Source organism: Lycium barbarum, chromosome 11, assembly GCF_019175385.1.
Source record: "Lycium barbarum isolate Lr01 chromosome 11, ASM1917538v2, whole genome shotgun sequence".
NCBI lineage: Eukaryota > Viridiplantae > Streptophyta > Magnoliopsida > Solanales > Solanaceae > Lycium > Lycium barbarum.
Window position 1 is genome coordinate 9805328 of NC_083347.1, and position 72089 is coordinate 9877416.

The 72089-nt window shown below is 34.0% G+C and overlaps 2 protein-coding genes, 2 long non-coding RNA genes and 1 pseudogene across 5 annotated transcripts in view; all 5 read right to left on the minus strand.

Annotated features, from left to right (window-relative positions):
* Positions 1 to 619, minus strand: part of LOC132617839 (uncharacterized) — a 2173-nt gene extending 1554 nt beyond the window's left edge. Inside the window, exon 1 of the long non-coding RNA XR_009573853.1 lies at positions 325 to 619. This is a non-coding gene — a long non-coding RNA (uncharacterized LOC132617839). The remainder of the gene's footprint in view (positions 1 to 324) is intronic.
* A 20322-nt stretch (positions 620 to 20941) lies between these two features.
* On the minus strand, positions 20942 to 25667 carry LOC132619329 (uncharacterized). 2 transcript variants are annotated; one of them, XR_009574688.1, is made up of 4 exons: positions 25300 to 25667; positions 24695 to 24784; positions 24301 to 24436; positions 20942 to 24199 (listed from the first exon to the last, which is right to left on the minus strand). It is a non-coding gene; the product is annotated as an uncharacterized LOC132619329 (long non-coding RNA). The 2 variants fall into 2 exon arrangements; XR_009574687.1 differs by having other exon boundaries at positions 24301 to 24453.
* Positions 25668 to 26661: 994 nt separating this feature from the next.
* On the minus strand, positions 26662 to 27695 carry LOC132619232 (uncharacterized). Its single transcript, XM_060334175.1, has 3 exons — positions 27548 to 27695; positions 27175 to 27259; positions 26662 to 27069 (listed from the first exon to the last, which is right to left on the minus strand). The coding sequence occupies exons 1-3, from the start codon at positions 27551 to 27553 to the stop codon at positions 26765 to 26767; spliced, it is 396 nt and encodes a 131-aa protein (XP_060190158.1). The 5' UTR covers positions 27554 to 27695; the 3' UTR covers positions 26662 to 26764.
* Positions 27696 to 48019: 20324 nt separating this feature from the next.
* LOC132618531 (uncharacterized) lies at positions 48020 to 49367 on the minus strand. Its single transcript, XM_060333569.1, has 3 exons — positions 49150 to 49367; positions 48830 to 48914; positions 48020 to 48424 (listed from the first exon to the last, which is right to left on the minus strand). Exons 1-3 carry the CDS (start codon positions 49153 to 49155, stop codon positions 48117 to 48119), a joined length of 399 nt encoding a protein of 132 aa, XP_060189552.1. The 5' UTR covers positions 49156 to 49367; the 3' UTR covers positions 48020 to 48116.
* Positions 49368 to 66279: 16912 nt separating this feature from the next.
* Positions 66280 to 67278, minus strand: LOC132619228 (uncharacterized; annotated as a pseudogene).
* Between the last annotated feature and the right edge of the window lie 4811 nt (positions 67279 to 72089).

Sequence of the window (72089 nt, forward strand, 5' to 3'; positions counted from 1 at the left end):
AGTTTATATCTTCTCGTTTAGGGTTTTCTATCAGTTAGGGACTTAACGAAGATCGGGCAGCATTTCCTCTATATAACTTGCCTAACCCGAACTTCCAATAATCTCCGATTGTTTTGCAACAATACCAACAACAACGATAACAGGGATAATCATATCAAGTCCTTAAAATCCAGCCCATAAAACAATTCATAACAACCACCAAACAACCCACATGATAATAGTAACAACTTATCCAGTTTCCGATATAGTTTTTGTAATTCTCGTCCCGCGATATAATTATGACCTGGATGAATTTAAATATACATACGAGAGGAGAATTATTACCTTATATGCCAAGAAATAATCTTCTTCCTCCTTACTTCACTTCGAAGAAAGCCCGAATTCAACAACACGATAAGACGGAACAACGAGATTGAAGCGATGTGCAAAACCCAAAAAAAAAAACGAATAACGTTGTTGCTTAAACTTCCAAATACTGAATGTGCTAGTACGTTTCTGCCCATATCACCCTTAAATTCACGATGCAGCTATATAAATTAGCTGCTGCCCTTATCTTTCAAAAGTAAACTTTCTAATTTATGTTGACAAGAATGAGCATGCGTTTATATCCCTACACTAGCAAAACAAAAAAAACGTTGCTGAAACCTATATTATTTTTCCAAGTGATAAATATAGGTGTTGCCTACTAAGTGGGCAGTGGGGTCACTCCCTTTTGCCACTACTTCCACAACGTGACATGTAGGCTTTAGATGTCACTATTTGAAGGTTGCTTGGTATCTTGCCACCATGGTGCCATGTGGCCATTAATCTTCATACAACTTTATTCAATAATCCATATTTCTCCAATTTTATTCCATTTTTAACTAATTATACACATAATTATTTTCTTGTCCTCAACTCACTTAAGAAATTATTTTTAATACACTTCATATACTCATTGTCATGACCATGTGACATAGCACTAGTCCATACCCCTTCATTTTCCACACATAAAATATAATTTCCAAATTACCGTCGTCACACTTGTTAAGGCCCAAATTATTTTTGGACTTCATTCCTCACATATACCAAGTTTTTGATTTTCATGCTTGAATATAACCAAATTCTCTGGACTGGATAAATTTCCTCATATTGGACGGTTCACTTTCCTATTCCAAAAATACGGAATATCATAGCTTGGACCGTATTCCACTCAAATAAATTTTAAACCTCAACGACACTTATTTTATCCGATTTGTTTAACTTCTAATCCTTATGATATCTGTACTCACTCTAACCACTTATAAGCTTAGGGAATAATCTCGTTTCCATTACTAGTGTCATTTAACTCGCACACTTTCCAAAGCATAAAAATACGGGATGTAACAATTTCAGTACATTATTTCGCTGTATTTCAATATATTTATCTTTGTTTGGTGTAAATATAGTGAATGTTCCAAATATAGAGCCTATTTTTACTACACTTTGTTTTCACGACTTTTGTATTTCGGTGTATTTCAATGTATTTCTGCATTTTGTATTTCTAATTTATGAAACAGTTTCTGATATATTTCATTGTATTCCATTGTATATACGCATACTACAACTTTATATTTCTTAAACAATAAACAATATTTCATTATATTTCAGTGTATCTTTTTCTGTATTTGGAAGTTTTTAGATCTTTAGTGATTTTTGAATTCAAAAAGTTTTTGATTGTGATAAAAGTTGAGAGAGATTCGTAAGCTTTTATGGAAGAACAACTGTTATGCGTCATTTATGGGAAGTTTTAAATTGAATCCCATAATTTTATTTTTAAAATACTGTTCCATAAATAGGGCCTGATTTTTCTCTTCAATGATTTGTGTGAAATATGGTTGATTTAATTTGACTTACTATTTAAAAAGGAAAATAATATTATGTTCCAAAAATATAGCCTATTTTTTCTCTGAGATTTTTTTTTTTTAAAATAGAGTCTAAATTTACTCTAACGTGTTTAATATTTCTCTATATTTCACTGAATTTCAAAAATGCGACATACAACTAAAATACAGCCAAACGCAACTACGAATTGTAAATCTTCAACTTATAACTATAACTAGTTAGAAGTTATTAAAAGGTAGCTATTTGTGTAAGTTTTTTTTTTTTTTTTTAAATTCTATGGTGTTCCTACAATATGGCTTTGTTTTGTATTTTCCTTGCCTAATCTTATTTTTGGCCTCAGTCTTTATCTTAAGCAAACTTTTTTATGGGTCTATGTAATTAGTGTTTATTGAAGTGCAACAGCTTTTTGTGAATATTTTCTAGCTCTTTGACTTCCTTCGGTTCATATTATATGTTATTTTAGCTTTTACATTTAATTTGAATAAATTTTTTATATAATAGAGAAGGTATTAATAGTTTTTTTAACTAAATTTTTCATTATTTAGATAATTGAAATTTTGCATTACCAAAAAATCATATTAAGTTGGTACTATTTAAGTAAGGTAATTTAGTGAAACACTTCTTACTTTCTAACACAAGCTAAAAACACCATATACACACACACACATATATATATATATATACACTAGTGAAGTAGCCCGCGCTTCGCGCGGTTATAAACAATACTAATAATTTAGATTATAAATGTAAATATTTTAATTAGAAGCAGAGCTTAGATGAATTGGGTGTTTTTTCATTAGCATACCTTGAGAAAAAAAAAATGTAAAAAGATTTTGAGTACATGTATGAGCATAACTTTAATACATGTATCACCTATTGCACTTGTTATCGACTACATATGTATATCTTGAAATATTTATTTTCAAATAATAAAACTTTTTTTCCCTTAAATTTTCTTTTATTCAAATAATACGAAGATGAAATGAGAAGTAAAGAAATTTAAAACTGACAATAAAAAATTACAAATATATCTTAATAGCTTTACCAATTTTACTCTGGCTAACTACAATAAGCTATTTGTTGTTTAGTGTTTCGTAGTTAGCATCACTGTCAATTATTATAGGCTCTAAACGAAGAACATATCTAAGAAATTAGAGCTCAGTTGTAACAGTTAAGAGAAGGGAAAAATGTAATTACAAATGGAAACAGTGATATCCGGCAAGACCGCAAAGCATGAGTCAAGTGAAAACAATTAAACATGTCTTGTATATGGTACAACTACTTCTGTTAGTATGACGCAACAACCCAATGGTTTGAGTCATTTGAAATTGTCTCAAAATTCAGGAACATTTATATTCAATAAATCGAATATTCATGAGTAATACCATATGTTTGGCTGACTTGCATCATTGGAGAGAAGACATTCCATGTTGAAGTCCATTCTTGGGTTCAGATTAGTTAACTTCATTTAGAGGAACAAATGAAAGTTTACATATACAGAATTCACCTATATAGGTAATGTTTAACTCCACATCAATTGGACATTTATTTCAATTGATGACTAAAAAGTAAGTTGAAAATATTTTAAACATTAGCTTTTTTTTTTTTTTTTTTTTGGGCAAAACCAGATCAAACAGCAACTTCTCCAATGAAGCATCACAACTGTTCCAGTCACCTATTAAGAAAAAGATATACTTAGATCAGAATTCTGTATATTTTTCCTCAAATTCTCGGATCTTTGCAACCAAAGTCCACTGTCTGCTTCTCAGTTCCCCCTCAAAGGGCTTAGGCACATGGTTTTGCCAGGTCTCTTTTCTTCGTTGTAGGTACGGTGTGAGCATAAAGTGAAAGTAGGAAAATCATAAAGATATCAACAGAAAGCCCACAAATGGGATAAACCTAGTCAGAAACTTCAAGGAGCCAAAGCTTTTTCATTACACAGAGCACATTTATATACACAGCAAAAAAGGAATCTACTTTAACAAACTTGTACAGCCTAACCTATCAAACTTTGCCACTTGTACAATATTATTCCCTATACAATGTGACTAAAATAAAATGCAAAACTGAAAATAATTTATGTCTAATTTTTAATCCCTATTTCTTTATATGTTGACAGTGGTCCCTTTTTGCTCATTTCATCTTATCTTTTGTCCATTTCATCTTGTCCCCTGTTTTGTGTATTCCAACACAAAGTGATTATAGAAGACCAATATTTGAAAAAAAAAAAACCTGTAAGGAAACCAAACCAGAAATAGATGGATGAATTACATTGTACCAAAGAGTTGAGATGAAGTAACCAAGACATCAAAAACATTTTTTATTCACCGTCACTCTCAATAGCATGCACATCTCTTTTCTTTCCTCTCATATCAATTTAATTATAATTTCATAAGATGTTGGAAATGGAAAGAGCGGCTAAGTGCCTGATGATTAATACTGTAGCTCTTTGACGACAGATGTTGAAGCCTTTGAAATCGTAAGCATTTATTTCCCCAGTAAATTATTGGGAAACTTTGAACTATTACTACACACAATAGTATCAATCAAAGTATGCTTATTAGATCAGCATAGGTATATTTCCCATAAGGCATGTAATCATTGAGCTACTGCTTCTCACTAAACGTGTTAACCAGTTTGAACCGGACCGGACGGATAACTGGTTAACAAACCGGCCAGTTTCCGGTTAAAAAAATCGGAACCGGCCACCGGTTTCGGTTTACCGGTTAAAAACCCGAAACCGGAACCGGTCCGGTTCAAACACGTCCAAACTCTCTTTTTTTTTTTTTTTTTTTTTTTTGTATAGTATATATATATATATATATATTATAGTATTTATTAGTATATTGTAGGTATATTTACATATGTTATATAAGTTTATAAGTAAAGTTTATATATTTACTGACTAACAGGCTAACAGCAAGTCAGCAATACAACATATACGTGTGTATATATATATTAAGTTATATGCTTAAGTTATACTACATATACCTAAAATATAATAAGAATATACTTATATATATATATATATATATATATATATATATCAATATACTTAGGTTATATAACTTATATATATATTCCTAATTTAATATAAGTAAAAATATGAATACAAGTAAATAGAAGAAAGCTCAATGAGCCATATATTTTATTCATTCTTGGATAACATTTATTTGGAAGTTGTAGTTTTTTTTAACTTGCAAATAATACATGAGTTGCAAAGAAATAGTAGAATAATAAAATCACCAATTCTCAATCATTTGGTTAATTTCCCCCATATCATATTCGGCCATGGAGATATCTTCAAAGTCTTCCATTTGGTCCGGTCCACTTGCTATCAAATCTTCAATCTCTTCCTCTTCGCCTTCCACATTTGAACCCGTTTGCTCTCTCAAACATCCATATGTTTCTTTCTCATATGAGCATTTAGTGTGCCCGTTCCACCATCCTTACTAGTTTCTTGCTTAAAAGTAAATACTTGTCCACATAGGGTACATTAGCTGTTTGGCTTTCCCTATCCTTAGTCATAAATTTTCAAATTTTAGCGGTTGGCTTACGAGTTCTAGGCGGTTTGTCTTGTGTATGTGATTGTGCAGGACATGTATCTCCTATGAGATTTTCGGGGGGCTTGCGTTTCATCATCATCATCAATTTCAGTAAAAGTATCGGTATAATGTTGTTGCATTACCTCATGACCTAAAAGTGAATTATTTCCACCAACATCAATACCTAAATTAGGTGTTTCTTCCACAAATGTTTCCTCATTAAACCCATGCCTAATAATACCACTATTACCGGCACCACGTCTAAATCTCTTCGCCATTATTAAATAGAAATAATTTAAATCGCAAGAAAATAAATTGCAACAAATTTAATTGCTAGAATTAAATTGCGAAAAATAAAGATATAGTTGGAACGAAGGTACCAAATTGCCGGACTAATTTTCAACAAAGTAAAGCGGCTAGAATTGCAAATCCACCAAAGCTACTTCGGATTGTTGCAAAATCACTAACTCCACCAACAATATTATAATTGCAAAATTAATAATTGAAACTGTAATAAGACTTTATAATATTTATTTGAGAAAAATTTAAAGTGGCTAATTATTGCAAAGTAACTATAATTGAGAGATTGAGATTTGAGAGAAAGAGGAGTGAATTAGTGTGGATTAGAACGGAAATGAAAAGAGGTTTATATAGGGGTGGGGGATGGGTTAAAGTGTTTAAAAAAAAAGTTTGGGGGGTTTTGGGGGGGGGGGGGGAATGGGTTTGGGACCGTTGCCCAACGATCCATTGGGCTGCCCGCCTGCCCCAACGACTCTATTTTAAAAAAAAAAAAAAAAAAACCGCCGGTTTTACCGGTCCGGTTCCGTTTTAAAAAAATTGAAACCGGACCAGTATATAATAAACGGTTAACCCGTTAACCGGTTCCGATTCTGATTTTACCGATTCGGTTACCGGTTTGAACCGGTTAACCCGAACCGGTTGACGGGTTTACTTCTCACAAACAAATTGTGCTCATCACATCTCCCAAATACTATATGCAAAATATCGGAACTCCAAAAAGTAATCATCACATTGTTGCAGTTTTTTTCTCGTCATCTGATTTCAATACAACCAAAACTAAGAGGATAAAGAAAATCAAACTCTAATCAAATATAATGAAAATGACTCATAAATAGGAGGCAAATAAGAGAAGATGCATTTAAATGTAACTGAAGGCTGCGATCCCAATAATAATAAAAAAAAAAAAGCAATGGACTTGAGTAAGGAAAATAAATAAAACTGGTGTAAAATAGGGCAAACAAAATAAAAAGTGAAGCTTAAAACAAACAGAAGAAGTGAACTACACAAGGATGGCCAAAGTTAACATGTAAAGCAAAAAAATAAAAATGCGGCATCTTTGGGAAACTTCCATAGCCTTCGGTTTCTTCTCCAAATTTTCTCATCAAAAGATTCTTGAAGCTGAATTCTTGTAGGCAAGCTTTCGCTATGCCTTTGGGGCTTTCAAATTATGTTGGGAAAGATTAAAGAGGAAAAAACCAATTCCAACTGTAAAATGGGAGATCCAACGGCGCAAAACATCTATATATACAAAATGAGTTTTTCACATACAAATATTTTTTTTGTATATCATGTAGGGTCCATTCTCATCATCATATTTGACTCCATCATCACATTTGACCCCTTCATTACACTTGACCACATCATTACCATTGACCAGTCAAACTACATTATTGTCTTTGACTAGTCAGTCCACTTCCAACACGGTAAATAGAGGTGTCAAGCTCAGTTGTAGAGCATCACCAAGAGCAAGAGAGAAAAACAGTAAGGAAAACACTTGAGTGAGATATATGTATTCAGTTTAGGATTGATTTTTTGTAATAGTTGAGTGTGAGAGTTGCTCCTCCTATTGTAATTCTGTTCCGGTTATGAATAGAAGACTTTTCCAATCCTAACAAGGGGTATCAAGAGCTTGGTTAATCTTCCGGGCCAATCTTTTAAAGTTTCGTAAAATTTTCAGTCAAATTTTTTTGTCCCAAAATTGTGTTATGAGTATACCATTAGAAAGATCTCGTTCCGAGGATTCCGAATATATATTTTTCAGAATTTTTCGACCACCGGAAGGCCTCCAAAAGTCCAGTCAAAGTTTTTCTGTCCACCATCGCCGCCGCCGCTCCACCACCTTCCGGCCACCATCTCGCCGGAGAAAACGACCGGACAAACCCTGTTATGTCCCGTATTTTTATACATTGGGACAACCCGGATTAACTATGATAATTTAAGGCCAAGACCATTCCGGGAATTGAAGTCGGGACTTTTGACCTTTGATTATATTTGAGACATAAGTATACATGGAATTGTTGGCATTGAACACTTAGGGAAAAATTGGGACCACAATTCATAAATTTGGTATTAAACAAAAAAAAAAAAAATTTGCCCAAAAAATGGCCTTGTGGCCGTGTAAGTGGGAATTGGTCCCACACATTATGTGGCCAATTTTAATTGGTCCAACACATGTGTGGGCCTAAGTCATGGAGATATTTTTAAGGGGACTTAAAAGATGACCACTTAGTCATCTTTCTTCATTTGAACACTTAGCAAAAAATATACATCAAGAAGGTGAAGACCATTACCATTCTCGGCCAAGACTTGGGAAAACCAAGTCCCATTTCAAGCCACTCTAAAAATATTTCTTGGGTACAAATCAACTAATTAGAGGTCCCTAAGTAACGTGGAAGCATCGTTGGAGCGATCAAGTCATTCATTTAAGAGATTGCAAACCCTAACTCATTGTGGAGTTGAAGAGGAAAGGTGAGAATTTCTCTTGTTTTATGAGTTATAAATGTTGTATGCATATTGTAGTATGCTAAAATGGATAAAAATCATGAAATATGGAATGTTGAAGTTGGGTCGTGTGTTTGGTATGTTGGCCGTGTAAAGTGTGTGTGTGTTGTGTGGTGTTGAGTTGATTAATTAGCTCCTTGTAGCATGTTTGATTGTTGTAGAATGGAGAAGAAGATAAAAATCATCAATATATGTGTATATGTATAGTGTGGCCGAGTATATAGCCCCAATGTATGCCGACGATCGTATTAATATCGCTTAGCGTCTTAATTGTCGTCGTTATGAATTCTAGTTTGGAAATGAGCACTTAATGACTTAAGATTGATGTTGAGATTGTGTGGGCTGATTTAAGGCTTATTGTGCGTTCGACGTAAATTGTATATCTATGAAAATAATATCGTTACATTGTGAATTGTCGATACAAATCATGAATTGAAATTGGGGAGTGTGCACAGTGGACTGCTCACGGTTTGGGGCTGGTTTCGGCCAACTTGGAGAAAATTATTGGATTGTTGAAATATTATGTGAATTGTTTAGAATGCTCTTGAATATTGTTGGTAAGGATTCGGGTTAATAATTGAATGTATGAGCGATATTGTGGCTTGAATGTAAGCCGTTGAATTGAATATTATGAATGTTGTTGAATGTTGTGAAAGAAAGTTATTAATGTAATATTGCCCTTCGGATTGGTTATTGGAGTTGCTAGGTTGGTTGTTGTTGTTGATTTTGAGCGAGTTAAATTCTCGGGTTGGCCTATTTACAGGGGAAATGCTACCGAATTTTCTGTAGAATTTAGTGTTAGTTTGAAATAAATCGCTTAAGTGCCTATGGTTAATATTGGATATTCGTTGGCATATTTGTAGACCTTGGGGAGCCCGAGGCGTAGATTGGGCTTAACTTTAGATTGGCTAGCTTGGAGTGCATACGAGGTATGTAAAGCTCCAACCTTCTTTCTTTTGCCATGCCTTAGTTTTGGATAGGCTAGATTACGAACCTTTAGAAAATTCCAAATTCGAAATCCGAGCATGTTATGATCCTTATATATTCCTTGGCACTCTTATGTACGATTTGATGAAATACGAACCATTATGTCTTTGAAACAATCGCTTTTCGAACTTTGCATAGAAAGGTTTCACTTTAAAGAATTTCGTAATTTTTGAATGTCATATCTTTCGCATAAAGGCTCGGATTGTTCCAATATTTTTATAGAAGTTGGCATGATGTATAATGAATATGTTTTCCATAGGCGGGCCCGACTCGGGTCAATACCCGTCTGTGGGCCCCGCGACTTCCCTTTATGTAATTCGGAAACTTTTGAAAGAATTCGTTATGACTATTATTTCGATTTTCAAGTATGATCATTTTACTTATGTTTGAGTTCATGATAATGATTTTATGCATATGACTACTCACGACTCTACTCGTGCATTCTGTTATCCCTTTCGCCGAGTCCCGGGCCGGTTCTGTTGTCGTGCGCACTTTGATATACTCCGGAGTTATGCTGTGTTTATGGTTCACCGAGCTACTCGCTAAGAGGGTCGGGTTCCACTTATATCTGGTGTTATGCTGTGTATGGTGTTATGCTGCGTATGGCGTTATGCTGTGATGTGATATATGACGGGGATACAGAGATTTGAAACTTTCTGGTGTTATGCTGTGTATTGGCGCCATTGACAGGCGGGCGACCATATTCTTCTGTACCTATGCATGACTTACATATTTTTAAAGTAAACATTTTGATATGTCGGATTTGTACTTACTCTCTGTACTACTATTTCGCTTATGCCTCAGATTTGCTTTTGTATCTTCTGCTTTGCATACTCAGTACATATTTCGTACTGACCCCCTTTCTTCGGGGGCTGCGTTTCATGCCCGCAGGTACAGACGCACAGTTTGGTGATCCACCCGTTTAGGACACCCTCTTCTGCTGTTCGGAGTGCTCTTCTCATTTCAGAGCATATATTTTGGTAAATATTTGTTCACTGTGTATGTATATATTCGATCAGGGGTACGGCGGGGCCCTGTCCCGCCATATGTTTCTGCTGGTCTGTTTAGAGGTCTGTAGACGTATTTGTGGGTGTGTGTGCCTACTTCTGTACAGGTATGTTTGTATGATCCTACTCGTTATGGCAGCCTTGTCGGCGTGCATTTTGTATGTGTTTTGGGGCCGTTGTGCCATTTGATAGCCTTGTCGGCTTTTGATATATGTTTATGCATCTGGTTGTGCTGAAATGTGTCTGAGATAGTTTGATATAATTTGAGGCAGCGTGTGATATTTGTGCCTATATACGCTATATGTATGTGATTCGATTTGGATAAGTATGTCAGAGTGCCCAGCTCGGGCACCAGTCACGGCCTACGGGGTTGGGTCGTGACAAACCCGATCCGACCCAGTAACCCGTCCGACCCGACCCGTTTTGTCCAGACCAACCCGTTTGACCAGAACCAGATCTGGTCAAAGTCCAATTGCCACATCATCCTTTTGTTGACTCTTTCAACCAGCCAGTGGTTAAACCGGCCCGGTTCGGTTTGAATTAGTGCAGCCCGGTTCACTCTATTTTTGTTCGGTTTTCAGATTGGTCAGACCGGTTCCCTAAGTTTTCGACCATTCCGGATTCAACCGTGAGTCTCATTTTACCTGATTCTGCTTCCACAATCCAGTACAAGCAGATTAGGTGCACTTTATCATGGAGAAATCATCATGGGATACCATGATTCCGCTAACATCCTCAAATTATAACATGTGGAAACCTCGTATGGAGGACTTGTTAAATTTGAAGGATTTAGCCGAGTCGCTCGAAAATAAAGATGCCAAACCCGACAAGAAGACAGACAAAGAATGGGCAAGAATGAATAGGAAAACGGTCGCACAAATTCGACAGTGGATTGACCATAGTGTATTCCATCATGTCGCGCAGGAAACGAGTGCTTACAAACTTTGGGAAAAGCTTGGGAGCATGTACCAAGCAAAAACGGCTCGAAATAAAACATTGTTGATAAGGCGATTGGTAAATCACAAGCTACATAGCGGTACCTCTGTCACAGAGCACACAAGTCAGTTCAAGATCTCGTGAACCAGCTAAGTGCAGCCGAATGGGTTCTCGAAGATGAAGAGCAAGCAATCTTGCTCCTAAGTTCTCTACCTGATAGCTGGGAGACTCTTGTCGTCACTCTCAGTAATTCCGCCCCCAATGGTAAGGTGACCATGCAGATGGTCACGGACGCCTTAATAAACGAGGAATCGCGAAGAAAAGAAGCTGGGTAGATCAATCATATGCCCTTGTTTATGAAAATAGTGGACGCAACGGAGGTAGAAGCGGAGGTAGAGGAAGAGGCCGAGGCAAAGGTAGAGGTCGAGGTCAAAGTAGAGGAAGATCTCAAGTTCGAGGGAGATCACGAGAGCGGGGAAAGTCCGTCGATACCAACACTTGGTTCGAGGGCTATTGTAACTATTGTGGCAATTATGGGCACAAGAAGGTGGAGTGTCGAAAGCTTAAACGAGAGCAGCCTCAAACTAACCAGAGTTCGAGCAAGGAAGATGGTGAGACCATGGTCACCGTGTCACCAGACATTGCACTTGTTACATGCGGAGAGGAAGCATGCCTACACGTGGGCACAAATGATATTGAGTGGGTGATTGATACTGCTGCATCATTCCATACCACTCCACACCGGGATTTGTTCAGTACTTATAAATCTGGAGACTACGGCGTTGTGAAGATGGGCAACACCAGTTTCTCGAGCATTGGTGATGTGCACATAAAAACCAGCAATGGAAGCTCACTTGTGTTGAAAGAGGTTCGTCATGTTCCGGATCTGAGATTGAATATTGTTATACCCCTTTTTAACCGGGTTGAAGCGGAGTACAACATATTGGTGATTCCTAAATTGCTTTGTTTTAAGGAGTCGCCACCTAATTAGTTTAATGGTGAATTAGGACACCTAATTTATTAACTAAGGCAAAACTAACTAAACCTCCGTTAATAGTCTGCTTAATCAGTGTGATTCTAGGTAAGGGTTCTATATTATCCTAAAGGGAAGGGGTTAGGCATCCTTTAGAATCCGTTAACTACAGTTATCCGCCCAAACTTAGGTTAATTAATTAATGCTAAATAAGATGCCTGAAATTTTAAAAAGGGGCTAAGAAATGTTGCTAAGGTTTTTCAAGAAAAATATAAGAATGTTGCTTAAGATAGGATTTAGGGAAAATATAATAATTTGCGTAAAAGAAGATTTTAAATGCCATTTAAAATAAAACTTATAAAAGTTGCTAAGACTTTAAAAAATGTTATTTAAAATGAGATTTGTAGAAAATATAATAATTTGCATAAAAGAAAACTTCAAATGCCGTTTAAAATAAACTTATAAATGTTGCAAAGACTTTAGATAATAATGCTATTTAAAATAAAATTTGCATAAAATATATAAGTAGAATAAGACGCGAGTTTGTGCAGTGTTTTAATAAATACTTGAAACAACTCAAATGGTGAGATATTAATTAATTTTGCGATTTAAGAGCAAAAAATATATATAAAAAAAAGCTTATGTGAGCTTTCTTTATCCTTTTATTAACTATGCTTCAAAATATGCGTAATTGACTGAAAACTTAAAAAAAGTTATTTATAAAATATATTCGAGCTTATATTTGCGTATTAGTGAAATTCCTAAGATAGTAAGAATAAAAATGATTCATGTAGCCCAAAATATGTAGGTGTGCTATTTTGCAAATCGATTATTCCAATAAAAATAAATATTATATATGCTATAAATAGTTCAACATAAAAAAGAAACGTATGGGACTAATGGTGAGTTTCTCTCTTAAATTAACTACCCATTACACTAATAACTAAACCTACTAATCTTGCTAAGGTTCATTTTATCTAAGGAAACAAACAAACAAAATAAGTATTAATTGCGCAATACAAAATTAAGGCATAAAAATAAAATAGAGGAGCAAATGATGTTAAATGGGCTCAGCCCATTTTGGGACGGCTGTGATTTTGTTGCTGTTGGGCCTCGGCCCAGTAAAAATTTTGTACACTGCTGCGGATGGGCTGGACACGGAGAAGAGTTTGTTGGGCTTTTAGCCCAACACCGAATGCGGAAGAAGAGTCCCTCGGACTCGTATGCGATGGCCATGCATAAAATGAAAGGAAAATGATTAGTATACGAGCGATGAATAGTGCTAAACCTATGAGATATAAACTCAAAACAAATCAGCAGATTGTGTATATTCAGTGTATATTTTACGTATATGCATATATTCACAATTCAACCACCACACACTTATGACACATAAACAGGGCAACGCTCAAGCCTAGGCAGGATCAAACCATATAATATTTATTGTGCTTAGACGTGCGTAGTTTTGACATTATATTAGAAAGAAGTAAATAGCTTTGATATGAGAATGAAACTAAATCGAAGTCTGCTAAGTTAAACTCGAAAAGAAAAGAGAAAAAAAAAAGTGTTCAGTCCGGATGTATTGTTAGCGGCAGTGAGCAAACAAAATCTTGACCTATTATCATCTTTGGTAAATCATTTTGTCCGACTAAACCAGAAAATATTACTAAGCCTTCACATAAGAAAACTGATATTTTTTATAACATTCCTGGTTTATTTTAGCTACAACAAGAAGTTTTAAACATGAAATAAAGCTCTATGCTTTTATGCCGAATTAGAAATGAATACTCGATCATGCTTTGCAAACAGAAAATAAACATCTCACTTAATTAAACCAAGCAAAGCATGAACCGAGCTAACAAATTAAGATTGGTCCAGGTCCCACACACGAAAAAGAAAAGCTAATACTAAATTTAAACTAAGTAAGCAGCAATGGACAGAACTAAAAAAAACCGGAAAGCACTAGCAATGAAGGAAAATTACCAGGCTAATGATTCATATCTTCTAGGCCTGATCAATGACAATTCATCAAAAATTTAACTAAGTGAAGGCTAACTATATAAAAAAAACCTCCCAATAGATTCAGTTAAATAACAGATTTTGGAGATTTCTTTACAATTTTTAGCTTAAACTAGCGAAAACACTATCCCGGAAGGATTAAATCTTTAAGGGAAAACCAGGAATGAATTACTTTAATTTATCGAACAAAGAAGCAACCTAGTCAAAACATTCCTGGTAAGATAGATCAGTAAAGACGAGATAAAAGCAACCTTGCATTCACCGTACTCTTCATTTGCAATGAAAGAAAGCTAAGAATCTACCCAAACACATTCCAAACCAGATTTAAACTTCTCTTTGAAACTCTTTATTTTATTTACTCTTTTTTAAAGAAAAGTCTCTGGCGGGTAAGTACGCTACTCATCAGTTATCCCCAAATTAATTACTAGCCATTATACACGTCTTGATTTCTAAAGGGGAAAAGAACTTAAAAGTCTCTTATGCTTTCTCTACTTGGACAGAGATCCCCATATTTCAACACATACAATCATTCTCATAATTCTTTAGACAAAATACCAATACTTAACCTTCTAGACAAATTTACCCACCTAAACAAACATTCAGCCAAAGATGACACATTCAAACATATATGAGATTACCAGATGACATGGAGTATTAGCAACTATCAAGTTTAAAACCTATCTTGGCACAGACCACTTCATGAGAACACATACGGGATTCTGGTGAGCTTTTAACACATTCAAGTACTTCATTTGTTTGCAGGTTATTCGTATAGAGGTACACCCACTAAGTCTAGCATGTTTCAGGCTTCGAATCATGATTAAACCCTTTAAAGTAGACTGGACTTTAAGCTTAAACAAGATTCATGGCAAGACTACACTACCACAATGGGATTTGGGCAAAGCATGTAGACTTCTTAATCACATACTTTCCAAAAGAATTTGAACATTTACCATAAACGTAACATACTTGAATGCAATGTGCTTAAGCTATTCATCAAACCATGGACATTAAAGGACAAGGATGATCAGGGACTTCAACAGGTTTCACAGGTTACCCAGTGAGTTCATAGGTGCCATGCTTTGCATTTGGAAGCCCTCTAAAACTCTCTATATACATTCTAAGACCCAGGATTCATATTATATGATACTACTTCACAGCATTATGACAAGTCATCCACAACCATTATATCTCAACTCGCGTATGAAGATAAGATTAACAAATACCTAGGAACACGATCTTTTATCCTGTTAGCAAACAAACATCTGATTCCTAATGAAAATACTAAATACGTGACCATGCCTTATCATTTAAGAAGCACCAAAGATCAAAACATGAATAATATGTTAATGCCTTTTACCGTCAACATACCCCATCATATATAGTAGGAAAAAAAAATTATTCATCATATATAGCTTAACTCATACACTGTCAACAAAAAAATTCTAACAGCATGATTTCTAAGCAAATGGAAATCTAACACATAATTCTATCACTCCAGCTAGTTCATCATGTTTCGACGGTGAAGAAAACGTAAGGAAAGATTTAATTTTTTGATAAACTGACCTTTTGCGGGTGCAGCGAAGTGAGGCGCGCGTCTCCGATTCAAGCTCGAACACTTCAAATCTCCGAGTTTGCGGAGACTCGGATGCGAAACAATAGTAACAGAAGTAATAAAGGCGAAAAAAAACAGACGATTCAATGCTTTGACTACCAAAAATAGTGGGCTAACATTTAGGGAAAACTCCACAGCTACAGATACTCCCGTTCAAGGAATTTTATTTGGCCAAAAAAATGATCTAATTCTTGGGGAATTTCTTTCTTTGCGAGGCAATTTTTTGGGGGGTTCTCCGATTTTGATTTTTTAAGGATTTGGACCACTGGAAATTTGTTCCTTTTTTGAGGGTTTTGGTTCGTTGCTGTGCGTCTCCTTTTTCTTCCTCGTGTTCTCCCTCTCTGTTGTTCCCTTGTCCCTCGATTCAACTCCCCCCCTTTTATTTTGCTTCGTGTTGACTAAATAGAGAGGAGGAGCGGGAGAGAGAGAAGAACGGGGAACAGGGCTAAGTGGGGGAAGCGGAGAATCAGGAGTGAAAGGGGGAAGTGGGAGCGTCGGCGGAGAGGCGGGAAAGGAGAAGAGGCGGCTAGGGTTTTTTGGGGGGTGAAGGGAAAGGGAGAGGAGAGGAAAGGATGAGGCGGAAGAGAATGAAGGGATGAGGGGTTTTCCCCTTATTTATTAAAAAAAAAATGGGCTGAACCCGGTCCATTTGTGGACCGGGTCAATTTTTAGACTGGGTATTTAAAGAATGGGCTAGTGAATTAGAACAATGACTGATCTAAAATTTTGGGACAAAATATGGGCTAGTCCAAAAAAAAATATTAGGAGTTAATTGGACTTTGATTTGGGGTCCGGTAAGTCAAAATAAGGACCGAGTGCAAGAAATAGTTTGGCTCCTAAATCTGTATAAGAGACCTATTTTGATTGACGATGTACCAAGGGTGCCAGAATATCACCTAGTACGGAGATATGTAATTATAAAAGACCTGGATAATAGAATTATATGATGTTGCAATGACCGTGCAATAATATTTTAAACAATAAATAAAGCTATCATTTTAAATGTGCGAAATAAAATGCGATGTGTATGCGGAAGTTGATAAAATGGCGAGAAATGCAAGTTTCAATAATACTAAATAACCGTAACGAATGACTAGCGGTAATAATACCGCTAATAATAATAATACTAATAATTAACAGCAATGATAATGATAAATGATGACGATAATATTGATGCCCATAATAATGATTGTGGTGGTAATAACAACAACAACAACAACAACAATAATAATAATAATAATAATAATAATAATAATAATAATAATAATAATAATAATAATAATAATAACAATAAAAATAATAATGGTAATAATAGATAACAAATATTGATAATTACTAACAGAATAACAGTAATAATAATGATAATAATTAATAATAATAATAATAATAATAATTAATAATAAAAATAATGATAATAACAAATAACAATTATCGATAATAAAAATAACAGTAAATGATGATAAATTAAGGATAATGATAATAACCAAAATGATAATAAATTAATAATAATAGTGATAACAATAATAATGACAAAATAATAATGATAATAATAATAAGGATAATAATAAAATAATGATAATAACAATAATAAATAACGATTGTTGATAAAAATAATGACAATAATAAAACAACGATGATAATGATGATTAATAATTAATAACAAAATGACACTGATGATACTGATTAATAATAATAATAATAATGATAACAGAAATGACAAGAATAATAATAATTGGTGACAATTTTGAGAATAATAATAATAATTAATAATAATAGTAATAATAATAATAATAATAATACTAATAATTGCAGTAGAATAAATAAAACGTGGGTGTTAATAAAAGACTAATAATTATAGTAAAACTCATGTGCATATTTTTAATTTTCAAAAATACCAGAAGTATTAATAGGTATTTCGGGGAAAAGGCGGGACAAAATTGGATGTCAACAAATATGATCTCAGGAGTAGCTCTGGATCGACAGGGGTATGGAAATCTGTTCAAGGATGGTACGTGGAAGCTGTCCAAAAGCTCTATGGTTATTGCTAGAGGACATATTTGTGGTACTCTTTACAAAACCAATGTAAAGTGGTATCGACCGAGTCTCAATGCAGTTGAAGAAGAGATATCGCCAAACTTGTGGCATAGACGATTGGGCCACATGAGTCTGAAGGGATTGACGACTCTTGCAAAGAAAGAAGCCATCTCAATAGATAAAGACGTAACTTTGGATCCCTGTGATCACTGTTTATTCGGGAAACAACATAGAGTTTCTTTCAATTCCACCAGAAAGAATTGTTCCGAGTTGCTGAGCCATGTCCACTCAGACGTGTGTGGACCCATTGAAGAAGGATCTCTTGGTGGTAGCAAATACTTCGTGACATTCATCGACGACGCATCACGGAAGGTTTGGGCTTATTGTCTCAAATCGAAGGATCAAGTATTCGATCGTTTCAAGACATTCCATGCTATGGTAGAAAGGGAGACTGGAAAGAAGCTGAAATGCCTCCGATCCGACAATGGAGGCGAGTACACTTCCCGGGAGTTTTTCGCATATTGTGCTGAACATGGGATCAGACATGAGAAGACGGTGCCACGAACACCACAACATAACAGTGTAGCTGAAAGAATGAACCGCACTATTGTTGAGAAAGTCCGATGCATGCTCAGTATGGCTAAACTGCCAAAGCCATTCTGGGGCGAAGCTGTTCTGACAGCTTGTTATCTTATAAACAGGTCACCTTCAGTCCCATTGAACTTTGAAGTTCCAGAAAAGATATGGTCTGGGAAAGATATTTCATATTCTCACTTGAAAGTGTTCGGGTGCAAGACATTTGTGCATGTATCCAAGGTGTTGAGGCAGAAGCTTGATCTCAGATCAACTCTGTGTATCTTTATCGGCTATGGAGATTAAGAGTTCGGATACAGGCTGTGGGATCCCAAAATGAAGAAAGTGATTCGAAGTAGAGATGTCGTGTTCCATGAAAACCAGTTTCATGAGTATGCTCCAACAGTCAACAAGCAACGAAGTTATCATGCTCCAGATGATGTCCCTGAATCACTACACATTCCTCTCAACAACGAGGAACTTCATGATAATGTCCATGATGGACAAGAAAACATTGATCCGGCAGATGTTGATGATGATCAAAACGAAGAAATTCTTGAGCAGGGGGAGCCTTCACCCCAAGACGCAGCTGGAAATAATCAAGTTCGACGTTCTGCACGAGGGTTAATCCCTCAAAGGTCATACTCGCCAACAGAATGGATCCTTCTTACCAGCGAGGGGGAGCCAGAGAGCTTTCAAGAAGCTCAATCTCATCGTGAAAAATCCAATTGGCGACAGGCCATGGAGGAAGAAATGAATTATTTACAGAAGAATCAAACATATGAGTTGGTAAAATTTCCTCCGGGAAAGAAGGCCTTGAAGAACAAATGGGTTTTCAAGCTCAAGAAAGATGTTAGCGGAAATATCGTGAAGTACAAAGCGAGGCTCGTAGTCAAAGGTTTCCAACAGAAGGAAGGAATCGACTTTGATGAGATTTTTTCGCCGGTTGTGAAGATGATGTCTATCCGAGTGGTTCTCGGATTGGTGGCAAGTATGGATCTTGAACTTGAGCAGATGGACGTGAAAACAACTTTTCTGCATGGTGATTTGGAGGAAGAAATATACATGGAGCAGCCCGATGGTTTCCGAATCCCAAAGAAAGAGCATCTCGTTTGCAAGTTAAGGAAGAGTCTCTACGGTCTCAAACAAACCCCAAGGCAATGGTACAAAAAGTTCGACTCATTCATGCTGAAACATCAATACAAAAGAACAACTGCAGATCATTGTGTGTACTTGAAGAAGTTCCCCGATGGAAAATTTATCATCCTTCTGCTCTATGTGGATGATATGCTGATAGTAGGCCAGGATGCAACTATGATCAACAACTTGAAGAAAGATTTGTCTAAGTTCTTTGATATGAAAGACTTAGGCCCTGCACAACATATCTTGGGCATGAAAATCGTTCGTGATCGAAAGGCAAAGAAGTTGTTCTTGTCACAAGAGGAATACGTTGAACGCGTGATCAAAAGGTTCAACATGAAAAATACCAAGCCTGTTGGTACTCCACTAGCAAATCACTTCAAGTTGAGCAAGGGAAGTTGTCCTTCTTCCGAAGAAGAAAAGAAGAAGATGAAAGCAGTGCCCTACTCTTCAGCAGTTGGAAGTTTGATGTATGCAATGGTGTGCACAAGGCCAGACATTGCTCATGATGTTGGTGTTGTGAGCAGATACTTATCAAATCCAGGAAGAAAACATTGGGAAGCTGTCAAGTGGATACTACGGTACCTGAAGGGTACATCCAGACTATGTTTGTGCTATGGGGGAGCTAAGCCGATTTTGGAAGGTTACACTGATGCTGACATGGCAGGAGATTATGATAGCAGGAAATCAACTTCGAGTTATATATTCACATTTGTAGGGGGAGCTCTGTCATGGCAATCCAAGTTACAGAAGTGTGTAGCACTATCAACCACAGAAGCCGAATACATTGCCGCAGTTGAAGCTGGGAAGGAGCTTATGTGGCTGAAACGTTTCCTTCAAGAACTAGGTTTCCGACAAGAAGAATACACAGTTCATTGTGATAGTCAAAGCGCTATGGATCTCAGCAAAAACTCGATGTACCACTCACGCACAAAACATATTGACGTTCGATATCACTGGCTCAGAGAAGCATTCGAGCAATATGAACTGAAGCTCTCCAAGATCAACACAAACGGCAATCCTGCAGACATGCTAACAAAGGTGGTGCCATGCGAGAAACACAAGTTGTGTTCTGACATAGTTGGATTGAATAATATTCGACGGAGACTGGAGGGGGAGATTTGTAGGGTCCATTCTCCATCATCATATTTGACTCCATCATCACATTTGACCCCATCATTACACTTGACCACATCATTACCATTGACCAGTCAAACTACATTATTGCCTTTGACTAGTCAGTCCACATCCAACACTGTAAATAGAGGTGTCAAGCTCAGTTGTAGAGCATCACCAAGAGCAAGAGAGAAAAACAGTAAGGAAAACACTTGAGTGAGATATATGTATTCAGTCTAGGATTGATTTTTTGTAATAATTGAGTGTGAGAGTTGCTCCTCCTATTGTAATTCTGTTCCGGTTATGAATAGAAGACTTTTCCAATCCTAACATATCAGGTTAAGCTGTACTAAAAATTTCACAAATCTAGGTATAAATTGCTTCACGGACATACACGAACACAAAGATGTTGTGAGCAGATTTTTATGAGAAAGAAGCGAGATAATTCTTACGTGTAGATTTTTGATAAGTAATGGATCTTCTAAAATTTTCAACTCTTAAAGTAATAGATCTTAAGTTTAAGAAATTCTTAGTACTAATCAGAAAACCTTTCAATTAAATTAGTTGATGACTTGATATGACCGAACTTTTAAATGGAACACTCCAAAAATTAATGCCAGCAGCTTTATTCCCAGTAAACACCGTGAAAACTGGAAAATTATGTGATCTTTAGCATTACTAAGCGTACTTTCAATATAATTTTAGAACCTATAAATGCTGCAAATACCAATTGCAAACGCTGTTCTCACTTTTTTTGCTTAAATTTTTCTGTTAACATAAATCCCACCCTCAATGCAAACAATGTGAAAGCCATTTGGAAAGAAAGAGGAAGAAGAGAAAAAGTTTCACCGTAATCGTCATTTGAAAATTCTGCAGTCTTCCATCTTGCCATCGGAACCCAAGACCCAAAACATGAAGCACCAACTAAATATGAAAGAGACCAAATATATTCCATAATCATGAGAAGAAATCTACCTTGAGATTTGAGAGAAACAATAGGAACAGAAATAAATTCTCGTTGTTGAGGGAAAATAGAAGAAATACTCGCTCTTTTGCTCAACATTATCCTTGGTAATTCTAATTTGTTAAGCTAAATGCTGTAAACAACTGGTTATCATCGGTTAAAATGCACTTATAAAAGAAAAATCATTGTTACGTATATAAGTTAAATCGAAATTGTAGCGGAAAATACTCGCTTTCCTTTTGTTCCACATTGTTATTCTAACGAACCTCTCATAAATTCACTTAATATAACCATACCTGAAAATGTTTGGGGATATGCAAAGGACACACAAATGCAGATGGTAAAAACAGGGGCAATATGAAAGTAACGGAAACACGAATCTGCGTAGACATGAATTCGGTGAAGAATTTTCTGAGATTAACAGTGAAACAAATAGAAGACGCAGGGTTTTGTTTGAAAGGTGGGAAGTTGCTCTTGTGCTGGGAGACAAACGGACTGAGGGGAAAAAAATCTTAAAGATGGACATGATGATTCGAAGGCTTGTTGTAAAGGGAGAGACAGAGAGAAAGAACAGGGAGGGAGGCGTAAGGGAGAACAGAGAGAGCGAGAGAGAGACAGCACCGGAAACATTAGCGGCTTTAGGCGTTTCTTTAACTGTAGGCCGAAGCGTTTTCTGACTTTTAATTAGTTAATTAAACAATTGTTTTTTAGAACTTTAAATGGCAAAAAATCTAGGAAAAAGATAAATAGGCATCCTGTGCGTAGGGAGCGCCCTGCCACCGGGGCAACAAAAAAGTGTAGAAAGGGAAAAATTAGAATAAGAATTAATTGCAACAAATGAATTAAAAAAAAACTCACCCAAAATGGTAATTCATACAACCAAAATTAATAGTAGGAAATAAAGGACAAAAGGCTCACCTTTTCAATCTCTAAATAAAGTCAAAATCACGATTAGAGTCGGTCCAATCGGTCCGGATAAACAGGAGAGTCTGATCTCCTTGTTCCTGATCTTATTTGCCTTACAGCGGGCCTAAGAGCAAGGAAGTCTCAACTCCCCAATCCCCAGGGTGAAGAGTGAATGAATGCAATCATGGCAGGCATACGAATGTAGTACTGGAAGGCTTTACCCACGACACTTCCTACTCCTACTTTTCATACAAAGAGAATGTATACGTCTTTTGGTTTCTTCAACACGCCTAAAAAATTTATTCTCCAACTCTGTGATGTACTTAATTTAACTTTTTTATTGAGCACCTTTTTTAAAAAAGGTGTTTTGATTAAGTAGATTCAATAGTAGCTACCATCTGGTTGTAGCTCTTTCATAGCTAGGATAGTTATCTACAAAAGCATTCTAGATCAAAGAACATAAGAAAACAGAAAAACCTGCATGTGGAGAGAAATAGAATTAAAAGGAAGTAGTGAACATTGTGTATATGATTTTTTTAATCTTTTTTCTTTCGTCAAATATTTCAAAAGCAAAGGTCTTTTCTTGATATTATCAGGGATAAGAAATTATGCTATATAAACATTTCGTAAACATATTACAATAAATCAAGAAGGGCATTACTTAAAAAGGCACTGGAATATCACTAAGAAAGTCAACATCTATATTATAAAAAATAAAAAATAAAAAATAAAACCAAAAAAAAATATATGCTAGGACAGAAAAGATGTTCAAAACTAAACTACCATTCACCAAACAAATCTGTAATATGATTTCATAACTACTAATCTGATCTGTTATTCATAAACTTCAAAAGTAGGATTTAGAAATAAAACTTTCAAACAATTGGAAGAAAGAGAAAGCATCTGTAATATGATTTCATAACTACTAATCTGATCTGTTATTCATAAACTTCAAAAGTAGGATTTAGAAATAAAACTTTCAAACAATTGGAGGAAAGAGAAAGCATCTGTAATATGATTTCATAACTACTAATCTGATCTGTTATTCATAAACTTCAAAAGTAAGATTTAGAAATAAAACTTTCAAACAATTGGAGGAAAGAGAAAGCATCTGTAATATGATTTCATAACTACTAATCTGATCTGTTATTCATAAACTTCAAAAGTAAGATTTAGAAATAAAACTTTCAAACAATTGGAAGAAAGAGAAAGCACCTGCTTGCGCAATCGAGCGGATTGGTCGTATGCCGTATGAGAACAGCTCTCAGCATATTGCCAGGCCACCTTGCCACCCATGGAATGCCCTAATAACAACATCAGGCCAATCCCAACTCTGCAAGCATTGTGTGATTTTTTTTCTCATGTCCTGGCATCCAATTGGCACAACTTTTCCTTTATACACAAAAGGAAATTTATGGACAAACAAACATGTCTGACATTTTCTTCATGTCCGACAATAGATCTGCACAACTTTCCCTTTCCCTCTAATATTTGCCTCTTTGCTTTTGGTAAGCAGAAATGGAGGGATGGAAGGGCCTGAAACTTGTGTCTCTAGAATCCCACGTCTTTTTTTTTCCGTAAAACTCCAACAGAACCGGTGTTACTAAAAATCCTTCAAGTATAAGTTTGTAATTTATGTATATTCCGTTTAAGAGTAACTGAATCTCACAAATGGCCGATAAGTTAACCAAATGATGCAATGTTGATTCTACAATAAACCTAAAATCAAGCAGCAAATTGAGAGTATAAAACATCAATCAAACATGAAACAACACCTAAAAATCTCAAAAAAAAAAAAAAAAGAGAAAAAGGAGATTTACCTTCGCCCGGGAGTATATTGGGGGTGAATCCCTAATCCTCCATGTAGAAGAATAATGCTTCTCCCTTATCCTCTATATCTGACATTGTGAAAACAGAGAAACTGCCGAAAGCCTAGTTGCGTTCAAGTCTGATTCACTAAGCAGCACCAAAATCTTTCATGTTAAGAACACAATGAAAATTACAAAGTTGAATAGTAATAGATACTACAAGTTGGTTCTGGAATAGCAAAGAGGAAAACAATATGATTTTCTTAAAAAGCATGGACAGATGCAGAAACTAATGAAAGTTGTCATCGTTATTCGTTACCTCATTGTTAATATATACAAATGGAAAACGCAAAGAGGAACTGCATATATATAAAACACGAAATGATAAATGTTGTTTCATACTTACTATAAGAACTATATACTGTGAGCGTAAAACCTGCTGAATGGCTTTGCAATCCATGTGAATGCTGGATCCCTCTTTCCACTGTCTCAGCCTCTGTAAAATTTAAAAAGGTACCAAAATGAAAGCCCAGAATTCTTGAGATTAAAAAAACAAACAAAAAAAGAATCTCCTCACTCTTCAAATGTTAATAAAGAAGGATAAAAATGGTAAAGTTACAGTAGTAATTTTGCTATTTCTCCAAGCAACAAAAGTGTCACAGAGGACAAGCAATTGTAAATTGTACGGGTGTTGTTGGAGTACTGCAAGAGAAACTGGGGAACAGGTATTATTGAGAACTTTGTCAAATTTGAAGGGGAAAAACAAAACAACAGTATGTAAATCACACAAGGCGTTTAAAACGTAAAACTGTTGAATCTTTAAAGGAGAGGCGTTTGGGTTTTGTGAACGTTAATTGAATTGAAAGAAAAGTTGAAGGGAAAATTCAAAAGTGGTGGTAAGAACGGAATCTTTTTTAAAATATGACCAAAAAGATAATTGCAGCTAGTGGTCTAAGCAATATATATGTCGCTAAATCTACAAAAACTTGGAAATCAATAAATCAAACGTACACCAAGAGAAGCAAAATCCGGAACTGTGGGTTTCGTTCGATCATTCTGCTTTCAGCAGCAATGGTAGTGATAGATGTGGGTTGTTTTTTTTAAAGATGAGTTATTCGTTCGCTGGGAGAAAGGCGAGGAAGAGGCGTACGACAATTAAGGGCGCGACTCTTCGGTTTTTTTTTTTTTTTTTTTTTTTTAAATTATTTGGCATAAATTAGGGGAAATAGAGGGAAACGTCCAAAAAATGAGAGAAAAGATAAATAACATTTCTTATTTTTTAGAGCGCCACGTGGTAGGTCTGTGTGTGTATTTTCATTCGTTATCATACATACTAGTAAAATTTAGGAAATTATAGAGCCATATTATGGTTTTCAACTGGATCTAGCATGTATTAGATTTTACTAATTACTTTTGCCCCCGCTTTAAGTTATGACACTATTTATTTTCCCAGAGTCAATTGACTAAATTATAAAGCTAACTTGAATTAGATCAACTTAATATTTTAAATTAAAATTTAGATATTAAAAATACAAAAAGTACTATAAATTGCAATATTAACATAGAATTAATATTTCTAAGCATAAATTATATATGAAGATTAAATTGATTCTTGACGTTTATTTAATGAATTTATTTATTTTTCCTTAATTTCTTCTAAGATTAAGCTTAAATCACCACATTTAGCTAGCATAAACTCTTGTTACATGAAATATTAGGAGTAAAATTAAAACTTAATAAATATATTAAAAGAAGTCTATTTCTATCTATAAATACAAAGATATCACAAATTCATAAAAATGTCAATATTTTTCAAGTTATGATGTTGTCTAATTGTATTATTTTACATAATTTAAAAAATGTTACTTTATAGAGTGTCGAGCCGCTTGTGTTCCTTTGATATTTGATAATTTTTCTACCAAACTTCCTTCTTCATGAATATTTTTTTGTTTAAAAATTATCTAATTAGTAGACTAAAGAACATTAATAATAATGAAGACTTATCAACAATACATGTTTAACGTGCCACTGAATTGTTAATTATGCAGTAAGAAAATATGTAATAAATTATACTTTTTAATTAAAATATTACTACTTTTATATCTTAAGTTTGGACCCAGAGTTAGCACGGGCCTCAGGTAACTAGTGTGTATATACATATATTTGCTGCGGGTTTGTTATATAAGCTTTATTACTTCAAAGTGCTTGAATTTGATTGAGAAAATACAGTCAACATAAAAAGGACTAAGGAAAAGAAAATCCTTCTTTTTCGGGTTGATGTACGCTAATATAGTTATAAACCAAATCTAATGGTCTAATTGAAGGCCGAAAACCAAATCTAATGGTCTGCTTATAAATTAATATTCCTTAATTAAGCTCTCTGAACGGTCCAGAAATTCCAATGCTACTGAGTTCTGTAGAGTATTATCTCCAATATACACTTTGTTCAACATAAAATAATATCACCTTTTTGTGTTTACATAATGGACCAATTTTGTTGATCATATGAATCTGTAAATTGGTAAACAGGGTAATGATGCGGATAAATATAATGATATAACGGGGCTTGCGGCAGTGTCACAAAAGCTGGAGTGTCGGGCTTTTTATCTGAACCAGCTTTTTCGTCTTTCTTGTCGCCACCACCAGCAGGGCCCAAACTCACCAATTCCGCCTGCCCCAAATTCTTCCTGAGCGAACTTGTCAGTGTCACCGCGTCAATCTGTTCACCCACGACTTCTAACTGGTTCTTTTCATCCCCATGCATTGCTGCTGATTCTACCCCTATGTAAAATAAAGTACATCATCAATTTCAATTTCAATTAAGTTTCACAAGATTTTGATTGGGATTATTAAAAATCAAGAATTGAAAGGAAAATTTAATAGTACCTGGCTGAGAAACAGCAATCTTGAAGGCCTTGGACCGACATTTATGATCATTTCCGTTCAAGGATAATTTGATAACCACCTTTTGCTGCCCAATTTAAGAGCACATTTGTCAGTATAATCAAAAGCGAATTATAGTACTGCAAGGATAAGCAGGGGTTTGGACATAAAAATGTATAATATTTTAATTTAAGTAGGCATTTGAAGCTAAGTTGAAAGAAGATACTTGAAAATTAAACTTATGTTTAGGCATGTATTTCACTCGAAAAAAGTTGATATTTTATGAATGAAAAGGTTTTTTTTTTCACTTGAAAAACCGGTTAAACAAAACTCAACTTCAAAAAAAAAAAAAATTCAAAACTTTAAACATCCTTACCTTCATTTTATGGGCTGTGATGCTTAAAGGAAAATAAATCAGGGGAAGAGAGAGTAGAGAGGTTTGTAATTTTCGAAGTGTTGGAAAGTTGTAGTGGAGAATATGTACATTCTGGAAGTATTTATAGATAACTCAATCATTTTGATGTATGATTAGAAGATTTTTGGATTTCAGAGAAGTCAACAAGTCAGTCTTCCTTTTTAATTTATTAACAAGTCATGTTACGAATTGAAAGAGTCCTTGTCATTACGAGTGAGAACAGACACCATATAGGAAAGTGTCTTAGAGAGGGCAAACTGAAGCAGTTCGTTAAATCAAAATATTAATTTCCTAAATTAACAATCATCTATCTTCGTTATACGCGTCTAAGTGTTTTTTTCCATTGTTAAATCTAATTTTACTTTTGTTTTTAAACTATTATATTAGTGCTCCTTTTTAATGGAGGATATCACTTGTTCATTTTTATTTTTATTTTGTTTTTTTCCCTTCATATTTCCCTTCAGACGTTGCAAAAACTTTTCCTGTTCACTATCGGTCGAAAGTTTCTGAAAATTGCATTCACAAAGTATAATAAAGCGGCGCCAAAATTGTCTGTGTGTAATATGATTTATTCCGTCATCAAGCTCTTATATTGCAATAAAAGAAGGCATTATTGTGATGAGGTTTGTTTTTTGTACCCGTTTGGCCCCATTCTTAAGGACACTCTTTATATTTTGCTCCAGGTTCAATTTCGTCTTTGAAAGTAGTTTAATAATTTTTTCGTTTTGCAGACAAATTTGGCTTACTGAACAAATGAGGAGTAAAATTAAAATAATGGTCTTAAAAGCAAAAGGTGTTATGAAATAATAACTTTAAAGTAAATATATGAAAGAAATATGTAGAGAGAATATGTAGAGAGATATCAGATTATATTACTTCTGCTCTTTCAACATTGCATCTGTGCATCCTATTTATAGGAGCAACAGGACATGGGATATTTTGGGATATTTATGGGATATTTTGAGATATTTCCAAATAATGGATATCCACTAATATTGGGATATTTATAACACTCCCCCTTGGATGTCCATTAATAGATGATGTACCTCGTTAAAACCTTATTAAAAAAAAACCCCTGTGGGAAAAAATCTTAATGAAGGAAAAAGAGTGCACATATCTAGAAATACGCTTTGAGAGCTGCCTCATTAAAAACCTTACCAAGAAAACCCAATGGGACAAAACTTGGTTAAGGAAAAAAAGAGTACAACGCGTATTTCACTCCCCCTGACGAAGACCAAGATTCAGATGTCGGAGTCTTCGCATTCCAATCTTGAATATCATCTTCTCAAGAGTTGAAGTTGGCAAAGATTTAGTGAACAAATCTGCAGGATTGTCACTTGAACGGATTTGTTGCACATCAATATCACCATTCTTCTGGAGATCATGTGTGAAAAATAACTTTGGTGAAATGTGCTTTGTTCTATCTCCTTTTATGAAACCTCCTTTTAATTGAGCTATGCATGCAGCATTATCTTCATATAATACTGTGGGTATTTTTGTATCACACTTCAAGCCACATCTTTCTCTGATGAAATGTATCACTGATCTCAACCACACACATTCTCTACTTGCTTCATGAATAGCGATTATCTCAGCATGATTTGAAGAAGTAGCAACAATGGACTGCTTGGTCGATCGCCATGATATAGCAGTACCTCCGCATGTAAACAGATAGCCCGTTTGAGATCGAGCTTTATGTGGATCAGATAAATAACCTGCATCTGCATAACCAACAAGATCTGTACTACCTTTGTTAGTATAAAACAGACCTATATCGCTAGTTCCCTTCAGATATCGCAATATATGCTTAATCCCGTTCCAATGCCTCCGTGTAGGAGAAGAGTTATATCTTGCTAGCAAATTAACAGAAAATGCTATGTCAGGTCTTGTAGCATTAGCAAGATACATAAGTGCACCTATTGCGCTAAGATATGGTACTTCAGGACCAAGTAGCTCTTCGTTTTCTTCCTGAGGTCGGAACGGATCTTTGCTCACTTCAAGTGAGCGAACAACCATAGGAGTACTTAAAGGATGCGAATTGTCCATGTAAAACTGATTTAAAACTTTCTCAGTATAGGCAGATTGATGGATAAAGATCCCTTTTGCGAAATGTTCAACTTGCAGACCAAGACAGAGTTTTGTCTTTCCGAGATCTTTCATCTCAAATTCTTTCTTCAAATATTCAATCGCCTTTTGGAGCTCTTCTGGAGTTCCAATGAGGTTTATGTCATCAACATAAACATCAAGTATTATGAACCCTGATTTTGTTTTCTTAATAAAAACACATGGACAAATGGCATCATTTATATATCCTTCATTTATCAAGTACTCACTTAGGCGATTATACCACATACGCCCTGATTGTTTTAAACCATATAATGATCTTTGTAATCTGATTGAATACATTTCCCGAGACTTTAAACCAAATGCTTCAGGCATTTTATATCCTTCAGGAATTTTCATATAAATTTCATCAAGTAAGCCACATAGGCCGTGACAGCATCCATCAGTATAAATAATGTGACATCTTCTGTTGTTTGGACTGCTGGCCCAATAAACATTACGTCTACCAAGATGCATCATTTTACTTGGTAATTATTCTACGTCAACATGCTTTAAGAGACGTAGAAATCAAATCCTCACAACCTTATACAATATTGCGCGCTATATTGTATATTGTCGAGAAGATATCATGTTGTATCGATTCGCAATTCGACATAACTTACTGAGATCTCATCACTTCATTATTTTCAGGTACCTGAACCTCCCATAAGGTTTATGAAGTGTTATGTCGTAGCTCTTCAAGAGCACATTGCCTCCTTATTATGATCATTTGTTCCTCCCTTTTTCAAGGATTATTATATTTGGAACCGATTGGTCTACCATGCTCCATGCACGTTGTAGACTTTGTCCTTCAGGGACATTAAGAGTATATTTTGCAGATGAAATATGAAATAGTTGAGTCAGGAGGCATCCAATGCCAAACCAACTTAGATATAAACCAGCATTATCAAGATGATTGTCTTGATTACATATTCTGAAAATTGTGCTTCCAACTCAATTATTTTGAGCAAGCAACTTTGTAAATGTCAAACTGCCAGTTGACAATAAACATACATGTGACCGTCTCATAGATGCATCTATTTAAGACATCACATTGCAGGTGAAGGGGCCCACACTCACCTTTTATATTTTTCAGAATTTTGGGGATTCAGTCCCAACATTAGCTGGTGTAATCAACTTATCATGAGAACAAGCAACACAAACAAATTCTTGAAGAATCTTCTAGTTCTTCAATATGTTTTTAATACTCAATTAGCACATCAGATTTAAATCAGGACGATCAAAATGGTCTTGTCAACTGATAAAATTATCTGTACCCGTAAACTTCAAGTTTACTATGACGAGTGTTATTTCTTTTAATAAACTTCTGGTTTACTGTTGCATGAAATTTTATGTCAAAACTTCTGGTTTATTGTGACATGCGATCTCATCATGCTCGGGTAACGCTTTTACACACGCGACCCTACCCGTAATAAGTTGGAGATATTCAATCTTCCAATCATCTGTAGTCTCAATATGATGACCATTTTTCTAGCTAGTAAACTTCAGGTTTACTATAATTTATTTTCCGATCGAAATAATTATGATCTGAGATGAATGGTACTATCATATATAAGCTCTTCGAGAGACATTAATTTGTTCACCATAATCATATATTATTTGGACACTGCTAGTGTCATGATACATGTAAATAAATAATTAGCTCTTCTGGAGCCTTTGATCATTAATTTCTATTACAAAAAATTGTATTAATATTTCCCCTTTTTCTACGCAAGTAAGAAAAGTATTTCTCATCTTTGAATATAGCATGCATTGTTCCACTATCAATTACACAAATATATTCATGATTGGTCATTGATCCAAATAATATTTGAGGATTTTCCATATATTCTTCAAAACGAAAGAATAGGCAAAGTAAACACCGAAGTAGATATTTTGATTAGACAAAGTATTACACACACTTTATTACATATATATGGAAACATAACCACAATAGCTAATACAAACGACATGTATGAAATATCTAAGTTAATACAGATCCATCACCGATCAGATGATCTATTTTTCCTTCAGGGAATTCAAAGAAATCTGCCACATCTAGATGCATAGGCTCAACATTATCTTCAGAAATAAAATTTGCTTCGGCTTCCTTTTCTGCCCTTTTGAGGGAGGCTTGATATAACTCAACAAGGTGCTTTGGCGTACGACAGGTACGTGACCAGTGCCCTTTTCCTCCACATCGGAAGCAATTATTTTCTGAATTTTTCTTTTGCACAACTTCATGATTTTCATCCTTCCTTTTACACTGCTGGTGGTCAAGGGTATTATATGGTGCAAAACGAGAATCATGATTAAAATCCCTTCCTCGACCACGACCATGACCACGACTGGGGCCACGACCTCTTCCACGCCTAGAATGGCGAAAATTTGCCTCATTCACTTCAGGGAATGGGGCAGTACCAGTGGGTCGGCTTTCATGATTTTTCATCAGTAATTCATTATGTTGTTCAGCCACTAGAAGATGTGAGATTAAATCAGAATATTTTTTGAACTTCATCTCTCGGTATTGCTGCTGCAGGAGCATACTCGAGGCAGGAAAAGTGGAGAATGTTTTCTCCAGCATATCAAGATCAGTAATATTTTCACCACATAATTTCAATTGAGAAATAATTTTAAACATAGTAGAATTGTATGCCTTAACAGATTTAAAATCTTGGAACCTTAAATGGAGCCAATCAAAACGTGCTTGTGGAAGTATGACCATCTTCAGGTGATCATATCTATCTTTCAGATCATTCCACAGCGTAAGAGGATTTTTAACCGTGAGATATTCCATTTTTAAATTCTCATCAAGATGATGGCGGAGGAATATCATTGCCTTAGCACGGTTTTGGTTTGATGCCTCATTTTTATCTTTGATGGTGTCTTCCAGACCCATCGCATTAAGGTGAATCTCGGCATCAAGAATCCAAGACATATAGGTATTGCCGGATATATCTAAGGCTACAAATTCACGTCTAGAAAGATTTGCGATTAGTAATGGAAAACAAAGAAATCAATACCTTCGAGGCTTGTAAAGTATTTGCTCGTGATGACAGAGTCTCGTGCTGATAACGTGTTATAAAATAAAGACTATGAAGTAAATACACAGAAGAAATATGTAGAGAGAATATGTAGAGAGATATCAGATTATATTACTTCTGCTCTTTCAACATTGCATCTGTGCATCCTATTTATAGGAGCAACAGGACATGGGATATTTTGGGATATTTATGGGATATTTTGAGATATTTCCAAATAATGGATATCCACTAATATTGGGATATTTATAACAAAAGGCCATTTGTGTAATGCCTCATTATTTCATACACGGAATGGCTCACCGCTGACATATAAAGATGTCTCATTAACTCGTTTATTTTACTAGGAGTAATATTGTAAAGACTTGTGAAACACGAAAAAGTAACGTTGCTTTTGCTCTAGTTATTGACCAAGTAAACCAACTGATAACGTCCAAATACACTCCTCAAAGAGAAAGTGTACACGGTCGTATGCAATATATTTACCCAACTATGAGTCGGGGTCGATCCCACAGGGAACAATATGCTAGGCGATTAAGTAAGTAAGGAACTTTCACCAACTAAGCTAAAGCCAAACGATAAATGATATTTAGGTTTTTTGGAGAAAATTATGACTAATGCGGAAATGTAAACTAACCTAGAAAGCGAGTAAAATGATCAATGGCCACAAGTTTGGATAATAGGAGATTACACTCAAGTAACGATCCAATGTATTTCACGATTTTACAACTAAGAGCGGGTTTATGTTAATAGATAATGATTTCTAAAATCTCATTGAAAGTCTTCCAACCAAATCAATGAATTTCACTCTAAGCTTTTCCAAGCCTTAGAGTGTGATATTAGGCACAATCAATTTAACCTCAAGTAACTATCCTCTTCCAAGCTCAAGTTATTAGATGAGTTTAATGACCCAAATTCTTGTTAATTAATCTTTCTCAACCTAGATTTCCTCTTCCAAGCTCAATCTAAGTAAATGGGTGAGTCCTAGGGTTAGCCAATCCCTTTGGAAACATTCAAGAACGAGATTAATTAAATCAACAAAGACCCACTTCAATAGCAATAAGAATCATTCAATACATAAGCATAACAAGAGTTTCAAACCAAACTTTAATCAAGAATACTTTCATAAACGAGATTCAAGTTATGGAATAGAAAGCTACACACTTAGATATACAATACAAAGCAAGGAATTGAAGAAATGAATTAAAGGTTTAAGAAATATTCAACCAAATCTTCAAATCTTCAACCCCAAAGTGTGATGTAAAAACTAGTCTCCAAACTTGATGAAAAACTGCCAAAGATAAATATTACAAACCCTAAAAGAGTATTTATATCATTCCAAAAAACGGGAACAAAATCTGGATCAAAATACCCTCTTGCACAACATGCTGCACCACATGCTATTCTCATGTTCAACATGCTAATCGCATGTGGTGCCAAAACCGTAGCATGTGGTGACAATTTTCTCTGTCACCACATGCTGCACCACATGCTGCTCGCATGTTGCACATGCTGCGCCATATGTTATACTCTGCGTGTAGCATATGGTGCCAGAAAGTATGAATTTGTTCTATTTTTGCTCTATTTTGGTCCGTTTTGCTCTCCGGGCATCTTTTCCTACAAAACAACATAAAAACACAAAAAGTAACAACAAAAGTGCTTAAGGAGTCACAAAAGCTTAAGGAATTAGCGTCGAATATCGCGTAATTTCACGACTCATCACCAACCATGCACCAAGTCATCAATTTAAAATATTATAGGAAGTTTCTTGTGCAATCTTGTCCAATTTGTTGTTCTTTGACTAAATGCACTTTCCGAAGCCACGGTTGATATTTAAACCGTAAGAATATCTCGAGTCATTCTTAAAAGTATCGGATGACTTATTTTGTATTTTTCTTCCACCATGCTAAGACGTCCAAATCATCTAGTTGATTGATATCCACATTTCGCTGCATCAAATAAAGGTGAAATTCATCAAAGTTTGCATTACGAAAAGGAGTTGGATGTGAATGTAAAACTTTTAGCATCGACAACCCCGACAAGCCCTTTTTGCTACTTTGAGAAGTACTGGGGCGTGGAGCAACGGGTGTAGCACTTTCTTCCAAAGTAGAATAATGAGTAAAAGCTTTTCTAAATTCGGCATCAACCGCGAGCTCGGCGTCAATTAAAGATAGTTTAACTCCTTCAGAAATTTCTAAATATTTATAAATTTGTCTAACCAATCCTCTAGTATAAGACATTTTAAAACAAGGATTTAAAAGATAACCCAATATAAATAAAGTTGGGATGGGAAAAAAAATACTTCTTAAATTTTGTCATCATAGAAAAAATAGCCGCTTGATAACCGGATTTATTTTATACTCATATAAAACTCTAGCTATTTCCGTTAAGTAAGCTAAAATCTCGGTTACCGTGGGATAGAATTGTCTAGAAAAATCAAGGGTTGCATTATAATTTTTTTATAAAAGTTCAATACATTCCTTAGCATCTTCCCAATCGTTATTATTTATCCACTCATCACTTTCCGTATTGTGATGGTTGTGAACTCATTGTATGAGAATCCTATAATGATATGCTTGTTGTAACATAATGTAAGTGTAGTTCACCTAGTGTCATGAACTTCTACTTGAGTTTTCCTAGGTCTAAGGTTATTTTGCAAACAAGAATTCTTAAAATCTCTCATTTTTTGCTTATTAGCATTACAAAAAAGAAAAGCAACCGCATTTCTAACCCTTTAAATAAAATCTTCAAAATAGTCAAGACCATCTCTAACAATCAAGTCTAAAATGTGACAACTACATTTCACATGAAAAATATTTTCTAGTGAAGGGTTTAATTCCCTTTTCAAAAGACCAACCGTCTTTGTATTATTAGAAGCATTATCTAAAGCAATACAAAGTGTTTTTATATAAATGTTAAAAAAAATCATAATAGTTGACATTAAATCCGCTAAAATTTTTCCGTCATGACGACCTTTCCCTTCATCATATAAAAAAGCTATAATTCTTTTTTGCATCACCCAATTATCATCAACCCAGTGACATGTAATAACAAAAAAATATAACTTGTTAAGACTAAGACCAATATCAGTGGTAAGAGAAACACTACAATTTAAAAAATTAAATACATGGCGCAAATAAAATCTATATTTTTTTATATAAATCAATAATATTTGATCTACAAGTACTTCTACGAATACTCTCAAACAACGGATGATAACAACGTTGAATATAAGTAACAAAACCCAAACTCGAAGGAAAGAAAAATGGTAAAGCATCAAAAGCAACCATTTTAACTATTTCTATACGATCTTTTTTCTTGTCATAACTAAAACTTTTACCGGTTCGTGGGTCTATTGTTTGTTGAATACCCCCCACATTTGAACCCATTTACTCTCCTCAAACATCCTTATGTCTAGTTCTCATATGATTCGTTAGTGACCCCGTTCCACCATCCTTACTAGTTTATTGCTTGAAACTAAAAAATTTTCCACATATATTACATATAGCTAATTGTCTTTCCTCATCCTTAGTCATAAATTTTCAAATTCTAGAGGTTGACTTATGAAATTTTGCCGGTTTGTCTTGTATATGTGATTGTGAAGGATGTGTATCTCCTACGGGATTTTCGGGGGCTTGCGTTTCATCATCATCATCATCAATTTCATTAAAAGTGCTGGTATAGTTCCATTACCTCATGATCTAAAAGTGGATTACTTCTATCAATATTAATACCTAAATTAGGTGTTTCGTTCACAAATGTTTCTTTCATAAACACATCCCTACCACTACCACTACTAACGCCACCACGTCTCACTCTCTTCGACATTATTAAATAGCAATAATTTAAATAACACGCAAATAAATCACAAGAAAATAAATTGCAACAAATTAAATTGCGTAAATTAAATAGCAGAAAATAAAGATAGAGTTGGAACGAAGGTACCAAATTGCCGGACTAATTTCCACCAAAGTGAAGGCGGCTAGAATTGCAAATCCACCAAAGCTTTGGAGTTACTTCGGATTGTTGCAATCATCAACTCCACCAACAATTTTTTTTTATAATTGCAAAATATAAAATTGAAACTAGAATAAAACTTTATAGTATTTAATTGAGAGAAATTTAAAGTGGCTAATTGTTGCAAAGTAGCTATAATTGAGAGAAAGAGAAGAGTGATTTGGTGTGGATGAAAATACAATGGAGAGGAGTTTATATAGTGATGGGGATGGGTTAAAGTGTATAAAAAAAATTGGGGGAGTTGGGGAACCAAGGGAGGCCAAAATGACCGTTTTTAGCCGTTGCCAACGGCCATCTTTGCAAAATGGACCGTTGTCCAACGGTCCAGTCGGTGCAACATTTTATTATTTTTTTACCGGTTTTAACCAAGCGAATCCGGTTAATAGGTCACAATTTTTGAAAACCGGCCCGGTAATTAACCCCAGTAGACCGGCGACCGATAAACCGATCCACCGGGTCCGGTTACAGAACCGGTTAAACCGGGTCCGCTTACCCGTTGATAGGCTTAACGTACGTCCAAAACAAAATTTTAACAATCTAGTTATCCAACTTGGACAGTAGAAAATATTATTATATGCAATAATAACTAATGCAATGTGATTAGGAAGAGAAAAGCAATGGCTGATAGCATGTTTGCCAAACCTCTTAAATTATCTTATTTTGATTTTTTTTTTTTTGAAAAGTTCTTTTTAAAAAAGTATTTTTTGTGAGAAACAGTTTCGTTCGGCTAATTAATTTTAAAAACACTTTTGAGCAGCAATTAGCGTTTCGCCAAGTTTTTAAAAAGTGATTTTAAGTATATTTTTTTCAAAAGTGCTTCTTAAAAAAGTGCTTCTGAGGATTTTTTTTTTTTTTTTTTTTTTTAGCTTTTGAAAAACTGCTTCTGTTACTCCCCAAAAATACTTATTTTTTTCAAAAACTTGGCGAAACACCTCACTTTTTTTTAAAATAAGTATTTTTGGAGAAAAATAAGCTTGACAAAACAAGCTATAAGCAAGGGAAATCAGTTATGCTAAGCAATCGCTAATCGTTAAATTAAGTCCACAAGTTTGTCAGATCGCGGCATGGTCAAGCTTAATAAAATATTGCTCCACTTATTTCCTCCTCGTCCATATTAGTTGTGTGAAACATTATGTAATTTATTTGGATTTAGGTTATATACTAGCAATACATGCCCGTGCAACATGTCTATTCACTTTAATTAGTCAGTTTTTAAGGTTTATATTTTGAAAATAACTTTTAAAAACATTCTAATTGTTATTATATATACAAAATGTATTTTATGTATTATCACTTTAGTTGTAATTAAAAGTCTTTGAGATGGAAAGAGTCGGACTTTTTTATCATTATCATGACAATGAAAGTGGTTCATTGATGCAAAAGAAAATTAGTAAGAATACGAGGGAAAATTAATATTTTGATTTTAAATTTTTTCTTTTTAATTCTTTAATATTTTATATGTATACCGATAGGTTGATATCCATTTCAATTAAGTAACTATTCAGATTCAAACATAAAAATCATTTTGTTGTACACTTTGGATTAAAATATTTTTGTTAAATTAATTAAAAAATATATTATAATTTTTTGTATTAATTGTTACAAAGAAATCAAAATTAGAAAGATATATGTTATATCATTAATCACCAAATTTTAATTCTGAAATGAAAATATAAAGTAATACATTTTATAAATGTAAAGAAACAATAATCAGAGACTGCAAAGGAGAGTAAATAAGTAAAGTATTGACAATAAAGGAAAACGGGGACAAATGTCACTCCCTCCCTTTACTTTTACTTGTCAATGTTAACATATCAAGGAAAAAAAATTCTTCTTCTTATTTTATCCTTCACATTAATTATTCATTTTCAAATCATTTTCTGAGGCTATTGAGACTATATACCAATAAATATGGATTTTATGATAAAATATATACTTGATTTATTAATTTTCAAAGAACGTGAAAAGTCAAAAGTGAACAAGTTATGTGTAGGAGCATTAAAATAACTTTTGGTGCAAATTTGCAATGTTATTGTTCGTCCTCTGTTCACGTTTAAAGTATTGACAAAGAAGGAAAATGAGGATAATAGAAATAGAAAAGAAGATCAATATAGAATAGAAAATAGACATATATTTTAAGTAATGTGGCCAAGTAATATGGACGAAGGGAGTACTTCATTTTTATTAATTCTTAAAGAACGTAAAAAGTCAAGTATAGTAATGTGGCCAAGTAATATGGGACGGAAGGAGTACTTCATTTATTAATTCTTAAAAAACGTGAAAAGTAAAAAATGAACAAATAAAAGTGCACGGAGGAAATAAATATGTGTCGGAAAATTAAATTAGAAGTGCACGTGTATACATGAAAAGAGAATAAATATTCAGTACTATGACATATATCCACGTGAGATTTATTAATTGTCAAAGAATGTGAAAAGTAAAAAATGAACAAATTAAAGTGCACGGAGGAAATAAATTTGTGTAGGAAATTAAAATTGAATTGCATATGTCTATACATGAAAAGAGAATAAATATTTAGCTAGAACACGAAAATCAAAAGTGAACAAGTAAAAGTGCATGAAGGAAATAAATGTGTCGGGGAATTAAATATAAAGTGCATACGTCTATACATGAGAAGAGAATTAAATATTAAGTATTATGACACATGTCTACGTTAATATGGACGAAGGGAGCACTTCATTTTTATTAATTCTTAAAGAACGTGAAAAGTCAAGTATAGTAATGTGGCCAAGTAATATGGGACGGAAAGAGTACTTCATTTATTAATTCTTAAATAACGTGAAAAGTCAAAATAAACAAGTAAAAGTGCACGGAGGAAATAAATATGTGTCGGAGAATTAAAATAGAAGTCCACACGTGTATACATGAGAAGAGAATAAATATTTAGTACTATGACATATATTCACGTGAGATTTATTAATTCTCAAAGAATGTGAAAAGTCAAAAGTGAACAAATTAAAGTACATGGAGGAAATAAATTTGTGTAGGAGAATTAAAATTGAACTGCATATGTCTATACATGAGAAGAGAATAAATATTCAGCTAGAACACGAAAACTCAAAAGTGAACAAGTAAAAGTGCATGAAGGAAATAAATGTGTCGGAGAATTAAGTTTAAAGTGCATACGTCTATACATGATAAGAGAATACATATTAAGTACTATGACACATGTCTACATGGGATGTAAAAATAGTTGGATAAAGTGTACAAATTATATAGCTCATGGTACAAGAATTTAATGCGGGTATAATTCATGAAGCAGTGGGTACAAGGAGGGACTGTTGTGTTCGTCCCTCCATGACACTTATTATTTTTCAGTACTATGGCATATATCCACGTGGAATTTATTAATTCTCAAATAATGTGAAAAGTCAAAAGTGAACAAAGTAAAGTGTATGGAGGAAATAAATTTGTGTAGGAGAATTAAAATTGAACTGCATATGTCTATACATGATAAGAGAATAAATATTCAGCTAAAACACGAAAAGCTAAAAGTGAACAAATAAAAGTGCACGAAGGAAATAAATGTATCGGAGAATTAAATTTAAAGTGCATACGTCTGTTGACACCCAATTTTGTCCCGCTTTCCTTCCAAAAAATATTTATTGGTATTTCTAATATTTTCAGTAGCTTAGGAATAGTCATTTATACTTTACCGCAATTTTAATTAGCCTTCTATTAATACCGCCGTTTATTATCCAATTATAGCCATTGTCTATTATCGTTATTATTATTATTATTATTATTATTATTATTATTATTATTATTATTATTATATTTGCCATTATTTATTTTCTATTTACCGTCTTATGCACACATGCGTCGCATTTTATTTTACGCAATTAAGCAAAGTATTTACTTACTGTTAAACTTTAAAATATTATCGCACGGCTATTACGACATCGTATAATTTTATTTGAGTAATAATAAATATATTTTATAGTAAATAATATTTTAGCACACGTTAATATATAATTAATGGAAGAAGATCTTTTATTTAAATTTAGAAGCTCAAATCCGAACCCAATCAACCACCAACATATTTCGGACCAGCCCAAAAAACAATTGACCCAGCCCATATTTTAAACCCAGCAACCCGACCAGCCCACACTTTAAATTCATCAACCCATACCCGGCCCACTACCTAAGCCTACCGACCCGACCCATTTTCTTTAATCTATTCAACCTAAACCCTAAAGAGAACAGATCCGCCTCCTCTTCTCTCTTCACCCGCTTTCTCTCTATCTCTCCGACGCAAAATAGTAAATTCGCAGGGGAGCTTTCGCGAATACAGGCCATGCATGGCCATTTGAGGGAAAGAAGTTAATGACCCCGTCCTTCACCCTTCAGATTTCCAGCCGTTTGAAGGGTTTGTTTTTGTCTCTTCCCCTCCCCTCTGCGTTTGATCTGAAACCACCTCAATGATTTTTGTCTATTCGTGAACCCAAATCGTTTTCTTTATCAGCTCCTTTTCATTTTCGGGTACCAAAATTTGAATGGATTTTTGTCCCCTTGTCTCTTTTCTGATCGGGGTTGAAATATCCACTAAAATCCAAACATTTGGAGCGGGGAGTGGAGTGTTCTTGACCAGAAATCCCGCCCATTTTTTTAACCTCAGGAAACCCTAGATGTTTCCTACAAATAATCGCTTTCTTGAGTCATTTAGGAGAAGTTTCTAGCCGCCCAAAATTCCCTTAGGAAATATTAGTTTTTCAGCAGTCACAATAGTTCTTGATATTGATCCCAAAATACTAAATATTTTTTATCTTCTCTTGCTCTATTACTGTTTCGAATCCGGGTGCGTGCAAACTCGGAGATTGTAGTGTTCGAGTGTGTATCGGAGACCCCGCACCCAGTTCGCTGCACTTGAAGAAGGTGCGCAATTCTCCCGTCCTTTCTATTTTTTTTGTATTTTTCTTGAGTTATTATGTTTAGTTCATTATTAGAGTGTGTTAGCTTAACAGAAAGACCTGTGTGTATTCTGGTATATTTTTTACTTAGACAGTCTGGTATGATTAGTGACTGAATATGTTTTGCTGGTAGTTAAATAATGTGCATGCATGCTAGTTTAATTTGATTTTTTGCCTAAATTTGCCCCCTGTGTATGTTTTTTTTTTGGTAAAGTAATAAAATTCATTAGTAAAACATCAAGGAGATGCAAGGTTACAGATGGGAAAAGCTGACAGACGCCCCCTGTGTATGTTGTAGTGCCCATACTTGACTAGACTGTCCTATTTTTAGTGAAACTGAATCTATTTGTTGCATCTTGGTTTTAAAAAAAAATAAAATTAAAAGTAGCATGAACCCCTTCTCAGAATTGAAATGTTGTTTGAAGTTGAACTTGTATATTCTGTTTTAGTTCTTGCTTAGTTATAAGTTGGTTACTGATGTGCCTAGTTGACTGTGTATATGTGAAGTATGAGTGTTATGGTTTTGTTTAATTTCATAAGAATAGGATTATATTACCTTGCGTTTAGTTTTGCAACAGTTTCCATAACCCTACATGCCTAAAAATGGTTAAAATCAGCATGTGTAGTTTCTATTTAAGTGTTTGGTTAAGCATTTGTTTCAAGATTTGCAACAGTGAGAGTGATGTCTCCTCCCATGATGTTTAGTGTTGTTCCTTTCCTCATTTATTGGTTTGTAGATTCTGGTTTGGTCTTATTTTGAGTCTAAACTGTAGAGAAGCTGTTATTACCTTTTAAAAATCTGCATCAATTAAACTGAAAACTATTTACCTCTTTAATTCAAGAAGATGAGTGTTTGAGCATGAATCTGTCTCTGTATGTAACTGTTTTGTGTTAGCTTTTAGGTTCTGAATATCGTGTATATCACTTGTATTCTGTCTCTTAAACTGTTGCCTGTCCTTTCTAAGTATGTCGTGACATGATAAGTAGATAGAACGAGGTTTATTGTAAGTTTACATAGTTTTTTTTTTTTGCTTAAATACAAGCTGTGTATATCCTTCAGTTATAGTCGTAATTGGACCAGATCTGTAAGGCCTGTCGTGTTTCTGCTTGTTCAATCTTGTGATTCTTATATTGCAAGTGTATTGTGTTCGATTATGTATATGTATGTATATGACCAGTATACCGTAGTTAATACATTTATGGGGAGATTAGTTGGTCATTATGGATTAAGCTTGAACCCTCCCCGGTGTTAGTCATGCGTGGGATTCATGAAATCCCTTGGAACTTGTGCAACATCGGGAAGATGGGGGCAAAAGCTTTCCAATATTAACCTTCTAAGTATCCTTATGAATGTGTATATACGAAGTATCCTTCAATATACATTAATGTATACATAAATCATTTGTTTGTCTCGAGTGGTGAAATTGCTCTATTAATTTGGCATGTCAAGGTTCTGTTCTTGTTTGTTATTTACGTGATATTTTTTATTTGTTTCGGCTATTTGCTTTCTCTTTTATTTGAAGAAGAGGTCTTGTAAATCTTCACTTTACTAATTCTTTTCTTGCGTTTTTATGCATGACCCTCGTGTACGAGTCCAAGGGACTCGTCTTCTTCCGCATTTGGGGCTGGGCTAAAAGCCCAACGTGATCTCTCTCTTGTGTCAGCCCTGTCCGCAGCATAAAAAAAAGGGATTCTGGGCCAAAGCCCAATGGCCGAAACAGTTCGCAGCAATTGGCCTAAAAAAATGGGCCTATCCATTCAATTATTTTCTGTCCCCCTCTACTTTATTTTCTGTTGTGTATTTTCGATTTGTATTGTATAACTAACACTTAACATTGTTTTGTTTTCTTAGCTTAGATGAATCCTAGCGGACTAGTGGGGACAGTTTTAGTAATAATGGGTAGTTAATTTAAAGGAGAAACCAACAATTAATTCCATAGGTTTCATTCTTTTTTTTGTTAAAATTATTTATAATATCTATAATATTTACTTTCACTAGAACAATTGATTTTCAATAACGAGAACACATACTTTGAATTAAAGGATTACTTTTTGTTTCTTTATCATCTTAGAAATTTAAAATGTCGCGGATATGCAAATATGAGTTTAAGTATTGTTTATAAACAAATTCTTCAAGTTTGATTTAATCATGCATGTTTTTTTTTTAAAATTGAGCATAGATAAATAAAAAATAATAAACAAAAAAAGGGAAAAGGAAATTCACGCCCCTTTGTGTATCATAAAAATCCAAATTTTTGACATAGTTATGTAACATAACTCTTATTCAAAACCCAAATTAGCTAAATTTTCCTTTAAAACTATTATCCATGTGTAATTCTTACAAGGTGTTACGGAAGTATTTTTCTTTTATTAAAAATAAATGATACTGAGATGCATAAAAATGATTTTTTTTTGGCCTTTTTGAAGATAGTTATTTATTTGTTCAAGTTTAAAATGCATTATGTTTATTTGTAAAGTTTCTCTATTTTAATTACGTACAATGTGTTTATGAGATATCCTTTTTTCTTAAGTTACTTTTAAGATATTATTATATTTTTTGATATTAACCTAAGTTTAGTTGGTAATCGTAGTTGACGGATTCTAAAGGATGCCTAACCCCTTCCCTTTAGGATAATCAAGAACCCTTACCTAGAATCACATTAGTTAAGCAGACCGTTAACGGAGGTTTAGTTTAACTTTACTTTAGTTAATAATTAGGTGTCCTAATTCACCTTTAAAATTAATTAGGTGGCGACTCCTTAAAATAAACAAATAGGAATCACCAATATGTTGTACTCCGGTTTGACCCGTTTAAAATGAGGCATAACAATGTCTATACATGAGAAGGGAATAAATATTAAGTATTATGATACATGTGTACATGTGATACAAAAATAGTTGGATAAAGTGTACAAATTATAGCTCATGGTACAAGAATCTAATGTGGGTACAATTCGTGAAGCAGCGGGTACAAGGAGGGACTGCTGTGTTCGTCCTTCCATGACACTTATTATATATATAATATGGAAAGTGTTAATACATTTTTACATTTTCAGTAAATTTTTAACACATGATAATATGTTAGTTACTATTTTTATTACTCTATCTGTGCGAATTTATGTGACATCCTTTATTTTTTAGTCTGTCCCAAAAAGAATGTCTTATTTCTATATTTAGAAATAATTTAACTTTATGAGATGATTTATAACCACATAAATATCTAAGACTTGCTTTGGATCACAAATTTTAAAAGTGTTCCATTATTTTTTAATCTCCGTGCCTTGTAAAATGGTGCCACATAAATTGAGACGAAAGAATATAATATAGTCAAACCTCTCTATAACAATCATCCGTTATAACAATATTTTATTCTAGCAGCTAAATTTTCTTGGAAATCGCTTTTATATTATAATTTAGCTCCCTCTAACAACTTTTTACCTACTACAACAATATCCATCATTATCTACTCAATTGATTTTACTATATGTTACTAGTAAATTATTTCATAATAATACTGTTGTATTCTCATAAAGCTACTGTTCAAGAATGAAAATAAAAATACCACATTAGTGGTTAATAAGATGAGTGGTCTCTTTATATGGACTTAGACAATTTTTTCCTCATGAACAAACTTTTTGGGTTGAGTTGAGCCTAAAGTCCATTTCTTTACATGGTATCAGAGCATAACCCATCCCACCCGATGTTAGGCTCCCAAATTAAATTTCCCACGCACCATAGGTCCATCTTGGCATGAGGTGGGGTGTTGAAGAATGAAAAAAAATACCACATCGGTGGTTAATAAGATGGGTGATTGTGAGGACCCCACGCCAGGTTGACCCTAGACCGCGAGTAGACCCCAGGATGACCCTGGACAATCCCCCCCATGACATGCATGCTTGACATACTCAGGTATTGTATGACTTGGGTCGCAGACGGATCGCACAACTATGCCATCTTCACTCTGCAGAGCTACGGGTATCGAACCCGCGACCTCAAGCCTTTTGTTTCCACAAAGCGAACGCCTCTTACCAATTGAGCTGCAGCTCTGCAGCTCAATTGGTAAGAGGCGATTCCATCAGGGGAATGTAAAGGTGACTGCAAGGTCGCGGGTTCGATACCCGTAGCTCTGCAGAGTGAAGATGGCATAGTTGTGCGATCCGTCTGCGACCCAAGTCATACAATGCCCAAGTATGTCAAGCATGCATGTCATGGAGGGCAACCCGCAGCATGTATGGGTAACACCTGCGGATCCTCACAAAAAAGGCGCCTTTTTTGTGAGGACCCCACGCCAGAGTCGCTCTGGACCGTGAGTAGACCCCTTGCGGGCCCCCTCCATGACATGCATGCTTGACATACTTGGGTATTGTAGCAAGGATCACAGACAGTTCGCACAATAAACCATCTTCACGCTGCAGCGCTACGGGTATCGAACCCGTGACCTCTTGCCCTTTACATTCCCCTGAGGGAATCGCCTCTTACCAGTTGAGCTGCAGCGTGAAGATGGTTTATTGTGCGAACTGTCTGTGATCCTTGCTACAATACCCAAGTATGTCAAGCATGCATGTCATGGAGGGAGCCTGCAAGGGGTCTACTCACTGTCCAAAGCGACTCTGGCGTGGGGTCCTCACAGTGATCTCCTTATATGAACTTGGTCGATCCTCCACTCATGAGCTAGCTTTAGGTTTGAATTAGGCCTAAGATCTATTTCTTTACAGCTACATATCAAAATAGACTTTGTAAGAATATTAATACTCCTAATAGGTCTAGAGATTTTGACCAATTATTTTTTAGAAAAATCAAGAAGTGTCTATCGAATAACATTTTTTTGATCAATTATTTTTTAGAAAAATCAAAAAGTGTATCGAAAACCATTTTGCTGAAAATTTGGATGAAAATCTTCATCGATTCAAACGTTGTATACTCGTATTACCTTTAAGAGAATGAAATTTACGAAGTTATGATTGTAGATTTCTCTCGTCAAAATTGAAAGAATTTAACTTTTTAAAATCTGCTCCTTGGAATTTAATATCCTTGTACATATGACTAGTTATGGATTTATAGATAACGTATTAACTTTCTTTAATTTTTAATTAGTGAAATATGAATACCTTTTGAGATTTAATAATTTTCTTATATTTTATATTCTCCAAAAAGGTAAAAAACACTATTATTAGGATAATTTTGTATATAACAGTTGAATAAGATTAGTGTCAAATGTTGTTATAGGCGTATATATATAACAAACAATCTCTACAAAAAAGCCAAAAAATTAAAACAAACATGACTATTATAGAGATATTTGACTGCATTAAATAATGTTTATTCATATATTTATCCGTTTCTCTGTCTCAATTTATGTGACACTTTTTACTTTTCGAGAGTCAGACAAAGAAAATCTTGGACTGTGATTTATTCATATGTCCTTTCAATATTTACATTGTTAATTATTGTGACTTACTTACTTATAAAACTTTTCAGATAGCTTCTAAATATGTAATTATTTTTCAAAAAAACTTAAAAATTGCATATCCGAATTCACGATAAAAATAAAGAAACTTGATTCTTGAAATCCGAATTGCGTCACATAAATTGGAACATATAGAGTAGTAAATAGTCTTACTATTATGTAAACATTTCCTACAACTTTAAGCAGGCTTTTGGTCATGAAAACCAAATATTTTTCACTTTATTTGGAATATTGAAGTTGGAGTTGAAGATGAAATTGTATTTGGTTATAATTTTGCAAAAAATATTTAGTTATTTGAATGTATTGAAAGTGAAAAAAGTGAAAATGAAATTTAAGATGTTTTTCAAATTTAAAAAATTACTTCAAGTTGTATTTGAAATTTTTACAAGTCAAACAGTGAATTTCAAATAAAGTGAAACTTTATTCCAGAAAAAATCAAAAAATATAATTCTCATGGCCAAACGGGTCCTTAGGACTTACTAATTCTTTTTTTCTTCTCTACCATCGTTCCTCCTCCTGACTATTAATTGTCCTTGTGACCTTTTCTTTTGGTGCGTAAGCACTCGATACGTTGGAATTAGGACTTAGGACCATAGGGTTGCACTTTGTAGGAGCATAATTAAGGTCTGTGGGACGTCATGTTCAAATCTGGGCCAAGGACTTTCATAGACTGTACTTTGCAGTTACATGCGTCATAGGGTAAGTTGGACCATAGGAGCATAATCCCCTATGGCTGCTAATTCGGTTTCTTGATTCATGGCCCATTACAATTTTTCTTAGTTCTATCTCAAATTTCTGGAAAGATTTTTATTTTTACCCTAAAAGATCATAAAATAAAATATAAGAATATTTTGTAAGAAAATTTTCCCCAAATTATAAATTGTTACATAAGTATTTTAATATAGCTAAAGCGTACGCATATGTATGAAGACTAATAAAGCAGTTTTTGGAAGCCATTTCTTATCTTACGTTTACATAATTGAGCGGCAGCCTTCTTGTTGATATGAATCTCTAACTTGGAAAACTGGATATTGAGGTACCGCATAATCGGGGTAGTAATATGGTTGTGACTCTATTGTCACAGGCACAACTGAAGCTTGGGCTGTTATGTCAGAACTATTATCTTTATCGTCATCACCAGCAGCAGGGCCAACGCTCAACAATTCCGCTTGCCCCAAATTCTTCCTGAGCGAACTTGTCAGTGTCACCGCGTCAATCTGTTCACCCACAACTTCTAATTGGTTCTTTTCGTCTGCTTCTATAGCTACTGATTCTAACCCTGACATCCACAAAATCCGTCTAAGTAATTTATTTGACAAGATTTTGATTGAAATCATAAGAATTTATGAACAAAAGGAGACTAGCTAGTACATGCATGGCTGAGAAACATCAATTTTTATTTTATTTTTTTGTGAATAAAACAAATATTATTACTAGTGAAGAATTACAACACAAATAAAAAGACTAAAGATACAGTCCAACCTCAGTCAAGCAGTAGCCAATATTTTCTAGAACAAAAATAAAATAAAAAAATAACTCTAAGCCTATCAGTTTTGCAGCAGCTCACACAGGATATATAGAAGTTTAGAGTCCTGATCAACTTCCTTTCTTATTAATGACTTTGATAAAGATTTTTATTGAAATCATTAAAATCAAGAATTGAAAGTAGGGATTTATTAAGTACCTGGCTGAGAAACAGCAATCTTGAAGGCCTTGGACCGACATTTCTGATCATTTCCGTTCCAAGATAATCTGATAACCACCTTTTGCTGCCCAAATCAAGAGCACATATGTCAGTAATCAAAATTACCTAAACTATTACCACAAAAAAATATGTACGAATAAGAAGTATAGCCTAGTATAATTTTTTTAGAGTCTGACACTTAGATTACAATTACTTCCTCCGTCCAAATTTATATGTTAGTATTTGACTGGACGTGAAGATTATGAAAGAAAAAACAGACGTTTGGAACTTATTAATAACAGATTAAGACATGCATATACCTTCATTTTTGTGGATTTGAGGGAAAACTTGCTTCGCAATTACTATAATTCAGTAGGGGAGAATGGCGAGAGAGGAAAGAGATCTGTAATTGTTGAAATATCTGAGAAATTGCCTATGCAAATGGCTTCTGCTTTGTACTAGTATTTATAGATAGTCAGGAGTAGGGGTATGATTGAACTCAAACAGAACACGTAGTACGTTTTGTATAAAAATAATTTTATCATATATCGTCTCTCTTTCGTCAGGAAGATGACTTAATAATTTGATGTATGATCCATAATTATATAATTTATTTCCCTAAAAGGCCGTAAAGTTAATCATCCTTTTCGTTCTGGAATATATATTATTATTTATTAAGTCATCTTCGAAGTGATCCCCAGGATTTGAAAGTCGTAGCAGTGCCAAGTCATCTTCTGAAAAAAACATCTTTTCTAGAGAGTTCGCTAATTATATTTACAATATCATCTTCATTATTTCCTAAAATTACAACTATCTCACTTTAATTTGAAGAACTTAATTTTTGGATTTGAACATTTCTTGCTTCTTGTTGATTATACCTGCTTTTGCTTTTGCTTTTGCTTTTTAAATTACTCTTTCCGATTCAAAAAGAGTATCCACTTAGCTATTTACATATCTTTAAAAAAAAAAATACAAACTCCTAGTTACAAATAAGTAATTTGATTAAAATACCCCTAATTCAATAGGTATTGAGATTTAGTACTTAACAGTTAATAAGGACAAATCTGAAAAAATAAGGTTAATTCTTTCTTGATTTGGTAAGTGAACACTCTTTTTTAACCAAAAAATAAAGGCTAAGTGGACACTTTTTTTTTAACGAAAGGGAGTATTAATTAGTGTTATTGTTAACAAAGGGAAATACGTTCTTCAATCATATTTCGTTTTCATGTTTCCTTCAGATATCACACAAATTCCTTCTGTTTCTTTGGTTCATGGTGTTTTTAGGAGACGATGTTCCCAAATTGGTTTGTAAGTGGCACTACTCACTCTTTTGAACATATGATGTCCTTAATGAAATGGTTGTTCCTTTTGTTGAAAAGGAAATCAAACTCTAATTAGTATTGCAATAAAAAAAGGCAATAAGCATTGAGGGAAGCTTGTTATTTATGATCTAAGAGTTTTGTAGTACTTAGTTCCATTGTAACCATTTAGTTAGCTTGCCAGTTAAAAAGAATTTTCTACTTCAAATATTTGCCCTTATATTTGTTATTTATTACTTCATTTATCAAAGTATATTTTCAATAAATTAAGATATTTTCAAATCTTTTTTGGTAATACATGACCCCTTAACTAACTTTTTAACTTTTTGGAGGTGAGGGACGTACCATGATTTTTTTTCTATGTCTTATTTTTGCCCCTACATTTTTTTTACTTGGGTTGCCACATCAAATATGGTACATATAATTTGAGCCCTTTAAAAATACTTGAAAAGTTGTGCATGGTGATGATGTCATCTAATAGAAATAGCTATGCACAAAGATAATCTAAAATGGTAATAATAATAATTTTGGAGAACTTATTTGGCACTGACAGAGCGTTGACCATATTTTTTTAATAATTCTAAAATTGCCATTAAATTTCTCTTGATCTAAATTTTATTTTTAAAAAATTATTTTGAATATATAAAGGTTTAATGATGTAGCACAATTATCCAATAGAAAATAAATTTTAAAATAAAAAATAAATCGATAGAAAATAAATTTCAAAATCGATCCTTAAATAAAATAAAAATGAGAAGGAGCAAAATTATTAGATATATACGTCGTTGCACCAAGACATGATTTAATTATTTAAATTTAGCCAATGCTAATGTATTTGGGCTATATCATAATTATAATATTATTATAATGCAAATTTAGAAAATATATTAGATAAAGAAAAAAGAAAAGAAATATCATTTTCTCACATGCATTTCTTGAAAGGAAAAAAAAAATTAATTAAAAAAATTAATATTTTTTCATATATCTTTTAAATATTTTGAATAGTGAAGTATTGAAATTATAGTACTTTTTATATAGTTTTTAAATATGTAAATTTTCAAATGCTTAAAGATTCTATGTCCGGATTCACTATAAAAATTAAATTGTTTAACTCTTAAATTTAAATTGTGACATATAAATTAAAACTTACAACAACAACAACAACAACAACAACCCAGTGAAATCCACAACGTGGGGTCTGGGGAGGGTAGAGTGTACGCAGACCTTACTCCTACCAAGGTAGGATGGCTGTTTTTATTGAGTCCTTTATTAGCTTGAGCCTGAACTTCCCAACACAAGTAATTAAATTATGTCTTAGCTCGATCGTTTCTCCAAATATTTTAGAGGCGTGCTCACATAGAAAATATAATGTTGCTTTTGTTTAGCTATAGACAAAAAGCAAGTCAGCCATACGGGTTTAAAAAACTACTACATGCAGTGTCGACGTGTCGTTTATAATCTTGCTAGTATTGACAACCCAATATGGGAGGATGGTAGGTAAAATGAATGAACTTGGAAAAAAAGCAAATAAAACTCACACTCAATTTTAATAACCCCCGTTCTAATTTATGTCTTGGTTTGATTAGATACGAAGCTTAAGAAAAAATAAAAAGAGACTTTTGAATCTGATGGTTCTAAATTAAAAATATTTATAATGTATTAATAGGTCATTTGAATCTTGTGATTATAAACTTGAAACGTATGATATTGTTTGAATTGTCAACTTACTAATAGTCAGTTTGGCCAAGCTTATTTTTCTCAAAAAGTGCTCATTTTAAAAAAATGCGGTGTTTGGCCAAGCTTTTAGGAGAAAATAAGTGTTTTTAGGGAGTAGCAAAAACAGTTTTTCAGAAGCTAAAAAAAAGTAGCTTTTCTCCAGAAGCAGTTTTTTGAAAAACACTTTTTAAAAGTTTGGCCAAACACAAATTGCTTCTCAGGTACCAAAAGTCATTTTTTGAAAAGCACTTTTGAAAAAAATATTTTTTAAAATAAGCTGATTTTAGAAGCTTGGTCAAACAGGCTATAAGAGGAGCTTATTGCTTTTGACTTATAAGTCAAAAATCATAAGTTAGAAATTCTAGCATATGACTTTTGGCTTATTTTTGTCATTTTGACTTAAAACAAGTTCTTAAAAATATTTTTTTATTTTACCCAAACTTTACAAAAGTGTTCAAAAACTATTTTGACTTATAAGCAGCTAAAATAAATCGATCCAAACGGGCTCTAAATATAAAAATAGATACTTATTTTGGCACGGAAAGAGTAATAAAATTTAGAGAACAGAACATTTTAAGACCTTTCCAAGGAAGGGGAAAAGCAGTTGTTTGATGCATTAGGAGTTTATATTATATTATATACAAAAGTGTAAAATATTTTCATAAAGTACTTAGTATTTTATGCAGGTAACTAAGCCCGTCAACCGGTCCGATTTAACCGGTTCAAACCGGTAACCGGACCGGTAAATCGGAACTGGAACCGGAACGGTAGAACCGGTTAACCGTCTATTTCTTACCGGTCCGGTTTTGATTTTTTTAAACCGGAACCGGTTAAGCCGGTGAAATTAAAAAAAAAATTAATATAGCCGTTGCTGGGCTCAGCTGTCCGTTATTGGACCGTTGGCAACGGTCCATTTGCAAAAATGGTCGTTGCCAAACGGCCATAAATTTTTTTTTGCCCCCCCCCCCCCCTCCCTTCCCCCCAAACTTTTTTTTAACACTTTAACCCATTCCCCACCCCTATATAAATCCTTCTTCATTTTCATTTTAATTCACACCAATTCACTCTTCTCTTTCTCTCAAATCTCAATCTCTCAATTATAGTTACTTTGCAATAATTAGCCACTTTAAATTTCTCTCAAATAAATATTATAAAGTCTTATTATAGTTTCAATTATTAATTTTTCAATTATAATATTGTTGGTGGAGTTGGTGATTTTGCAACAATCTGAAGTAGCTTTGTGGATTTGCAATTCTAGCCGCTTTCACTTTGTTGAAAATTAATCCGGCAATTTGGTACCTTCGTTCCAACTCTATCTTTATTTTTCGCAATTTAATTTACGCAATTTAATTTGTTACAATTTATTTTCTTTTGATTTATTTGATTGTGATTTAAATTAATTCTATTTAATAATGACAAAGAGATTTAGACGTGGTGCCAGTAGTAGTAGTGGTATTGTTAGGGGTGGGCTTAATGAGGAAACATTTGTGGAAGAAACACCTAATTTAGGTATTGATGTTGGTGGAAATAATCCACTTTTAGGTCATGAGGCAATGCAACAACATTTTACCAACACTTTTAATGAAATTGATGATGATGAAACACAACCCCCCGAAAATCCCATAGGAGATACATGTCCTGCACAATCACACACACAAGACAAACCGCCTAGAACTCGTAAGCCAACCGCTAAAATTTGAAAATTTATGACTAAGGATGGGGAAAATCAATCAGTTACATGTACCCTATGTGGACAAGTATTTGCTTTTAGGCAAAGAACTAGTAAGGATGGTGGAACGGGTACACTAAATGGTCATATGAGAAAAAAAACATATGGATGTTTGGGGAGAGTAAACGGGTTCAAATGTGGGGGTATTCAAATGACGATAGACCCACGAACTGGTAGAAATTTTAAGTATGACAAGAAAAAAGAGCGTGTAGAAATAGCTAAAATGGTAGCTTATGATTGTTTACGATTTTCCTTTCCCTCGGGTTTGGGGTTTGTTACTTACATTCAACATTGTTATAATCCATTATTTGAGGGTATTCCTAGAAGTACTTGTAGAGCGGATGTTATAGATTTGTATAAAAAATATAGATTTTATTAGCATCATGTATTTAATTCTTTAAATTGTAATGTTTCTCTTACCGCTGATTTGGGTCTTAATCTTAACAAGTTAGATTTTTTTGCTATTACATGTCATTGGGTTGATGACAATTGGGTTATGCAAAAAATAATTATAATTTTTTTATATGATGAAGGAAAAGGTCGTCACGATGGAAACATTTTAGCGAATTGAATGTCTACTATTATGAGATTTTTTAATATTTATAGAAAAACACTTTGTATTGCTTTAGATAATGCTTCTAATAATACAAAGGCGATTGGTCTTTTAAAAAGAGAAATAAACCCTCCGCTAAGAAATATTTTTCATGTAAGATGTAGTTGTCACATTTTAAATTTAATTGTTAAAGATGGTCATGTGTGTTTTGACGATTCTATTTAAAAAGTTAGAGATGCGGTTGCGTTTCTTTTTTGTAATGCTAATAGGGGAAGATTTAGAGATTTTAAGAATGCTTGTGTGGAAAATAACCTTAGACCTAGGAAAATTCAAGTAGAAATTGATACTAGGTGGAACTACACTTACATTATGCTACAACAAGCATATGAGTATAGGATTCGCATACAACAAGTTCACAACAAATATAATATTAATAGTGATAATTGGTTAAATTTTACGCATTGGGAAGATGTTAAAGAATGTGTTGAACTCTTAGAATTTTTTTATAATGCAACTCTTGCTTTTTCTAGACAATTCTATCCCACGGTAACCGGAATTTTAGCCGACTTAGTGGAAATAGCTAGAGTTTTACAAGAGTATAAATATAAACCCGGTTATCAAGCAGCCATTTTTGAAATGATAATCAAATTTAAGAAGTATTTTTTTCTCATCCCAACTTTATTTATTTTGGGTTCTCTTTTAAATCCTTGTTTAAAAGTGTCTTATACTAAAGCATTGGTTGGTCAAATTTATACATTTTTAGAAATTGAAGAGAGGGTTCAACCATCTTTAGCTGAAGCCGAACTCTCTATTGATGACAAGTTTAGAAAAGTTTTTACTCATTATTCTAATTTGGAAGAACGTGCTACACCCGTTGCTCCACGCCCTACTACTTCTCAAAGTAGCAAAAAGGGCTTGTCGGGTTTGTCGCATTTAAAAGTTTTACATTTACAGTCAACTTCTTCTTGTAATGCAAACTTTGATGAATATAACTTTTATTTGATGCAGTCAAATGTGGATATCAAGGAACTGGATGAATTGGACGTCTTAGCATGGTGGAAGAAGTACAAGACAAGTCATCATATACTCTCAAGAATGGCTCGAGATATCCTTACGGTTCAAGTATCAACCGTGGCTTCGGAGAGCGCATTTAGCCAAGGAAGACAACAAATTGGAGACCATAGACATTCATTATCCGACTTTAGCTTGCAAGTACTAGTGTGCATTCGCGATTGGATTAGATCGGAGTGACGCAACCAAAACTTAGAAGTGGAGGAAGCCGAAGAGGAAGAAATTGAAGATTTGATAGCAAGTGGACCGGACCAAATGGAAGACTTTGAAGATATCTCCATGGCCGAATATGATATGGGGGAAATTAACGAAATGATTCAGAATTGGTGAATTTATTATTCTACTATTTCTTTACAACTCATGTATTATTTGTAAGTTAAAAAAAACTACAACTTGCAAATAAATGTTATCCAAGAATGAATAAAATATTTGGCTCATTGAGCTTTCTTCTATTTACTTGTGTTCATATTTTTACTTATATTAAGTTAGGAATATACCTAAAAAATATACTAAGAATATACTTATGATATACATCTACTTAAATTAAAAACTAGAAAGTTATATACTTGAAAAATAACTAAAATATACTAAGAATATACTTATAATATATAGTATACATATAACTTAAACATATATATATATATATATATATATATATAACTTAAACATATTGATATATATTAAGTTATACATATATATAAGTTATATATAACTTAAACATATTTATATATATTAAGTTATATAACCTAAGTATATTGATATATATAAGTATATTCTTACTTTATTTTAGGTATACATATATACGAATTTATAAACTTAGAAAACAATTAAGCTAAATATATATATATAATACAAAAAATAAAAAAAAGGTTTTGGACTGTTTGAACCGGACCGGTTCCGGTTTGGAGTTTCAAACCGGTAAACCGGAACCGATGACCGGTTCCGGTTTTTTAACCGGAAACCGGCCAGTTCCGTAACGGTTACCGGTCCTGTCCGGTTTGAACCGGTTGACGGGTTTACAGGTAACCTATCATATTTTTTTAGATTACTACTCATCTCACTTTTTATGAACGTTTACTGTAGTTTTTTTTTTTTCTTTTCTTAAAGATGATATGATAGCTCCAATCAGAAAATATAGTGGTTTTTTTATTTATTTATAGTAAAACTTGGTTGTTAAGGTCAAGTTTTTCATAAAGTACTTAGTATTTTATGCAGGTAACCTATCATATTTTTTTAGATTACTACTCATCTCACTTTTTATGAACGTTTACTGTAGTTTTTTTTCTTCTTTTCTTGAAGATGATATGACAGCTCCAATCAGAAAATATAGTGGTTTTTTATTTATTTATAGTAAAACTTGGTTGTTAAGGTCAAGTAGTGCATGAATTTGTCAAACCATGGGCTTCCCGTATGGGCCAGTGGGGATATAGACCCACTATTGCTAAATTAATTAAAATCACCACGAGTGACTATAGAAAATATTTTATCAGACCTCTCTATATATAGCTTTCGTCGTTTCTTCAAATTCAAGAGTAAAGAAAGAGGAAGGGTAAAACAAGGATCATTTTAATTTTGCTGTCTCCTCAGTCCAGTGAACCTCAAAACCTTTGAAACTTTTAATATTAAAAATAGTAGTATGTCATACATTTGCTTGGTAATAAAACTTTTTAAACTTGTAATCTTAAACATCATTGCCTTAACACAAATGTGTAGATATATGAGATGCTTATTAAGAGCAAAAGAAAAAGTACTCTAAAATTAAATATATCGTTCTTTTTGAACAGATTAATAAAAAATATAGCACTATTATATATAACGAAAGAGGGAGCTATAGTATGCACTTCTCTTGTTTAATTTGTGCTGTGAGGTAATTTATGAATGCAGCATCCGATCAGGTCACACTCATTGTTGTTATAGAGGATGATTTATTATAAAAAAGTGTGACAGCATATATCATCGTCTTTGCTTGTCCTATGCGGTTATGTTAGCCAAGCTTCATTAATTCTCATTTCTTCCAAAATTTCGTTTAAAGTGACTTTGCAATGTTTAGTTGAGGCTTGATGATCGATCTTTGTCGAAGTCATCCCTCTATATTTGCTCCTACTAAGTACTAATCCAACCGACTGAAGAAATTCTTCCTACACATGCCCAAATTTGAAACATGTTCCCATATTATGAATTTCTGTCTCATTTTAACTGGCCTACTAAGTACTCATATATATATATATATATATATATATATATATATATATATATATATATATATATATACTAGATGATGAAAGTCCGGGCACACAAAAAATAGTACTACACTTTTTTTTAGTCTATCTAAAAAAGAATGATATATTTTTATGTTTAGAAATCATTTAACTTGAAATTTCCCCTTTTACCTTTAATGAAATAATTTAAATCCACACAAATATCTATGATTTGTTTTAGATCACAAGTTTCAAAGATCTTTCTTTCCTTTTTAAACTTCATGCCTAGTCAAACTATGTCACGTAAATTAGGACAAAGAGAGTACCTTTTAGAAATATAATTATGAAATTTTTATTATAGAAAGTATTATAATTCAATTAATTGAATCAATAAATTATTTTACTTAGTCCGCTTCTCTCATATATGACTTTCCTAGTTTGGTTCTCCAATTGAAAGATTTTAAATACACTTTCTCCTACCGAGTTTCATACCATTATCTCTTTCTACTTGACAACACTGAAAAGCTCTTTCATGTGTTAGCATCTGTTGTAGTCTTAAATTTTTAAGTATAGACCAACTTCATCATTTTAAGAAAATATGTATATAAGTTTCTTGACCGTTTATATTTCGTCTATATTTCGTCTTCTTGATGTTATTCCTCATTATTTGTGTGGGACGTATGTGTCTAAAATTAGTACATTTTTATCCTTACCCAAAGGTATAAGTTTTAAATCTTTTGGTTTTATGACTTCTTTAGCGATTTTTGTGTTCAATTTAAATCTTTATTTCTTTTTTCCTGAATTTCTCTTCTTTAAATTTTCTCTTAAGCGTGTCTTTACCATTTTCTGAACTTATTATCATTATTTAAATGTCCTTTTTTTTTTGCAATTGTCTCCTACTTCTTCACGTGAATCCCACCTTTTTTTTTTGCAATTATCTCCGATTTCTTCACGTGGACCCCACCTTATTTTTTATTTTTTTTTGCAATTGTCTCCTACTTCTTCACGTGGACCCCACCTTATTATATTTTTTTTGCAATTATTTCCTAATTCTTCACGTGGACCCCACCTTATTTTTTTTTAATTACTATTATAGAAGAGTGGGTTGACGATCAAACCCACTCTTCTATAATAGTAGAAATTACTACTATATATAAGAGGGAATGAGGTGCTTCTGTAGTCCTCACAAAAAAATAATCCTATAGTGTTGCTACATGTGACTTTGTTTTGTCTTTTTCTTGCCTAATCTCATTTTTTGGACTCATTCTTTATCTTAAGTAAATTTTTATGTGACCCTAGGATGCAATCTTTTGTAGTCCTCACAAATTTTTTAATTCTATGGTGTTCCTACATGTGGCTTTGTTTTGTCTTTTACTTGCCTAATCTGATTTTTAGCGTCATTCTTTATCTTAAGTTAACTTTTTTATGGGTCTATGTAATTAGACAATTAGTGTATATTGAATATCAATAGCGTTTTGTGAATATTTTCTTGCTCTTTACTTCCTTCGGTTCATATTATATGGTATTTTAGCTTTTATATTTAATTTGAATAATTTTTTTATGTAATTGAAAAGATATTAATAGTTTTTTTTAACTAAATTTACCATTATTTAGATAAGTTAATTTTGCATTACCAAAAAATCATATTAAGTTGGTACTATTTAACTAAGGTAATTTAATAAAATACTTATTACTTTCTAGCACAACCTAAAAACACCAATAGACAAAAGAATTGCTGAGGAATTTAGCTATAGTGAAAATCTAGGCGGTGCTATTTTACTTAGCAAGCGTGCAGATGTCAATACTCTAAGGGCCTGTTTGGCCATAAATATTAAAAACTTTTTCACTTTTTTTTTGAAATTTTTAAAGTTGAAGTTGGAATTAAAGTTGTGTTTGGCCATAGTTTTTGAAATTGTAGTTTTTGATGAAATGTAGTGTAAAAAAGTGAATTTTTTTTAAAAAACAAGTTTTTCTTGTTTTTAGTATTCCGTAATACAATTCCGAAAAAAAAAAAAAAAATTTATGGCCAAACGCCCACTAAAATTCAAGGAGGTGTCTGCTTGTTCCATGATACCACGTGAAATGAAGAAAGTGTCCTCCCGAGGAAGCAGACATGTTGACCCTCAGGTGGGTGCTTGCTTATCGTCACTTATAGTATAGTAGTGTGTGTGTATATAAGTAAAATTTAGGCAATTATGGGAGTCCGGAACCAAAATGCCCCCAAAAAAATCATTTTGAACCAAAATACCCCGACAAAAAAAATGTAACGGCCCCGTTAAGTGCTTTATTTTACTGCGCTATAGCAATTTTTTCTCTCACCTATAGCGCAGTAAAATACTCCGCTATAATAGTCCACATTAAACCCATCGGGTTCCACCATTGGTCCCTCCAGTGGCCAAAAAAAGAAATTGAAAACGCCATTGGAGGCGAAACCGAGGTGGTCCCCCATCCAAAAACGTCATTTTCTATTAAATTTCGTCCGGAAAATTTATATTCTCGGTATATTCAAGTCAAGGAGCAAGATTCTAAGTTCGAATTTTGGGAAAAAGCGGCGTACAACTCGATTAGAATAACTCTACAAAAAATCTTCGATTAAGGTTTTCTACTATGAACTTTTGTCATTATTTTGTTATATATATTATATTCTAAGCATGCTTAACATTTAATCCTTGCTATTTTCCAAAATTTGTTCTTGTTCGACTGGGCAGTGGCTTTTGCCATTGTTCTGATTTTTTTTTTGTTTAACTCATTATTTGTTAATTGTTTATGAATTGTTAATTTGTTAAATGTTTATGAATTGTTAATTTGTTATATGTTTATGAGTTGTTAATTTGTTAATTATTTATGAATTGTTAATGAATTACTATTTTGTTAATTGATTATTTGTTAAATATTGATTATGAATTTATTAGTTGTTAAATATTGTTTATGAATTGAAAGAAGTTGATTGGTAATGAATTATTATGTTGTTAACACTTTGTTTGGATGATTGTTATGTATTGTTTCATAATGTATCGTATTGTGTTGTATTGTATAGGACCAAATCAGTGGTTACATAAAATAGGACCTTTCGTCGTTACATAACAATAAAATTAAAGTAACAATCAAAGCAAACATTGTATTTAAACTAAAAACATAATATAATACAATAGGTAACAACCATCCAAACAAGTTGTAAATGATTATGAATTGTTAATCTATATTATTTTAAAAGCGTGAATATATATGTTAAATAAAAAAAGATTATCTAAAAAAGAATAGTTAAAGTTCTTCTTTCCATAAATACATAAGTTAACGAAAAAAATGTAAAGTTTGTAGGAAAATATGTGGTCAACGAATATAGTCTTTTAGTCTAATTTTATCGTAGTTGTGCTGGCTATTTGGTCAACTAAAAATATATCACATATTCAAAATAGAGTTCTAAACAAATATTACAGCTGAATTTTGATTCCCAAACTAACTAACTTAAAAGTCTTTGCCATCACATAATTCAAAAGTAATTAACTTAAAAGTCTTTGTCATCATATATGTGTCCTTACTATCACATATTAAATTTACTGCATATCCCATGTTAATTATTCACAAGATATAATACTACATATTTCACATATATTCCCTACAAATTATTAATTAGTTAACATAATTTATCTTTCATTTCAAGAATAATGACTAATTTAGTTTGTACAGATCGGACTCTTTCATGGATCCGAATGTTCCCCTTAGGCCCGATGTTCCCCCGAGGCTCGATGCTCACCCGGGGCCCGCTGATCACCCGGGGCCCGCTGATAGATCAGTATTGTCTTTGCAAGACAATCACATGTCAGAATTATTATGGGCTGGTACTATAGGGATATCTACTAGGTTCCGTCCCCGTAGGCTGCAGAGAGTGTGAGCTCTTTTACGCGAGCACCCCCCACACCCTCACGTCTTGGAGATATTGTTTCGGGGCGGCATCTACCGTTACGTGTCCATTGGTCGGGTACAGCATGATTGGGCGCTCATCACGGCCATGGTTGAGCGGTGGAGGCCAGAGACACATACCTTCCATCTTCGCACTGGTGAGGCCACGATTACACTTCAGGATATGGAGGTCCTCTTTGGATTGCGGGTAGAAAGAGAGCCACTATACACTCGGTACGAGCCTCCTCCTGGTCAGACGTAGGCGACAGAGTTGACTAGGCTCACCTACTTCGTGCCTGATGCTGAGGGCCAAATTTCGGGACAGAGTCAGGTTAAGATTGGTGCACTCTGCACTTATTTGGAGGGTCTGCATCTGGTTGTGGACGGCACCCCGCAAGACGATGTTGATCGTCATGCCCTTTTGTTCCTGCTTATTATATTCGGGGGCATCTTGTTCCCGAACTCATCGGGTGCCTTTGTCCGTTTACGTTATTTGGTTTTCTTGGAGCATCTGGACCGCTTGGGAGACTACAGCTGGGGCGGTGCTGTTTTGGCGTATCTTTACAGATGCCTGTGTCGAGCGTCTATTGGTGTTGTCAGAGATGTGTGTGGATTTTTTGCTCTTCTCCAGGTAATATTTTAAGTGTGTCTTCCTTTAATGTAGACTTAAAAATCGTATTTTCTAATATCGCTCACAGTTATGGGCGTGGGAGAGGATGCTGCCTTTTCAGCCCGTACCTAAGCATCACCTCGAGATTGACATGCCTTATGGGAGGAGGTGGACAACGGGTTTTGATCGGGACGCGGATACGCACCACAGTATTCTTCCATTCCGGGACCAGCTTGATCACATGACGGACGATGCGGTAAAACTATTTAAATTTACATTAATAATTTAATTAAACGTCTTTTCTACTTAGTGATCGCTGATTTATATTTATGGACGCCGTATGCTGCTATATTAAATGGTTTGCCAGCCTTTTGCAGGGCAGGCCAGGGGGTTTGGAGGTCGCGGTATCCATTGATACACCTAGACATCGTAGAGGACCACATGCCCGAGCGTATCTTACGACAGTTTGGGCATACACAGAGTATATCCCCCGACGTCCGTCATGAGCTCCGATACTACCAGAGGGACGATCGGGCTGCCGTTGATGATGATTTTCTGGCTTTCATGGATGCCCAGCTCCACCGTTGGGAGAACAGGTTGGCACTTTAGCGGTGGTCGGCCATTTGACTCCCATTGAGCATTACATGCGCTGGTATCATCAGATCACATGCCGATTGATCGGCAACCTAGCTTTGCGTCCCCCTAGGGATGTAGGATACTCAGCACTCGCGGGGCAGTACGAGGCATTGGTAAGTTTATCGTATTTAGATTTATTAATTTCATTAATTGTTACGTTTTAAAAAATAACTTTTTTTTTCTGTTGAACACAAATGCAGCTAGTGGCCGTACAACGTTTACGCATCTTGGGGTTAGAGCAGATGCCTTACCCTGGGCTTGCGGGATTTGCGTCGGAGATGGTACGGATATCCGAGGATGGTATCCGGCAGGCAGGAGAGATTAGGCGCAGGAAGGAGCCTGTTCCGGAGGCTGAGTATCAGGCAGCGCCAGGAGGAGGACCGGGTGCTCCTAGAAGAGGAGGCCGTGCTGGCAGAGGACGCCCTGCTGCCGGAGGACGCCGTGCGCGTAGAGGACGCGGTGCTGCTACTAGAGGACTTGGTGATGGAGGACACCATCTGGTAGATGAGGCAGATGGGGCCGATCCCATTCCAGAGGGCGTTCACGGTCTAGTCCATCCACAGTCGTTCCAGGCCGGTGGCAGCTCACTTGGGGACTCACCTACATTTACGCCGGCGCTCTTACTTGCTGAGATACCTTGGTCTTCATCACAGCCGAGTCAGAATGCATACATGGAGGAGCGTGATAACGTTGATTGGGCGGCTTTACGCCTTTCATTAGCTGATGAGCAGCCTGTGAGGAATTTAGAGGGACCTGGATTCTTGACTTCGATGAGTTTTTGATCCCGGTTAGTATTTAAAATTCTTATTTGTTCATTAAAATTATTTATTTTAAATATATATATATATATATATATATATATATATATATATATATATATATATATATATATATATATGTGTGTGTGTTACTCATTATTTAGTACTATTTTATATTTTAGGATTCGACACCAGCGAGTCCAGCAGAGCCACCCACTCAGGCGTTTTCTCATGGGTCTGCCGAGTCAGCGGTGTCTTCCCATGTGACTGTCCAGCCACATGTAAGCTTTTAATTAAAATTTGTTTTATTCAATATAAGGTCAATATTTAATATACATATTTGATTATTTAAAGTACTTATTTTAAATATGTATGTTACTTATTATTTCGTTTTTTTTTTTCCATATTTTAGGATTCGACGCTAGTGGGTCCACAGGAGCGACCCATTTAGGAGCATTCTCATCAGCATGCCGAGGCAAAGGTGTCTTCTCATGAGACTACCGAGGCGCATGTAAGTTTTTTACTTAAAATTAATTTTATTCAATATAAGGTAAATATTTATTTAATTTTTATAAACTTTACTTGGACTTTGAACAGCATCTCGTCCAGGAGACTACCTCATATTCACCACCACACCCATCTCAGGAGCCTACTCAGGCTCCCGTTGACACACAGGTTTGATTAAATAAATAACGTTAATGTATTTAATAAAAATAAGAAATAGTACTAATTATTATATATTTTTTAGGTTCATCCTTCGGCGCCCGCGGTGGCAACTCCTGACGAGGAAGAGTTCGAGTTTCCAGACCTAGGTCATCATGAGGTTCTGCCCGTGCGAGCGGGACCAGATCCCAAAAAGAAGCACATTCTGGTCAAGGGTGCACGGGCTAGGGGAAGAGGAGATGATCATGACTTGAGCGCCCGGTTATTAAGAAAAAAAAAGGGCGATGGAGACGATGGCGAGGGCGGTGGGGATGGTATGAGCCTTAGGCCTAGGGATAGTCTCCGGCATACTACATGTGGGACCCATCCTCGATAGTGTATATACATTAGTGTTGTACAGTTTATCGTAAATATTATATTTTGTTTTGCATATTTATAAATATTATCTTAGTCTTTATTATTGTTTATAGTTTCACATCCTAAATTGATAATTAAAAAAAACGTGACACATTCGAAATAAAGTGAAGCATTAATTTAAAAATAAGACGAAACCCTGAAAGATAAATAACGTAAAGCTAATGACTACAAGTCTTCAAACAAAAAAGGACTTCGAGCACTTTTCAACCACTAAAACGACAATTCAAAGTATAGCGTATTCTTGATGTATTGAGCCTATCTTATGAATTGTACAAATATAAGTAGGGTTCTATATAAAATATTGAAGTTCCGGAGTCTCAAAGCATGATTAATATACGACTAAACTACGTAAAAAGGAGTGAAAATGTAATAATAGGCTGTTAGTAGAAAATGGTGGAGTCCTATAGTGCAGTATTTTACTGCGCTATAGGTGAGGGACGAATTGCTATAGCGCAGTATTTTACTGCGCTAAAGCACTTAACTGTAACGACCCCGTTAAGTGCTTTAGCGCAGTATTTTACTGCGCTAAAGGTAGTTTTGCAACATTTTTTTTGGTTAGGGTATTTTGGTTCAAAATGATTTTTTTGGGGGCATTTTGGTTCCGGACCCCAATTATGGAGCCATATTATCGTTTTCAATAGGAGCCAACATTTATTAGATCTTACTAATTACTCTTGCCTTTAAAGGATAGGGGAGACTTTTTTTGGGTTAGTGCACGCCGACATGCTCAAAATTCCCTTTTGAACTTCTTCCATATTAGCAGGGCTCGTAAGCATCTTATTATCTTTCTCTGTGACTAGAGAAGGGATGGTCTCAAGGATCTCATCTTCAAGCACCGAACCTTGAGAAGAAAGTAATGTATGAAATAAATTGAGAGCTTCATGCGATACAGAGACAAGTTCTGAATATGGTTCGAGGTGCTTATTCTCTATCTTTCTTCGCAAAGCAGAAGTTTTTCTTATCAGCAGACCAACTCTGTTCAAGAGCAAATTGGCCTATATATATTAGTAAACTTTAGGCAATTATGGAGCCATATTATCGTTTTCAATTGGAGCCAGCATTTATTAGATCTTACTAAAAACTCTTGCCCCCGCATTAATTTATGACACGTTTTATTTCCTCAGAGTCAATTGACTAAATTATGAAGCTACTTGGAATTAGACTAACTTAATATTTTAAATTAAAATTTAGATATTAAAAATACAAAAAGTACTATAAATTGCAATATTAACATAGAATTAATATTTCTAAGCATAAATTATATATGAAGACTAAATTGATTCTTGATGTTCATTTAATGAGTTTATTTATTTTTCCTTAATTTCGTCTAGTACTAAGCTTATTTCACCCATTTAGCTAGCATAAACTCTTGTTACATGAAATATTAGGAGTAAAATTAAAATTTAATAAATATAAAAAAAATCTATTTCTATCTATAAATACAAAAATTATATGTTCAGAAATTCAGAAAAATGTTAATATTTTTCAATTTATGATTTCACCGAGTAGTATTATTTTACATAATTTAAAAAATGTTACTTTATAGAGTGTCGAGTCGCTTGTGTCCCTTTGGTATTTGATAATTTTTCTGCCAAATTTCCTTCCTTATAAATATTTTTTTGTTTAAAAATTATCTAATTAGTAGACTATCTAATAAGTCTTCATTAATAATAATGAAGACTTATCAACAATACGTGTTTAACGTACCACTGAATTATTAATAGTGCAATAAGAAAATATGCAATAAATTATACTTTTTAATTAAAATATTACTACTTTTACATCTTGAGTAAGCCCAAACCTCATGTAACCGGTATATATATATATATATATATGCTGGAGGTTTGTTATATAAGCTTTATTACTTCAAAGTGCTTGAATTTAATTGAGCAAATAAGTCTAACATAAAAAGGACTACGAAAAAGAAAATCCTTCCTTTTTCACACTCTGTTCAACATAGGATAATATCACCGTTTTGTGTTTACATAATGGAACAGTTTTGTTGATCATATGAATCTGTAAGTTGGTAAACAGGGTAATGATGCGGATAAGTATAATGATATAAGGGGGCTTGCGGCAATGTCACAAAAGCTGCAGTGTCGGGCTTTGTATCTGAACCAGCTTTTTCGTCTTTCTTGTCGCCACCACAGGGCCCAAACTCACCAATTCCGCCTGCCCCAAATTCTTCCTGAGCAAACTTGTCAGTGTCACAGCGTCAATCTGATCTCCCACCACTTCTAACTGGTTCTTTTCATCCCCGTGCATAGCTGCTGATTCCACCCCTATGTAAAATTAAGTACACCACCAATTTCAATCTCAATTGAGTTCCACAAGATTTTGATTGGCATTATTAAAAATCAAGAATTGAAAGGGAAATTTAATAGTACCTCGCTGAGAAACAGCAATCTTGAAGGCCTTGGACCGACGTTTCTGATCATTTCCGTTCAAGGATAATTTGATAACCACCTTTTGCTGCCCAAATTTAAAAGAGCATTTGTCAGTAATCAAAACCAAATTATAGTACAGCAAGGATAAGCAGGGGTTTGGACATAAAAATGTACAATATTTTAATTAAAGTAGCATTTGAAGTTATACTTGTGTTTAGAGATGCATTTCACTTGAAAAAAAGTTAAAATATTACGATGGGAAGATTTTTTTTTTTTCACTTGAAAAACTAGTTAAAAAGAACTCAGCTTCAAAAAAAGTTCAAAACTTTAAACATGCTTACCTTCATTTTCTGGGCTGTGATACTTAAAGGAAAATAAATCAGGGGAAGAGAGAGTAGAGAGGTCTGTAATTTTCGAAGTGTTGGAAAGTTGTAGTGGAGAATAAGTACATTCTGAAAGTATTTTTTTTATTATAGAAATGAGAGTTTGAGGGGCGAACATGGACGAGTCCGGAACGAAGATGACCTAAAAAAAAATCTTTTGAATCAAAATATCCCAATAAAAAAAAATGACAAAAGAAGCATTTAAAAAAGTGACAAAAGAGACGGAGCGGTTAACTGTTTTAGCGCAGTATTTTACCGCATTATAAAAGTAGTTAAAAAAAAAATTGGCCAATTTTATTTTTTGCAACACTTAGTGTTTTTTTTCCATACTTTAACCAGCGATTAATCGTGTGTCAAGACTCCGAAACGTCAATATTTTATATAGAACCTGATATTTTTTTCTGCGTACAATAATGCAGGCTCAATACATGAAGGATACGTAAATGTTCGGATCGCCATTTTAGGGGTTGAAAAAGTACCCGAAGTAAGTTTTGTTTGAAATTAGGTTTAAGTGTTCTATATACATAGACGTCCATTTTTGTTTGAAGACTTGTTGTCATTAGCTTAAAGTTTTTTATTTTTAGGGTTTAGATTTAAGCTTGTTATTTTTTAAAGTGTAACTTTATTTCGAATATACGCGATTTTTTGCGTTCGGACGTCCGATTTAAGCGATTTTTTTTGCAACATATTCGAATTAAAGTTACGCATTAAAAAATAACACACTTAAGGAACGCTTAGTGTTTTTTTCATAAAAAGATTCGCAACATCTTATTTTAATAAATCTTTCTTTGCAACACTTAGTGTTTTTTCTATGCTTTGACCAGCGATTAGTCGTGTGTTAAGACTCCGAAACGTCAATATTTCATATAGAACGTGATATTTTTTTCTGCGTACTATAATGTAGGCTCAATACATCATGGATACGTAAACGTTCGGATCATCGTTTTAGAGGTTGAAAAGGCACCCGAAGTAAGTTTTGTTTGGAAACTTTAGGTTTAGGTGTTTTATTTTTTAAGGTTTTGATCTAAGCGTGTTATTTTTTAATCAAGACATAACTTTATTTTGAATATAAATCTAATTCTAAAAAAATATAAGGTGAAAAACTAGTTGTAAAGTGGTCAAACTTTAGATGGTCATAACTTTGCGCTCGGACGTCCGTTTTACGCTTTTTTTTAACTTGTGTATTTTTTCGAGATCTACGCGGACAAACCGCCTGGCCTAGCCAATTTTAAAAAAAAAACACCTTTTATTCCCATTCAATTTCAATTTTTCTCCAAATTGGCGTGAAATTTTCAGTTTTATTTACTTATAATATGATGATACGCAATAGATTTCAATATAAAAATTCTGGGGTAATGTAGTTGTGAATGTCAATTTTACTTTTGTGGTTTCAATTTTTCAAAATAAAGCTGACTAATTTTCTCGACATATAAAGTTAACTAAAATACACTCAAACAAAACTTACTTCGGGCACCTTTTCAACCCCTAAAATGACGATCCGAACATTTACGTATCCTTGATGTATTGAGCCTGCATTATTGTACGCAGAAAAAAAAATATCATGTTCTATATAAAATATTGACATTTCGGAGTCTTGACACACGACTAATCGCTGGTCAAAATATGGAAAAAAACACTAAGTGTTGCAAAAAATAAAGTTGACCAATTTTTTTTTTTTACTGTTTCTATAATGCATTATTTTACTGCGTTATAGATTTTTTTTTTTACTGGACACCTTTAGCGCAGTATGTTACTGCGTTAAAGGACTTAACCGCATCGTTACGGTTAAATCCTTTAGCGCAGTAAATTACTGATACTTTTATCACTTTTGTTTGTTAGAATATTTTGGTTCAAAACGTTTTTTTGGGGTAATTTTGATTCCGGACCCAACATGGACGAACACTACACTAACTGAAGGTACAAAAAGCAATTTAAATTGTGTACTGTATAGCTGGATCCATTTAATTTGTAATTGATTCCTTAGGCCTTTTTCTACAAACACGTGTACTGTAGCTCAATATTAACTTTCCACTTTACTTTTATGGGAACACGTGTTTACTTTTTTGTCTATGTGGAGAAACAACTCATTTCCTCTTTCATTCTCACTTAGGTTTCCCAGTCACTTTTGACTTATATTCCTTCAACTTCTCTATCTCTTTTTTTTTTTTTTTTTTAATTCTCCAACATATATTTATTTTCTCTCTGCACTCTTATTTATTCACTTTTGATTTTTCACATTCTTGCTGAATATTTATTTTGTTCTCATGTATACATGTATGCACTTTAATTTTAATTTTCTAATAAATATTTATTTCATCCGTGCACTTTTACTTGTTCACTTTTGACTTTTCACGTTCTTTAAGAATTAATAAATAAAGTACTCTTTCCGTCTCATATTACTTGGCCACATTAATTGACTTTTCTCGTTCTTTAAGAATTGATAAATGAAGTACTCCCTTCATCCCATATTACTTGGCTACATTACTATATTTGACTTTTCACGTTCTTTAAAAATTAATAAACGAAATACTCCCTCCGTCCCATATTACTTGGCCACATTACTAAAAATATATGCCTATTTTTCTATTCTATATTTTTCTTCTTATATATAAAAGCCCAAGGTGTACGAATACAATAACAATAAGTTGTACAAAAAGCAACTGAAATTATACTTTAAGCAGGGACTAACATGTGTACATTTCAGAAGTTGAATATTAATTCTACCTCTTGTGTGTTTACTTTTTAAGTCCCTACGAGTCCGCAGTGTCTTAATTATCCTTTCATTTCCTTCATTTGGCATATACTCCCTCTGTCTCAATTTAAGTGTCTACGTTTGACTAGATACGGAGTTTAAGAAATAAAGATAGACTTTCAAATCTTGTGGTTCTAAATTAAAAATGTGTATAATACAATAAAATATCTTTTGAATCTTGTGATTATAAACTTGACATGTAGGATATTTGAATTGTCAACCTACTAAATATAAAAAGAGAACATAAGCAAAACAATATATATTTTTTTATTTAACAACAAACGCCTAAGGTAGACGAATACAGGAACGATAAGTTATACAAAAAGCAACTGAAATTGTACTTTAAGCCGGGACTAACATGTGTACATTTCAGAAGTTTGACATTAATACTACCGAGTGTGTTTATTTTTTAAGTTCCCACGTGTCCACAGTGTCTCAATTGTCCTTTCATTTTCTTCATTTGCCATATACTCCCTCTGTTTCATTTAAGTGTCTACGTTTAATTAGACACGGAGTTTAAGAAATAAAAATAGACTTTTTAATCTTATGATTCTAAATTAAAAATGTGTATAATATGATAAAATATCCTTTGAATCTTATGATTATAAACTTGACATGTACGATATTTGAATTGTCAACTTATAAAATAAAAAAAAAGGGGATATAATCAAAATAAGACAAATTTTAACAACAATTGAGAAATTAAGGGGAAAAATAAGAGGAAAACAAATATGGACTCACTAAGGAGAATCGCAATATCCTTTGCAAAATATACAAACTATACAAACTAACTAAATTGAGTAACCAAATTAATTATGTTGGGCTCCGTGCATCGCACGGCAATAGTTTGGGGGGTCCGAAGATTCGATCATTTTTGTATGATTTCTCTTGCACTGCCCTTTCTAATGGGTTTCGAAGATCAAAATCCTTTATTGATTAGCCCATAAACTGACCTAGGTAAATCCATGCTAGTTTATAGATAACTCAATCATTTTGATGTATGACCCACATAAGAAGATTTTTTGGTTTCAGAGAAGTCAACAAGTCAGTCTTCCATTTTAATTTATTAACAAGTCATGTTACGAATTGAAAGAGTCCTTGTCAGTACGAGTGAGAACAGAGACCATTAGGAAAATGTCTTCTAGAGGTCAAACTGAAGCAGTTCGTTAAATCATAGTATTAAATTCCTAAAATTACAGTCATCTATCTTTTTTTTTTTTTTTTTTTTTTTTTTTCCCTCCCATTTTAGGAGGATTTATAGTGTTTCCACACTTCCCCTCCAGTGTGACTCGAACCCAGGACCTACCGGTCGTGGGTGGAGGTGCTTAACCACTGAGCCATCCCTCACTTGTCCAGTCATCTATCTTCGTTATACGCGTCTAAGTTTTTTTTTTCCCCTTGTTAAATCTAATTTTACTTTTGTTTTTTAACTATTATATTAGTGTTCCTTTTTAATGGAGGTTATCGCTTGATCATTTTTTTCCCTTCAGACATCGCAAAAACTTTTCCGGTTCACTATATGTCGAAAGTTTCTGAAAATTGCATTCACAAAGTATCATAAAGCGGCGCCAAAATTTTCTCGGTGTAGCATGATTTATGCCGTCATCAAACTCTTATATTGCAATAAAAGAAGGCATTATTCAGTGATGAGGTTTGTTTTTTGCACCAGTGACGGAGCCAGGATTTACGTCGAAGGAGTTCAAAATATAAAAAGTAAACATACGAAGAAGTCTAAGGGGGTTCAACATCTACTATATATACATAAAAAATAATTTTAACCTTGTAAAAACAGTGTTTTTTTCCTCCGAGGGGGTTCGAACACCCTCGGCTCTATGTGGCTCCGCCACTTCCCGTATGGCCCCATTCTTACGGACACTCTTTATATTTTGCTCCAAGTTCAATTTCGTCTTTAAGAGTAGTTGAATAAATTTTCCGTTTTGCAGACAAATTTGGCTTAATGAACAAATGTGGAGTAAAATTAAAATAATGGCCTTAAAAAAAGCCATTTGTGTAATGCCTCATTATTTCATACACGGGATGGCTCACCGCTGAGTCGCTGACGTATAAAGATGTCTCATTAACTCGTTTATTTTAGGGGGTCGTTTGGTTTAAGGACTCATTAGTCCCGGGATTATAATTTCGGGACTAATTTATCCCATCTATTGAGA

Excerpts from the sequence above, each read along its gene's own strand:
- LOC132619232 (XM_060334175.1), bottom strand. Across the intron at positions 27,070-27,174 it reads GATTGCTGTTTCTCAGCCAG|GGGTAGAATCAGCAGCAATG; the intron begins GTACTATTAAAT and ends TATTTTACATAG.
- LOC132618531 (XM_060333569.1), bottom strand. Across the intron at positions 48,425-48,829 it reads GATTGCTGTTTCTCAGCCAG|GGTTAGAATCAGTAGCTATA; the intron begins GTACTTAATAAA and ends TGTGGATGTCAG.